General features: G+C 40.4%; 2 protein-coding genes across 2 annotated transcripts; both read left to right on the forward strand.

Moving 5' to 3' along the window:
- The first annotated feature begins 17,159 nt into the window (after nt 1-17,159).
- LOC139740117 (uncharacterized) lies at nt 17,160-42,386 on the forward strand. The gene is made up of 7 exons (XM_071650703.1): nt 17,160-17,280; nt 19,922-20,356; nt 21,631-21,828; nt 27,384-27,554; nt 35,207-35,677; nt 38,447-40,879; nt 41,966-42,386. Exons 1-7 carry the CDS (start codon nt 17,175-17,177, stop codon nt 42,049-42,051), a joined length of 3,900 nt encoding a protein of 1,299 aa, XP_071506804.1. The 5' UTR covers nt 17,160-17,174; the 3' UTR covers nt 42,052-42,386.
- A 521-nt stretch (nt 42,387-42,907) lies between these two features.
- On the forward strand, nt 42,908-46,202 carry LOC139740893 (putative nuclease HARBI1). Its single transcript, XM_071651480.1, has one exon. The coding sequence runs from the start codon at nt 44,282-44,284 to the stop codon at nt 45,587-45,589; it is 1,308 nt and encodes a 435-aa protein (XP_071507581.1). The 5' UTR covers nt 42,908-44,281; the 3' UTR covers nt 45,590-46,202.
- The last annotated feature ends 25,887 nt before the right edge of the window (nt 46,203-72,089 follow it).

Here is a 72,089-nt window from a genome sequence, read left to right on the forward strand (position 1 = left end):
TATATGTCTCTTGTTTGATGTAATTTATACGTTTTTCATGTGATGCATTATAATTTAACCTTCGGGCTATTTGCATGTTTGTTCCAATAAACCATTATCAATCAATCAATCAAAAGTGCGCTTAGAAACGTCAGTATGAAGCGCCATATAAATGCAATTATTATTATTATGAATAACAAAAACTATACCGCCATGATTGAACCTCCTCCATATCCTGAATCATTCCTGAAACGATTATGACTGATACATCTATGGGCATACCCAGGGATGATCAGGGGTGTCAAATCTACCTCGGGAGGGGGGGGGGGGGCATTTGCCCCACCCCTACGGAAATGTTGGGGGCAGACAAATCATTTGTCCCCCAAGCAATTCCCGAGATGAGGACAAATCTCGAAGTTTCTTTCTGTAAAATTGTCCAACTACCGCCAGAACTATGCACCGGATCGTTGAATTGCAATCATAAATATGCAAAAGCTCCGCTACTGGGTCCCTTTCGATAGACTTTGTACACTTTTGAAATTGACGTATTTCCTTGTTTTATCAAAGAGTGTGCAGCAGATCTTTCACTTACAAAAGTTCCCTCATATATGCAGAGGCGTCGATGGAGGGGGAGGGGGATGGTTCCCCCATAAAGGTATTGGCGACAAACATATCATTTTGCTCCTCCTCGTAACTCCCGAGATGTGGAAATGTTTTTACTTTTTTGAAAGAAAACTGTCTAAATATGTCACCCAAAGATGGGTGAATTTTAATTCTGAATATACAAAATCTCCCTCGCGTAAGAGGGGGATAGGCCTAACCCCTTAACCTCCCCGTTCAGTCCTTTCTATTTAATACACTTTAGATGGACAGATTTTAAAATGTTTCATCTAAAGTGTGCACCAGGTCTGTTACTTCAGTTTAAAAAAATGCAAATGTTCCGTTGGTGGGAGGAGATATCTAGATACTTTTATTAAACAGAGGGTCCCCCCCCCCCTAAAAGAATAGTATACACTTCTGGGATTTAAATCATAAATGTGTTACGAGATATTTTCAACTGAATTCTAAAAATGCAAAAGCACCCTCGTGTGCAGGGGCGTCGATCATGATGGAGGACGGAGAGCGCGAAGGGGGGAAGAGGGGAGGGGCAAACATATCATTATGATTCCCAATGATTCCCGAACTGAGGAAAATTTTCTTGCGTTTTTTGATAGAAAACTGGAACGGTGGTGTTAGCACTCGCTCACGCCTTCTCCTTGCTTGCCCGTCCCCTCACCCCCCCCCCCCCGCCCCTATACATACAAGTAGACTGTGGTTACACTTTGAACATAGACAGTTTTCCAAATATGCCACAAAGGTGTGTGCACCAAAACGTTTAAATGCAATCATAAAATTCAGAATCTCCCTCGTGCAGGAACGACGAATATAGATAGGGAATAAGGTGTATCCCCTCTTACCTTCTCTGATTGACAAATTTCCAGATATTCCAACCAAAGTGTCATGTACACCAGATTGTTGAATTTCAGTTCTACAACTGAAAAAAGGCTCCCTCGAATATTGGAGACGTATCTTGCGACCCTCCCATTGCTTGGTCCCCTCTATAGACTTAGTATACTTTGGGGAATGACAATTTCCGAATTTTCCACAAAAAGTGTGCTTCAGATCGCTTTATTTCAATTCTAGTAACGCAAAAGCTCCGGCTTGTGTTCCCCCTTCCACATCCTCCTCCTAAGCTCTACCTCACTAGACTTTGTACATATAACACAAAGATGGTGCACACTCGGAATATGAAAGAGCTAAATTCCATGATTTTAACACTTCCCTGAAAATCCCTATTTATCTCTTCAATTATGTTTTTTTTTTTTGGGGGGGGGGGGCGCTGGGAAAAAGATCCAAGTAATACACCAAAAGTTTGCAAAAGATCGCTGAATTTCAGGTCTGAAAATGCAAACTCACCTTCGTGTGGGAGGAGAAATTTCCGTTATCCACACCCTCGTGTGCTTGCATCTTTCTGTTTGAATTGCTTAACAGACAGCGTTCATGATAATTATTCATCGTAAAAATGGATACAATTAGTTTATTCGAATAATACCATTTTATAGGCAAATTGTTCATTTATCTACATCAAAATATTCTACTACCTTTAACAAGTGAGACTGTTTCAAGTCGATAAAACACCCAAACATGCATAAAATTGCACGATTTACAACATCAAAATGCAAAAAGTTCTCACCATGGGAGGATCCCCTCCCACACCCTCCCCCCCCCCCGCCATTTATCTACATCAAAATATTCTGCTACCTTTAACAAGTGAGACTGTTTCAAGTCGATAAAACACCCAAACATGCATAAAATTGCACGATTTACAACATCAAAATGCAAAAAGTTCTCACCATGGGAGGATCCCACTCCCCCCCCCCCCCCGCTCAATCTGCTCGCTCGGGCTCGGTCACGTTCATGCTATTCAGTGGAAGAATTAATACAAGAAGTTTATGTAAATGATACCATTTAAGGCAAATTGTTCGTTGATAATCTACATCAAAATATTCTGCAACCATAAACAAGTGGGACTGTTTCAAGTCGATAAAACATGTAAAAACATGCATCAAATTGCACCATTTACAACATCAAAACGCAAAAAGTTCTCATTGTGGTAGGGGGAGCACCCTCTCCCACATGCTCACCCCCCCCCCCCTCCCTCGCCCCATCCGCTCATGACATTCAGTGGAAGAATTAATACAAAAAAAAATAACTAAATGATACAATTTAAGGCACATTGTCCAATAATAATCTCCCTGGTACATCGAAAATATTCTGCTACCTTAAACAAGTGGGACTGTTTCAAGTCGATAAAACACGCAAAAACATACATCAAATTGCTCCATTTATGCTACAACATCAAATTGCAAAAAGTTCTCACCATCGGAGGGGGAACACCCCCCTCCAAAAATTTCGCCCCCCCCCCCCCCCCTTGCTCGCTCCGCTCGCTCGGGTTCGGTCCCGTTCATGATATTAAATGTAAAAATTAATACAAGAAGTTCATTCAAATTATACCATTTGATAGCCAAATTGTTTTAAAATAATCGACATTAAAATGTACAGTATGTCCCAAAAAAAAATTACAACGGGGCCCTCAGCAATGATATCTTTAAAAATAGTGAATCAATCTAAATACAAATTCAGGGTATGAAACTATAACTCATTGCCCACATCTTACAGAAAACCCCATTCGATTTGCTTCAGTGGTCAAAGAGAAATAAGGAATTTTGTAGAGGATGTCGGGAATCTCTTCTGTCCAAGTTCTGTCTATTGTTCACACACAAGATCATCGAAATGCTAAACTCGGAAGAATCTGATTCATGACATGCTTTACAACAATCCACATTTCTCTGTGACCGCTTAACCAAATCGAATGGGGATTTCTGCAAAATAGAGCTAAAATGTTATATTTCAAGACCCTGAAGTAGCATTTGAAAAATTTAATCATATTGGGCATTATCAATGCGAAAATCTAATTGTAATTTTTTGGGGGACATACTGCAGTAAGTCGCCCCAAAATTACAATCAGATTTTCGAATTGATAACACCTATTATGATCAACCTGTGTACGTGCTACTTCAGAGTCTAAAGGTATAACATCTTAGCTCTATTTTGCAGAAAACCCCATTCAATTTGGTTAAGCGGTCACAGAGAAATTTGGATTGTTGTAAAGCATGCCATGAATCAGATTCTTCCGAGCTTAGCATTACGATGATCTTGTGTGTGAACAAAAGACAGAACTTGGACAGAAGAGATTCCCGATATCCTCTACGAAATTCCGTATTTCTCTTTGACCACTGAAGCAAATCGAATGGGGTTTTCTGTAAGATGTGGGCAATGAGTTATAGTCTCATACCCTGAATTTTTATTAAGATTCATTCACTATTTTTAAAGATATAATTGCGGAAGGCCGCGTTGTAATTTTTTTTTGGGACATACTGTATTGCTACCTTAAACAAGTGAAAATGTTTCAAGTCGACAAAACGCGCAAAAACATGCATCAAATTGCACCATGTACAACATCAAAATGCCAAAAGTTCTCACTGTGGGAGGCGGAACACCCCCTCCCACACCCTCCCCCTCCACCCCACCCCCTCCCTCGCTCGCTCCGCTCGTTCGGGCGCTGTCGCGTTCATGATATTCAGTGTTAGAATTAATACAAGAAGTTTATTTAAATAATACCATTTTGTACCAAAATTGCATTATAATCATCGACATCAAAATATATTGCTACCTTAAACAAGTGAAAATGTTTCAAGTCGACAAAACGCGCAAAAACATGCATCAAATTGCACCATGTGCAACATCAAAATGCAAAAAGTTCTCTCCGTGGGAGGCGGAACACCCCCTCCCACACCCTCCCTCTCCACCCCACCCACTCCCTCGCTCGCTCCGATCGCTCGGGCTCGGTCAAGTTCATCATATTCAGTGTTAGAATTAATACAAGAAGTTTATTTATATATTATACCATTTTATACCGAAATTGTACATGTATAATAATCATCGACATCAAAATATAATGCTACCTTAAACAAGTGAAACTGTTTCAAGTCGACAAAACGCGCAAAAACATGCATCAAAGTGCATCATGTACAACATCAAAATGAAAAAAAAAAATCTCACAGTGGGAGGGGGACACCCTCCTCCCACCCCCTCCCCCCCCCCCCACCCCATCGTTCGCTGCCCTCGCTCGGACTCGGTCGCGTTCATGATATTCAGTGTAAAAATTAATGCAAGAAGTCTATTTAAATGATACCATTTTATATATGCAAAATTGTTCAATAATAATCTACATAAAATGTACAGCTGTACATGTGGGACTGTTTCAAGTCGATAAAATACGTTTAAAAAATGCATCAAATTGCATCATGTACAACATCAATGTGCAAAAAGTTTTCACTGTGTGCTCGGTCACGTTCATGCTATTCAGTGGAAGAATTAATGCAAGAACTTTATGTTTAATGATACCATTTAAGGCAAATTGTTCGATAAATATCGACATCAAAATATTCTGCAACCATAAACAAGTGGGATTGTTTCAAGTCGATAAAACACGTAAAAACATGCATCAAATTGCACCATTTACAACATGAAAAGTAAAAAGTTCTCACTGTGGTAGACCCATTACAAAAAGACTACACGTGAACGGTGACGAACAGATAATGAGCTATATGACGTAGATCCATATCACCAATCACAGTGCGTTGAGCGTTACAACATTAATGATGCAATCACACGCCGCAAATGCCACGTTGAGCTATAATGAAATCTAAATAGAAATAAAGACGCGCGCACCTATTGTCACGTCACGAATTTGCATACGCGCTATATGTCATGATCACGCTTTGAGTCAACCCGGTGCTACCTCGTAAGGCCAATGACATTTAAATAGCTAATCAGCGTAGCGTATTCAAGTGAGAAGCACGCGACGCGTAATTGCTTTAGTGTATGAACATATTGGTGGGTACGCTATTCACTCGGGTCTAAACTGACATGGTTTATGAATATTGAAAAGGTACCGATGGCGAAGTTTCACGAAATTCCTCCAAACTCAGTGTGAATACACGTGGGTATTTGCTGCAACTTGCTAGGCAGGTCACGAGGTGTATTGTACAAATACAACAGGTATGGCAGTAAAATAACCCTCCCAAAATGGCCTTCAGGCTCACACTTGGCACACCGCGCCGTCAATGTAAAATTGCGTGTTGTCGTAGAGCTGATTGCGTTTCAGTGAGAAATGACACCTAATTTTCAACTCGAAAGGTACCGATGTAAAATTTTCACAAAACTCTACAAATGAGGTATGTAGATCGAGCAAGCCTGAAATTTAGATTTTCATGAAAACCAGGAGCATTCAAGCAAAAAGACATATTTTGGGAGGTATGATGAGTTCGTAAAGTCGAGAGTCCGTGTAAATGTCCTATATCTGATTGTGCGCTCTGCGCGGTGCATTTAAAAACCCCGTTTCCTATTGAGAATGTCACCGCGCTTTTTGTAAAGCTTACCTGCCAAAATGTCAAAATCCTTCATAAATTACCCAAAAATTCTCGGATCACTACCAAAAGTTAATCGTTTCTTACTTGTGTCATTCTAAATCTTTCCTGCAAGTTCCATCCCAATCCGTTAACCACTTTTTGAATCATTTTGCACAAGGACAAACAAACAAACAAACTAGCGAACAAACAAACCCCCGATAACGAAAACATATTAACTTGGCGGAGGTAATAAAATGGCCGCCGTTTTGGGCCATGGGGGCTCCATGGGGGGCTCCATGCACAGTAAGAGTTCTGTGGCTCCATGTCGTGCTACACCGGTTTTCGTGCGAAATCGCGAGAGTACGCCCTCTAGCGTAGCTTCTATACTCTTTGGTACGTACTCACTGGATGGCGTTAATGGCAGAGATGGCCAGCCATAGTTTCAGTGGTGCAAATACCATGTAGTACGTACACGTACGTAGGTACACATTACACACAGCTTGCACACACGCAGTACATCGCACGGTCAATCTGCCTTTGGCATCGACAGTGTTGTCGTGGAATGGAAGTCACACTTCGCTAAAGCAATAAGAATTAGAATCTGGGTATCCTATCTCCAGAATTAATCTTTTTTTTTTACAACTGCTGCCCAAGAGGAGCTTAATTGGGAAGGAAATGACGTGGCATTATCGCTTAAAGTTGATCTCGACTATCAAGTGGCTGCAAAAGTGGGAACAAAAAATAGGATTAATCGCTAGCGACGTAATGTATAATAGTCCCAACTACGTGAAATAAAGTTGGTGAGTAAATTTTCATTGTATTACATGTAGGCAATCGGCAATAAATAAATAGGTCTAGTACTGAATTGATAGGGATTCGTAGAATCCAGATATGAATGTGTTTTATGACTAAATGTAATTTCTTCTTTTTTTTATTTTAGCGGGAGGGACATATGGAAGTCCTAGCCCCTATTCATCATCATTTTCATTATTAATATTAGGCACTGTTAGGTAGGGTTCAAGAAAATAACCAGATGAGAAAATCTTCGGTTTTCATGCATCATGATAATTGGTAACCTCGGTCCTACCAAGTTTCAAGCGCAGCGTTGATTTTACTGACTAGAAAGGTCCAGGAACTACAGTACTGACTATAGTGACTATTCTGAACACAGTCGACATTATCACTCCATTCATTCTGTCATACTGAGGAACCGGTAAACTTAGCTGCTTTCAACCTCCATAAGACTTTGCACATAGACTATAGTGAAGACGCACACGAAAACGATTTAGCCACACACTGCGCTGTCCTCGCATTTCTTGTTTGTTTGTTTGTTTGGTTTTTTTTTGTGTGTATGTTTTTTGTGTGTGTGGTTTTTTCTTTTTTTATTGCACTTTTAGCAATTTCATGCAAGGGATGAAACATTGGTACCAATGGTAGGTTGAGGAGTTACTATAAAGCCTAATGTTTGAAGTGTAAGCGGAGAGACGTAGACTGCATTTAAATAGCCATTACCGTGCTCGTGGATGGAGGGGACGTACAAATCCTTAACCTTGGCTGGCTTTGTACAGTTTGGAAATGTGGACATATCATGACATTGATAAATACACCTGATAAGTACTGTAGCAATCACTCTCATTCACGCGACACAGTCACAGGAGAACACGATACACATCTTTTGGGGAATAACATCCACATCGGCCTGTCACTTTATTCCGGCCATGTTAATCCTTTTTTCTGCATGACCCCGTCTTGACATAGCTGGCGCTATAACAACACTACATCACCCCTTTCCTTTGAAAGATAAGTCTCATCATGTGTTCTTTCAACATACGTATACATGTTGTTGGAATAACAACTTTCTTTTCTTTTGTTTTCTTTAAAACAAAATTAATGCATCTTAAGTTGTTGTTTGTAGGTGTGTTTTTTTTTTTCATGAAGTCTAATTCAAAAGAAAACATCACGACAACTGTTTGGGCTTGTTTGAGTGCTAAGTATCATAAAATACTGAGAAGCATGCACTTTGATATTCCATATCATTTCAGAATTTTTTTTTTCTCAAATACTCTCAGAGAGATTTTTTCTGTTATTTTTTTTTTCTAACCTCTTCCATCCCCTTTTCTTTTCTTTTTTTTTTAAACTATAACTAACACATGTATACTCGTTTTCTTTCCTTGCGTATACACGTACTAATAATGCAAGTTTCTTTTGAACACTTAAAACTATTAAATACAGGTACACTGTATACAGGGAACTATCCTGTGTTCCACCATAACATGTTAGCTACGAAAAGATATGTCATGTAGGCATGACAAAAAACCACACAAGTAAATATACTGTATGTACACTTCAACTGAAGTGCAGTGATGCAAAACATGGAAAACCGATTAACACAACAGTTTTCAGAGTTCAAAAGTCCACGAAAAAAGTCCACAAATTAACGCTTCTTGCTTTCACTGCGCAGCAGTTCTGGTTTGTAACTCTTTTTTTTTTCGTCCAACCAACACACAAAATTTATCCTTTGCGTAAGATTGTCACTCATCATTAACTTGTACTGTGTTCATATGTTTGAAGATAAAACGTGGATTTTCTATCACTTTCAGGCATCCATGGAGTCCAAACCGCTTCCTGTTGGTACAAAATAATTAAAGTCGTGTCCGTGTGGGATCTCCGATGCAGCAAATTGTCATATGATTCTAAAGCATTCTTTCATGTCGTCACTTGTGAATACAACTTTTGAAAATTAGAGGAGAAATCCGAATAAAATTCTGAGCACTGACACTTTCACTATTTCCTTTTTTTTTCGAGGGTAGAACACATCACTTGTGAAACAATGTAGATCGCGAGCACACACATTTTCCAAGTGGTGATTCAATTGAAAGGAAAAAAATGTAAACCGCGAACACACATTTTCCTGTGCAATTGAGAAAAGCAAATCGCGAAAACACACTTTCTATGAGGTAAAACGCGAACACACACTTTCCTGTGCAATTGAGAAAAGCAAATCGCGAATAACACACTTTCCATTAGGTAATTCAATGAAGGAAAAAAAGTAAAGCGAACACACATTTTCCTGTGCAGTTGAGAAAAGCAAATCGCGAACAAACACACTTTCCATGAGGTAAAACGCGAACACACACTTTCCTGTGCAATTGAGAAAAGCGAATCGCGAACACACTTTCCAAAGAGGTAATTCAATGAAGGAAAAAATGTAAACCGCGAACACACACTTTCCTTTGCAATTGAGAAAAACAAATCGCGAATAACACACTTTCCATTAGGTATTTCAACGAAGGAAAAATGTAAAACGCGAACACACACTTTCCTGTGGGGTTGAGAAAAGCGAATCGCGAACACACTTTCCAACAGGTAATTCAATTTCAGTAGACAACATAATCATGGAACCTCACTGGCATTCGCGCTTGTCTTCGGGAGCGTCGAAGGGGACCGCGCAAGATTGGGTGAGGTCGTCGGTCAGCTTCAGCCTGGTCAGCGACTGGGTGGAACGCATCTGTGACGTCGTCAAACTCGTCTTCGCTGTCGTTTTCAGAGCGGCGAGCGACTCTAGCATCCACCTTCTTGAAGAATGAGACGTTACGCGTTATTTCCTTGTTGCCTCTCCGTGCTACAATGGTAGTACCCATTTTGCGAACTACTCTGAACGGGCGGGGGTCAAACGGGGAGCTTGCTTTAGACGTCTTGGGTTGTCTCACCAGGACGACGTCTCCTTTCTTCAGGCTGCTGTCCTTGCATTTCAGCTGTTGGTCTGCATGCTGTTTCATTTTCTGCTTCTGCTCATCATCTCTGGTTTTCATGGTGTCGTTGAGCTGCTTGTCTGCATGGTGTGAGGTGAATGAGGGTAGCTCACACTTCAACTCACGACTGTTCAGAGCAAAACATGGTGAAACGTTGGTAGTTGCATGTGGCGTGGCCCTGTACTGGCGAAGAAATCTGAAAAGCTGCTGCTTCCAGCTCTTCCGTTCTGTGTGGGCAGTTCTGATGGTCTTTACCAGCACTTTGTTGAAACGTTCCACGACGCCGTTTGCCCTTGGCCAGTATGGAGTGATCTTTCTGTGGGCAAAACCAAGATGGCTGGCAAATTCCGAGAACTCGTGGCTGGTAAATGGAGGGCCATTGTCTGTCTTTAAGATCTCTGGGATACCTTGTCTGGCAAATATGGCGTCGAGTGCCGGCAGGGTTGCCTTCGATGATGTGGAGGTCACCACCTCAACCTCTGGGTACCGGCTGTATTCGTCTATGACAACCAGCAAATATTCCCCTGTTGGCAAAGGGCCAAGGAAGTCAGCTGATACTTCTTGCCATGGGCCTGTGGGGAGCGGTGTCATCTTCAGTGGTTCAATCCTTTCACCTCCATCAATTTGAGCTGCTTGGCATGGTAGGCAGGATTTTATTTTGTCTTCCACCATCCTGTCAATACCAGGGAACCACACTTTCTCTCGAAGTAGGCCTTTTGTTTTGACAACTCCCTGGTGAGAAGCATGCGCAAGTGCAATGGCTTTGGATGCCAATGACATCGGGAGCACCAACCTGGTTCCTTTCAGCATCACTCCATTGTGCACTGCGAACTCATCTTTGCATGAAACATATGGTCGTAGCTCTGGTTTTGTCCAGTTCTCATGCTTCTGTGTAGTGACTGCATGCATCAGAGCTTGCATTGTGTCATCGTTTGCTGTTGCTTCTCTGACTTCGTCTATGGTCATTGCTTTCGGCACGGCATTTTCACAGACATAGTTCAGGTACTCGTCTGTCTTCCTGGCGAATTCATCAGACCTTGGATGTCTGCTTAGGAAGTCAGCGGGGTTTTCGTCATCTCGCCCCCTCTGGTAGATCAGGGTGCTGTTGTAGGGCATCAATCTCAAACGCCATCTCTCTATCCTTGCTGACATGGGCGTCTGCTTCTGGAAGATTCTGAGTAGTGGTTTGTGATCTGTGATCACCTTGAACTGGGCCCCATAGAGATAGAGATGGAAGTGTTCTACTCCCCAGACAACAGCTAGCATCTCTCGTTCTGTCTGTGAGTATCTGCTTTCTGTGTCAGACAATGATCTGCTGGCATATGCGATTGGCTGTTGTTTCTGACACAAAATTGCTCCAAGCCCAACCGGGCTTGCATCAACGATCAGTTCAGTGGGTTGGCTTGGGTCGAAGTACGGCATTATCTTTGTGTTTGTGAGAGCTCTCTTCAGTTTGTCAAATGCCTCTGATTCCTTTTCTTCCCATTTCCAGGCAGTGTCTTGATGTGTGAGTTGTCTCAGCGGTGCAGTGATTGTTGCATAGTCTGGTATGAATCGGGAGATGTACACCGCAAGACCAAGTAGGGACTTTACCTCCTTAGCATTTGTTGGTGCCTCAGCATTGACGATGGCTGCCACCTTCTTTGGATCTGGGCTTAGTCCTTTCTCACTGAACATGTGACCATAGAACTTGACTTCACTGTGTGAGAACCTGCATTTGTCTGGGTTCAGTCGAACATTGTATTTCTGGAGACGATCTAAGACTGCTTTCAGGTGTTTGTCATGGTCAGCTTGTGTTTTGCCATACACAATGATGTCGTCAGACACATTCTTAACTCCTTCCAGGCCTGAGAGGAGTTCTGCAACTGCGGATTGGAATATCTCTGAAGCTGCATTCACACCAAACATGAGGCGTTTGTATCTTCTTAGTCCCACATGTGTACTGAAGGTAGTGATGTACCTGCTTGACTCGTCCAGCTCAAACTGATGATAACCAGCAGTCAGGTCCAGTGTGCTGAACACGCAGGAGCCGTTCATGTCCTCGATCAATTCGTCTAGGGTAGGCATTGGATGCCGTTCCCGCTTGATGGCTTTATTGGCTTCCCTCATGTCGACGCAGATCCTGACTTGGCCTGTTGATTTGGGGACAACCACGATGGGGCTCACCCACGGAGTTGGTCCATCAATCTTTTCAATGATGTCCAGCTGTTCAAGTCGAAGAAGTTCCTTCTCCACATCTTTCCGTGTGTGAAAAGGTATTCGTCTGTGCTTCTGGTGTTTGGGTTGAACAGATTCATCAATGTGCAGCTTGATTTTCCTGTCTTTCACCTTCCCTATACCCTCAAACATGTCAGGGTATTGTGACTGAATGTCATCTGTCGTCAAGTGATGATCTGAAACCTGGTGAATTGTGATTAGGTTCAGTTTATTCGCCGTTGCATAGCTGAGGAGATTCCCCTTGGCCTGGACGACATGGAAGTCTGCAAAACAGGACGCAGTTTCCGAGTGCAGTTCTACACGAATCACGCCTTTCACTGGCAAGGGTGTGTTTGAGCCATAGGCATACAACTGGGATGTGGGTCTGGACATTGGCAAGGATTGCTTGCTTCCAAGCTTCTGATAAGTTTCTTCATCTAGGATGTTCACAGTCGTGCCAGAGTCGATTACAGCCTTTATCTTGGTTGGCCCAGCAAAAACCTCGGTCATAGGTAGATGATTCAGGTGATACGCTACCATCTGTCTGTCACCAACAGTGAACGTGTATTGGTCATCAGAAGATTCCGATTCCGCTACCTGATTGACCCTCTTAGACTTATGTCTGTTCACCTTCCTGTCTCCATATGTCCTCCTTGCATTGTTCTGGTTCCGTTTTGAGTGGCAGACTCGCTCAAAGTGACCAAACTTGTGACATAGCCTGCATTCTTGTCCTGTGGCTGGACAAGTATCCTTGTGCGGGTACGGGCCTCCACAAAAGTAGCATGTTGCATGCGAGTCCCTATTCCTGGACTGACTACGGCCCCTCGAATGAGATCTCTGCCCTTTCTTGCTTCGGAAATTAGAGCGAACAGCATTAACATCATCTGCATGGTCACCTGCTTGCATCTGCTCGAGATTATTCCCATTGCTATGGAAGGTTGAATTGACAGTAGGCCTAGATCTACTCCCTTCTAGTATGTGTGCCTGCTGCTCACTGGCCTCAAGGGAACGACCGGTTTCGAGTAACTGTTGCAAGGTTAGGTCTTCTCCTTTGCAGAGGGCCTGTCGCCGTAACCGTGGAGATGAACCATTCATGATTATCTGGACCATGATTTCACGATCAGCATTGTGAAATTTGCAATTCTGGGCAAGTTGGCGGAGACGTGTGACAAAATGGTCTATCGATTCATTTGCTTCTTGCTTGGCCTGACGAAAAATGTATGTCTCATACAGAGAATTGGACTTGGGGCTGAAATATTTATTCAATGCAGCTACAGCTTTGTCATAGTCGGATTCTTGGCCAACGTCTTGCAAAGTGTCAAAAATCTCATCCACTTTCGGACCTGCATAGTGCAGAAGAAGTGCTCTCTTTCTCTTAGGATCTGATACGCCCATAGCAACCATCAATCACTCAAAACGGCCAAGCCACTTACCCCATTGTGGCCCTGGATTCTGGTCGATTTCCACAAAGGGTGGGAAGGCAGGGAGTCCCAGCTGACTCATCGTGGTAGAGCTGCTGATGAACGACTATAACCTCACAGTGAAAACTCCATCTACACACCGCTGATAACGGGAATGCACGGTAGACTGTTTACATGTATGGCTATGGGTTGCGTACTGTACTATGTAGACCGTACGTAGCTACGCGGTGTAGGCCTACCGCAATACACGTACAACGTCAGGCACAATTCAGTTGCATGTAACTACAGTAGGGCCTACGTCCGAAGCAGATCAACATATCTCGCTCGAAACGATCGGTAGTTACACCAGTTCAGAATGACAGTAAATGGAATTCAGTGTCATTTTCCGTAATTTACCTCGTCGCCATTTGTAGCAATCACTCTCATTCACGCGACACAGTCACAGGAGAACACGATACACATCTTTTGGGGAATAACATCCACATCGGCCTGTCACTTTATTCCGGCCATGTTAATCCTTTTTTCTGCATGACCCCGTCTTGACATAGCTGGCGCTATAACAACACTACAAGTACTATCGGGTTGTCCGTCCCAGCATCCATCCTTGATCCTTGATCCTTCAGTCCGTAATGAATTTTGTGGACAGCGTAAGTAAAATACCGCTTAAGGTATCCTAATGAGACTTGGTATACTTATATGCATGAGTGGGCGAAGTTGTGCCTACCGACTATTAGGGGCACACTCTCAAGGTCAAAGGTCAAGGTCATATGCTCAAAATTTCACTATTTTCCCCATATTTATGCAATATGCCAGGAGGTTTTTTTTTTTTTTTTTTTTTTCTGGAAACTTGGTGTGTACATGTAATACCAAAAGATTCTCCAGAGAGAGTTCGAAGTCATGAGTTCGAAGGTCAGAGGTCAAGTGAAAATGTTAGAATTTCACGTTCTTCCATATCTTAGAAATGGTTCAAGCTATCTTCATGGAACTTAGTATATGCATATACTGACTAGCAGTGATTCTAGGGAATATGGGGGTCATGGGTCGAAGGTCATGGATCAATCTAGGTAGAGGTCAAATTCTCATAAATTCAATTTTTCCCTCATTTAATGCAATACTAGATGGATTTTTCATGAAACTTGATACATACACATGCATACCATAACCCAGTAGAGATTCTCTTGGAAGTTTCTTGCCCAAAGGTCGAAGGTCAAGGGAAATGCTAAATTTCATTTCTTGGTCCATATCTCGAAAGAGACTCAAGATATCATCATGAAACACTACATACTACCTGGCAGTGACTCTCTTGGGAATTTTAGGGTCATAGGGTCAAAGTTCCAGGGTCAAGGCCAAGTTATATTGCAAAAATGTTACTATTTGATCGTGAAATTAAACTTTTTCTCCATACCTTAAAAGTTTAATCGATGCATAGACTTATAAAAAAAGGTTCAAAAGTGAAGTTAAAATTCTCAAATCCCCAAATACCTGCGCTTTTCGGCCATATAACCAACCATCCCATTAAACCTAGTTCAAGGAAAGTGAACATTCAACACATTTGTGACAAACCTGTCATTTTGATATTTTACCAAATAGATCTTTAATAAGCATTAGAAAAAAAGGGCCACCTCAAGCAGCTGGTGGATCTTTTTTATGCCTCCGCCACAAAGTGTCGCCGGAGGCATTATGTTTTCGGGTTGTCCTTCCTTCCTTCCATCTGTCCTTCCATCCATCCGTTCGTCCGTCCGTAATCAATTTTGTGGACAATGTACCGGTATCCAAAAATCCGTTCAGTAAGTATCCTAATGAAACTAGGCATGTATACAGCTGTATGTATTAGGTGGTGAAGTTGTACCTATCAACTTTTGGGTGCACATGCTCAAGGTCAAAGGTCAAAAGGTCAAGGTCAAATGCTCAAAGTTTCACTATTGCCCCTGTTCTCTGCAATGGCTGGAGGTATTTTCTTGAAACTTGGTGTATACATGAACTACCAAATAAAGATTCCCCAGAGAGAGTTTTGGGTCATGAGGTCTAAGGGCAAGGGTCAAAGGTCAAGTGAAAATGTTAACATTATTACTTTTTTCTCCATATTATATCTCACAATCATTTCAAGGTATCTCCACATGTGGAACTTAGTATATATGCATGTACTGACTGACAGTGATCATGTAGGGAATTTATGGGTCATGGGTCAAAGGTCACGGGTCAAAGGTCGAGGTCAACTCATTAAATTGTCATTATTTCCCTCTTATCTACACATTTGCATGCACTGCTCGCAGGATTTTTTCTTGAAACTTTGTATAAATATGCATGTATTACCCACTACAGATTGTCTTGGAAGGTTCTTGTCAAAAGGTCAAGTGTGAAAAGGTCAAAGGTCAATTGAAAGTGCTAAATTTTCACTTCTTCTTTAAACTTACATGCATAAAAGGGTCAAAAGTTGGGTACAAATCCCCAAATACACTGTACCTGCACTCTTATTAGACAGTATGGCCATTCATGCAATAAACCTAGTTCAAAGAAAGTGAACATTCAATGCATTTGTGACAAACCTGTCATTTTAATATTTTGCCAGTTACCCAGGTACAAACTGTCATCACACACTGTCAAGACATTGTGCTATAGACCTATTCGGAGAACCATGCATTATGGCGGAGGCATACCAGTCGCCATATAGCGACGTTTCTAGTTTTGTTTTTGTTGTTCTTTTTCTTTTTCTTTGCTTGCGAGTACCTGACTCAGTCTCCCGTGCACTGGACAAGGAGGCAGAGTAGTAAAAGCACAAAAGCCATGCGGCCCATATCCCATTCAGAAATATTTGCCAAGCAAGGGACATGCACCTGTAAATCAAGAGTAAGGACCACAACTGATTACGGGATTATGTCCAGTCACCCAACAGGGAGCACACTGTCATTATTGTTTGCTTCAACTATTACACTGAAGTCTGCATCTCTTCAATAGAACAATAATGCTCTGAGTTATAATATCAATCATGGTTTGAAATTTGCACTTGAGTAATGAACAACACTGAAATATGTCATCACCAACCAGTCGGCTTTTAGCAGTTGCTCGGGGTAAAACTTAGGAAATTTGCTGAGCATAACCCTTGCTCAAGCTGTTCTGCAAAAATTGGGGAGCCGACAAAAACTCCTTACAAATAGTCAAGAATGTTTCTTTCTTTTCTGGTAAGCATGATGTATATTGAAATGTTAGCTCAAGATCTATAGATAAAACCATATGATTTCCAATCAGCCTAGAAGTCAAATTTTACATTTTTTTATTAGTACCTCAACTGAAGTCTAACTATTCTAAGTTCGATGCCAGTGACGTGCAGCTCACTTTCAAGAGACGGGTCACATATTCTATCATAAGACTGACACCAACTTTGAACGCTGTCAATAGCATTTAGTGTATTCTTTCAATAGTGATTTGGTTAGAAGTGAAAAGTGTGTACAGGGTTAGAAAAAAAAAACATGAAAAGATACTTAATCAGAATATTCTACAGAAAATATTTTACATAAAACAGTTAAAAATGTCATCTCCAAATTGTTTTACATTCCCAGGAAATTGAAAAATATTGAATTACTCTCAGCATGTCAAAAAGTCGTGTCACAGAGTCTAGACTATGTTGACCTGTTTCACCATTTTTAGTCCTTACACGAAAATGGGGTGTGTAACTTTTTGTTGATTTTGTGATGCTTGTCACATGCGGTTTCATGTCCTGTGCAGTAAAATCTCTCATTCATCTCAAGTGATCACAGATTCAGTCCCTTTCCTTTTCTTTTTTCAGTTGCATACTCCCTTCCAGTATACAAGAGATGGACATGGCAGTCTCATGGATTAAGATGGAGGAAGATGATGATGAAAATGAAGCAGCAAAATATGCATCCCATCGGAAGGTGATGGAAGACATCACTGAAGCAGGTACAGTGTGCATGTAAAGTGATTTCTGTCAAACTGACGCGGTTTTTGTCAAATTATTTGCTTAAGAATATGATTATGAATGTAGCCTGTATGATGAAGTATATTAAACGCCAAGAAAAAAAAAATGTATGGCCCCCCTTTCAGATCTTGGTCATGGATCATGACCTCGCAAAAATTTTCACTAAGTTAGACGCCAGATCTACAAGAGTGCATTGGTTGATTTTTATGCCTCCGCCACAAAGTGTCGCCGGAGGCATTATGTTTTCGGGTTTTCCGTCCTTCCGTCCGTCCTTCCGTCCGTCCTTCCGTCCGTCCGTAATCAATTTTGTGGACAGCATAACTGAAAAACTGTTTGAGGTATCACAATGAAACTTGGTAGGTATAGGTATGTATGAGGGGGTGAAGTTGTGCCTATCAACTTTTGGGTGCAAATGCTCAAGGTTAAAGGTCAGAGGTTCAGGTCAAATGCTCGAATTTCACTATTTCCCCCATATGTATCTATGCAATGCCTGATGGTGTTTTCTTGAAACTTAGTAACTTAGTGTAAAACATGTATCACCAAATAAAGATTCTCTCGTGAGAGTTTGGGGTCATGAGGTCAAAGGTCAAGTGAAAATGTTTCACTTTTTTCTCCATATCTTGGCAATGGTTCAAGGTATCTTCATGGAGCACAGTACATATGCATGTACTGACTGGCAGTGTATTTGGGGTCATGAGCTCAAAGATCGGGGTCAAAGGTCAAGGTCAACTCATTAAATTTAATTTTTCTATCATGTTTTTGCAATGCCCGCCGGATTTTGGCCAAAAAGTCAAAGGTTAAGTGAAATTGCTAAATTTATTTCTTCCTTCATATCTCGAAAGTGGCTCAAGGTATCATCATAAAATAAATATGCATAATGGGTAATTCCGTGAAGTTGGGGCACAAAGTGTGACATTTTGGCATAACTCAATACTAATTATGCTATACATATATTCTTTATAGGCTTTACATTTGTATTGAGACCATACATTTTCCTAGAAATTTTGTGCCATTTAGACTCAATTTTGATGAAGTTATTTTTTAAAAATGCAACGGTGTCCTGTAGCATCGTGACGTGTCCATGTAGCATCGTGATAGTTAAAATCTGGTCCTAAAAGACAAATTAATGCAATCAGCTGGACCAAAATTTGATATAATATGCATAATTACTAGATTAGTCAGATAGCTAAATATCTTAACTCTCCTTTTCACAGTTTTACCTTTACAAGAAAATTGCACAATGTGTCACTATGCTACGCGGTGTCCACCAAATGTCACAAAAAAGGACACCGCGTAGCATCGTGATACATTTTGTAATTTTCTTTTAAAATTAAAACTGTGTACAGGAAATTTGAGATATTCAGCTATCTGACTAATCTAGTAAATATGCATATTGCATCAAAGTTTGGTCAAGCTAATTGCCATAATTTGTCTCTTAGGACCAAATTTTAAAATATCATGATGCTACATGGACACGTCACGATGCTACAGGACACCGTTACATATTGTTTAATAACTTCATCAAAATTGAGTCTAAATGGCACAAAATTTCCAGGAAAATGTGTGGCCTCAATGCAATTTATGTAAAGCCTACAAACAATAAATGTACAGCAGAATTAATATTGAGTTATGCTGAAATGTATTTCACGATGCTACATGGACACTGCCCCAACTTCATGGAATTACCCATATGCATGTTGTGCCTGACAGTGATTCTCTTCAGGTCGTAGAGTCAATGGCCAAGGGTCAAAGGCCAGGTCAAGATGCTAACAATTTACTATTTAACACAAAAATTACAGTTTTTCTCTGTAGCTTGAAAATTACTCAATGCATAGAGACTTATAAGGGTCTAAAGTCAAGTAAAAGTCCACAAATCCCCCAAATACGTGCTCTTATAGAAAATGTAGCCATTCATCCAATTAAGTCTAGTTCAGGGAAAGTGAACATTCAACACATTATAACGTGTCAACTTAATATTTTGCCATGAGATGAAACTGTCATCACACATTGCCATGGCATACTATAGAACTACAAATGTATTAGGAGAATCATACATTATGGCCGAGGCATACCAGTCGCCATAGCGACATTTCTAGTTCAAATTTTAGTTGATGTAGTTTGTATTCTTTTCAATATCCTCAACAGTAATATTCAAGGAAAAAATTTGGCTCCATAATTATTTCTTAATATGTATTTTATTGTTTTATGAATTTCTTATTTTTTTCTGTTTTTTTTTTTTTTTTTTTTTTACTTTTTGTTTTTGTTGCTTTATTTTTTTGGTCCAAACTTGTTGCAGAAACTTTTTAAAGGGTAATCACGCTAAAATAAGTAATTACCAGCCATTGAAAGTAGAACTATACAAGTGAATTAATTGTAAAAACACAATCTAATACATTGGATTTGTACACAAAATCACATCTCCCCCCATGGGAATAGGGATAAAGTTGTAGTACTGTAGTTAATAGTAAAGCATCTATTGTCATGGACAATTCACCTTGTCACTCCCCACAGGGGTATTCCATTACAGTATGAATTAAATGGACTTTATGATGACCATCTTCATGAATGGTGCCAGTAACTTCTAATTCCTTGCAATGTATGTCTTTCAATACCCACTTGCAGGAGAATGTGATACCAACCCATGCTCAACTTCCTCAATTCCAAAATTGGAGAAGGAAAGAGAAGTCGTCAAGACTTACAAGCTACCTCTGTGTGAGGAGTGTGGAGGAGAATTCACAAGCAGTGAAGATTTCAGACAGCACCTAACAAGACATGGATCCAGACACACCCAAGAGAGCCCCGCTCCACCAAGTGATGATGGTGATAGGACTGTAACCAACATGCATTATTCTCAAACCATAAAAGTGGAATCTACTGACAAAGTGGGTCTGGTCCAAAGGCAGCAACTTCCAACTAACCAAACTGATGGTTTGACAGTCTTTGATGGACCGGTAGATTCCATGTATACCACTGATACAATTGTCAAGGTTGAATCTTCACTGCCAGGAGACCTCCAGATACAAGCAAGCAGCCGTAACAACTACCATGACTGTGATGGTAATGAATTTTGAATTTTTAGCGATGCAAACGTGGCAAGAAATATGTCAAGTTAACGATTAACATTGTGCATTATGTGAAGAGCTGTTTAGACATGTGGCAGATAGATATTTTGACAAAGGATATCTGCATTTTAATAGTGAAGATGCTTTTAACAATATTTGAAATTAGTTGGGAGAGTGAGAAACCGTGCTTTTCTAAAGAAAAAAAAAATGCCCTACATTTTTGTCGAGCCCACCGGAGGTGTGGTGAGACTAAGGGATCGCCTGTGGCGTCTGTCCGTCCGTCGTCTGTCCGTAACGCTACAAAAACTTGAATAATTCTCTACTGAGGATTTCAATCTCAATCAAACGTGGAGGGAAGAGTGGTTACACAAAGTTACCCATTTTACTAAACATGAAGGGCAACTCAAGGTCAAAGGTCACAGGCAGAGGTCAATGAACTTTAAGGCCCAATGTTAAGTTTTTAGGACGCGTTTCGTTTATGGCTCCGAAATTTTGATGTATCTGTCTGTTTGTGACCAAACTTAGATAGTAGATGTCCCTTGGGAAGATAAAGGTTACCACAATGTCAAAGGTCACAAACGGGTCAACGAACTTTTAGGGCCCAATGTTAAGTTTTTATGGCGCCTTTTGATTGTGGCTCATAACTTTTGATCCCCTTCTCCATTTGTGACCAAAACTTGGATGGTAGATGTCCCTTGGGGAATAAAAGGTCATCCAAAGGTCACAGAAAGGGTCAACAAATTTTTAGGGCCCATTGTTAAGTTTTTATGGCGCATTTCGATTATGACTCATAACTTTTGATCCCTTTGTTTGTGACCAAACTTATATTGTAAATGTCCCTTGGAGAGTTGAAGTTCACCACAAGGTCAAAGGTCATAGGCGGGTCAATGAACTTCTGGGAGGCCTTATTTTGTGAAAATGATAGCTTACATTTCTTTTTTCAATGGGAAGAATTATATAAGAAAACAAGCCCTAAGTTAATCCACAATACATTTATTTATTCCATACTAAAATGTATAGGCTTTGTGATCTGCATTTGTACTTTTAATCTTCATGAATGGTGTCAGTAAATTCTCATTCCAGATGCTCGAATTTAAAAGTGTAGTATACAGTTAGTAATGCATTTCTTGGCAAGGACAATTCACCTTTTTGCTCCCCTAAAGTGTTTTTCATTAAGGGAATGAATGGACTTTGTAATGAACATCTTCATGAATAGTGCCAGTAACTTCTAATTCTTTACCATTTATGTCTTTCAATACCCACTTACAGAAGAACGTGATACCAACCCATGCTCAACTTCCTCAATTCCAAAATTGGAGAAGGAAAGAGAGGTCATGGTCAAGACTTACAAGCTACCTCTGTATGAGGAGTATGGAGGAGAATTCACAAGCAGTGAAGATTTGAGAAAGCACCTAACAAGACATGGATCCAGACACACCCAAGAGAGCCCTACCCCACCAAGTGATGGTGGGTATAGGAATGTAACCAACATGCATTATTCTCAAACCATAAAAGTGGCATCTACTGACAAAGTGGGTCTGGTCCAAAGGCAGCAACTTACAACTAACCAAGTTGATGGTTTGATAGTCTTTGATGGACCAGTAGATTCCATGTATACCACTGATACAATTGTCAAGGTTGAATCTTCACTGCCAGGAGACCTCCAGATACAAGCAAGCAACCATGACAACTGCCATGACTGTGATGGTGATGAATTTTGAATTTTTAGCAATGCAAACCTGGCAAGCAATATGTCAACTTAACTATTAAAAATTCTGCATTATGTCAAGAGCTGTTTAGACATGTGGCAGATAGATATTTTGGCAAAGGATATCTGTATTGCAATAGTGAAGATGCTTTTAACAATATTTGAAATGAGTTGGAAGAGTGAGAAATCCCTAAGTTAATCCACAATGCAGATTCCATTACTAAAATGTATAAGTTTTGTGATCTGCATATGAACTTTTAATCTTAAATTTAAAGTTGTAGTACAGTGTATATAGTAAGTTAGTAAAGCATTTCTTGCTAAGAACAGTTCACCTTTTTCGCGTTATCCATTTTTAGCTCGCCTGAGCCAAAGGCTTAAAGAGCTGTTGCGATCGCTCTTCGTCCGGCATCCGTCATCCTTCCTTCGTCGTCCGTTGTGCGTAAACTTTTCACATTTATATTTTCTTGAGAACCCCATGACCGATTTTCACCAAACTTGGCAGGTAGCATCCCTAGGGGAATAGGATCTCAATTTGTTATAATAGGCACCATGCCTTACCCAGGGGGCCCCCAGAGGGACCCAAACCCTCCAAAATTAGGGAGCTTTAGATTTTAGACGCGCGGACGTTCAAAGGAAAAAAACATGTTCTGAGCTTGCGCAGTAGCGCGCGTAAAGTCAATCTATTTTTAGCTTGCGTCGCCTGAGTTGTTTACTTCGCGTACTGGGCTATTTTCACGTCCGCACATTTTGCGACGTAGAGAGCTTCTTCATGCACTGATCATATGGGGGCGCGATTTTATTTTTTATACGTTGCGTCCTAGCGTAATCTAAAGCTACTTTTCCACACGACGCAGGGAGAGGAGAACGTCCAGCGCAAGCGTCGGCTCAAACGTCCGCGCGTCAAAATCTAAAGCTCCCTATAAAGGAATCTTAACCCTAAAGGTGTGATTTCACAGAGCACGCAAACGATTTGTGAAGGACGCGAATGGCAAAATCCAGCATTCATATTTTAGTCTGCAAAAAATCGCCAAACATACGTGGGGGTTCGGAAGCGTCGTCAATTGTTCGCGAATGTCGTTTTTACTCCTGCGAGAATTTCAAAAAAGTTTGAAATTTTTTGCGAACCTTTTCCGCACATTGGTCATGATTTGCTCTTGAATTGTTCTCGAAAGTGTCTTTAAAGCCTCGTCATATGCTCAAGACCTTCGCAAGACACGTGCGATGTTTGCAAAATGTTTGTGAAACCCCAAACAGACTTGGAATCTTTGGAGAATGTCTCACGTATGTTACGCGAATTCTGCAAAGATTTTCCGATCATTTTACGACGTAATCGCAAACTGTTAGCGTACCTTTTGAGACACTCTCACGAATGGTTAGCGCACGTTTTGGGGATGTATGACCTATACGTTTTCTACATATAAATTCGTAGCATACATCTGAACATCAAACAATTATTAAGTATAGTAACAAAAAAATTAAAGACTAGAAAAGAGAAAGAAGTGTTTGATATACAAAAAAAAAAATCACAGAATACACTTAAAATTAATCTAAAGTGTGTAAACTTTCTTTTGAACTACAGAGATTATGTGTTGGAGGAACTGCAAAAAAAAATCAAATGCTTTACCAGTGGAAATAGGTCGTAGAAAAAACAAATGTAGCAAAGCACACGATAGAGAAATGTGAGAAAAAGAAAATAGAAATAGAGGAAAGAGAAAAAAAAAATCAACTCAAGACAGCTTCCACCTCTCCTTGGGTACGTTTTCTCCAATGAATGTTGAAAATGCTTCGTTGTTCGCATTTCCGTCGCGTGTTCTTCGTGTACGTAACGTGCTGTACTTTAGCAATGATACACATGACATTCGCACATACGTCGTGGAAACTTCGCACAAATCGCGCAAGAGTAGTTTTCGGCTTCGTTGTCGGAACACATTCGGAGATTAACTTTTCCGAATATTGGATTTTTCCGTTCGCATCCTTCGCAAATCGTTCGCGTGCTCCATGAACTCACACATTAACTAGGCCGGGCTATTTAGGTAGATCATAGAGCCGGGGGGAGGGGGGACCGCGCGATCGCAATGAAAATTGGCACACACATTGCCTATGACGTAATCTAAAGTACTACTAAGTTCAATTTTTAAAAAGATGTCAGTTATGCTAAATTACGCTAATTTATGCATAATGATGCATGAAATCAGACAATTTGGTATAAATCACTAAGGCTCTAAATGGGCACTTTTTTGTGTAAATATTCTTTTTAGTGTCCTGAGCAAATATTAAGTGCCATCAAAAAAAAATTTCTTAGGTATTTTATTGTTTTTTTGAATTTGTTATATATTTCTGTGTTTTTTATGCCTCTGCCACGAAGTGGTGCCGGAGGCATTATGTTTTCGGGTTGTCCGTCCGTACGTACGTACGTCTGTCCGCTTTCGTTTACGCGATAACTTGAGTAATATTTCCTGGAATTTTACCAAACTTGGTCCAAGTATGAAGTGTGATGGGGCAATTATTTGATTAGATTTTGGGTGAAATCGGCTAAAGGTCAAAGGTCAAGGTCAAATCATGAAATTGTATCCGTTTACGCGATAACTCAAGACTGGATGGAGCAAATTTCACCAAACTTTGTTGGAGGATGATGTATGATGGGGCAATTACTTGATTAGTTTTTCAGTGAAATTGGACAAAGGTCAAAGGTCAAAGATCAAGGTCAAATCCTAAAATTTATTTGTTTACATGATAACTCAAAACTGGATGAAACACAGCTTTCACCAAACTTGGTCCAAGGATAATGTATGATGGGACAATTAGTTGAGTAGATTTTAGTGACATTGGCAAGAGGTCAAAGGTCAAAAGGTCAAGGAAAAATGCTACATATGTTGCAATTTCCCCCATATCTATGCAATGCCCAAAGGTATTTTCTTGAAACTTGGTGTGGACATGTACTACTGCGTAAAGATTCTCCAGAGAGAGTTTCATGTCATAAGGTCAACGGTCAAAAGGTCAGAGGTTAGGTGAAAATGTTGCAATATCACTTTTCTCTCAAATGGTTCAATGTATCTTGGTACATTCGCATGTACTGACTGGCAGGGATTATCTTGGGAATTTAGGGGTCATGGGTCAATAGTCTGGGGTCAAAGGTCAAGGTCAATTCCTCAAAATTTTACTTTTTCTCTCGTATTCTAGTATATATGCAATGCTTGCATTATTAGTTTCAAAACGTAATACATGCATTACCTAATGGAGATTCTCTGGGAAAGTTCCAGCCAGAAGGTCAAAGGTCTAAGGTTATGGGTCAGAGGCCAGGTTTCAATGCCCCCCCCCCCAAAAAAAAAAAAAAAAAATCTATTTACTGTCATTACACTCTGTCTTCATACCTTGGAAATTACTTAATGCATAAACTTATAAAAAGGTCTGTCAGAATTCAAGTAAAAATTCTCAATTCCCCAAATATGTGTACCTGCACTCTTAGAAAATTATAGCAAACCCAGTTCAAGAAATTTCTGACAAACCTGTCATTTCAATATTTTGCTAGTTATGTGAAACTGTCATGGATCACACATTGTGAAGACATTGTACTATATGCCTATTGGGAGAATCATGCATTATGGCGGAGGCAGCAGTCGCCATAGCGACATTTCTAGTCTTACTTTATGTTTTCGTTGTCTATTCGATGAAATTTGTCCGCAGCATTGTTTCGAACAAGAAAATATGTTATTAATTGATTTTAATCAATAAAACCCCAAATAGTCATACTTTTATGACATTTGCCTGTAAGCACAGTTTGCATTGAAATTGTACACGAATTCATGTTTTTGAGCAATTTTTGGTCTGACATGCACGTACATATTTATGCGCAAAATCGGAAACGCACGCCCTGGCATCACAAATTTGGTGTCAAAAGATACGGGAGACTCGAAAGAAAAAAGTCATGAAACGTCGCGGCGATAGCTTTTCGCATTAGTGATACATCGCACGAAACATCGAGGGGGGCCCTCGGTGCCCACCCCCCGGCCTAGTTGAGGTTAAAAAATCTTCTTCTCTAGAACTAGAATTGATAGGGCTAAGTTAATTCAGTGCACTCCCGTTACAATGAACACGGTTGTAATGAAATTTTGTTTAATATAATGAAGTAAAACTTATGGTCCCAAAATTATCGCCATTCATGTGTATGGTACAAAATTCGCTTATAACGAACATGGTTATAGCGAAATTTTTCTTTTAACAAAGTCTTTACCTAGTGCCACTGACAAAGAAAAACAAAAGAAATGTGCTCTGTTATAGTGCACTGAGGATCGCTTTCAAAAATATGTAGCGGAACAAGCATTTATAGGGTCTCTGCATGGGCGAACGCGTCACGTCACTGTGTGTTCCCCTGGTGTGTCACGCATAGTTTCCGAGGGGAACTTCCGTTATTGGAATACAATAATCTGAAATTGAATAACTATTTGTTTTATTGTTCATATAGCTTTCCAGTGTATGAAGAGTATTCAACAAACAGAATATGCTTTGCTTCCTTGTTTTCGTTAAATATTGTATTTGTTTTTTGTTGTATTTGTTTTTTGTTGTATTTGTTATCACCAAATTTCGTTATCACGACAGAAAACTGCCAGTCCTGAGCATTTCGTAATAATGGGAGTGCACTGTATTATGAGTTGGTACATTGATGACTGTAATTTCAAGTTTGTTCATGGTGGAATCATGGGTGTCCCTTTGGGACCCAGGGGAAGGGGGTGGGGAGGGGTCCTTATGGGGCTCAAATTTAACAGATTTATCTTTTTCTTGAAAATGCCGAAATGGATTTGCACCAAACTTGGCAGGGAGCATCCCTAGGGGAGTAGAATCTCATTCCCGTCATATGGGCACCATGCCCAGCCTAAATTGGGGCCTGGATTGTAAATTTTTTATATTTTCTTGAACACCCCAAGATGAATTTTTACCAAACTTGGCAGGTAGCATCCCCAGAGGGATAGAATCTCATTTCCATCAAATAGGCACCATGCCCACCTGATGGTCCCAGGGGGCCCAAAACTGCATAGTCCAACATTCTATGAAGTACAGTGTACCTTGCAGATATTTTTACCAGTGAGATGGAATATAATGCAGATAGACACCATGCCCCCAGCTCTCAAACTACCCCACCACAAGTTTCCAATGTTCTCACGTAAGAGTCTGCCAGAATGCATGAAAGGTGAACTTGCGATACTTGGGTGAGCGTCTCGTACTGAAATGAATGGGCTTTATGATGAACAGCTTCATGAATGGTGCCAGTAACTTCTAATTCTATATAATGTACAATTGTATATCTCTCAATCCTCAGTTGCAACTTCCTCCATTCCAAAACTGGAGAAGGAAAGAGAAATCATGGTCAGGACTTACAAGCTACCTCTGTGTGAGGAGTGTGGAGAAGCATTCACAAGCAGTGAAGATTTCAGACAGCACCTAACAAGACATGGATCCAGACACACCCAAGAGAGCCCTGCTCCACCAGGTAATGATGGTGATAGGAATGTAACCAACATGCATTATTCTCAAACCATAAAAATGACATTTGATGATGAAGTGGTTCTGGTCCAAAGGTAGCAACTTTCAACTTACCAAGTTGATGGTTTGACAGTCTTTGTTGGACTGGTAGATTAGATGAAACAATCCACTGAGACAATTGTCAAGGTTCAAACAAACACTATTTATTGAGAGGACGCTGGTCACAATGTGGCATAGACTGGTTTCCAGACCCTTTGCCAACTGGACTCCGCAGCGACAAAGTTGGCGCCCCGTGGTGGTATCGTCGCCTTTCTAAAAGGCACCTTTTTGTCTCGCCCACCGTAGGTGAAGGCAAGACGAAGGGATCCAAATGGCGTCCGTCCGTCGTCCGTCACAAATGTTAAAGTTTACCTGCAAGACTCTCTTATGATGCATAACTTGGCAACTGTTACAGCAATGGCAGCCACACTTGGGTGATAGAAGCACTAGGGGTATCTTCATATTATGGTGTTGTCGGAGGTCATGTGATTATGTCAAAGGTCATTTGAGGTCATATATTAAAGAGTATGTGCAAGACTCTCTTTTCTATGTTAAAGTTTACCTGCAAGACTCTCTTTTGACAAATAACTTCACATAAGTTGCTTGGATTACAACCTAACTTGGGTCATACATGTAGATGCACTGGGGGTACCTTCATGTTATGGTGCCGTTGGAGGTCACAGGATAAGGTCAAAGGTCATTTGAGGTCATACGTTAAAGTTTACTTGCAAGACTCTCTTATCACACGTAACTCAGCACATGTTGCTACAATGGCAATCAAACTTGGGTGATGGATGCGATGGGGGTACCTTCATGTTATGGTACCGTAAGAGGTCACATGATAACGTCAAAGGTCATTTTAGGTCATACGTTAAAGTTTACTTGCAAGACTCTCTTGTCACACATAACTCAGCACATGTTGCTACAATGGCAATCAAACTTGGGTGGTGGTAGATGTCTCTTGGGAAGTTGAAGGTAACCACAAGGTCAAAGGTTACAGGCGGGGGTCAACGAACTTTTAGGGCCCAATGTAAAGTTTTTAGGGCGCATTTCGTTTATGGCTCATAACTTTTGATCCCTTTGTCCGTTTGTGACCAAACTTGGATGGAAGATGTCCCTTGGGGAGGTGAAGGTCATCACAAGGTCAAAGGTCACAGAAAGGGGTCAACAAATTTTTAGGGCCCAATGTTAAGTTTTTATGGCGTGTTTCGATTATGGCTCATTACTTTTGATCCCTTTGTCCGTTTGTGACCAAACTTGGATGGTAAATGTCCCTTAGGGTGTTGAAGGTCACCACAGGGTCAAAGGTCATAAGCAGGTCAATTAACTTCTGGGAGTTATAAAAGATATTGATTCCTTGTACGCGAATGGGCGAGACACAATTTGGCGATTGCCTTGTTGAACTATACTAGTTTTCAACGTTGAGAGCGTTAATATCCTGAATAGCAAAATGGTACGGACAGAGGGTCTGGAAGCCAGACTAAAATTTGGTACCACAATGGCCCGAATTCACGAAGGTGGTACGATTGAAACCATGGTTTAAACCATGGACAAAAACCATGGAGCGCCAAGTGTTGCATGGAATATTCCGTTACGAAATCAGTAATTTCGTCGATGAAATGATTATTTTGTAACGAAATGACAACATTTTGTAACCTAATGAACGTTTCATCGACGATATGATAATTTCATTAACGAAACGGTCATTTTGTCAACGAAATGACCAATTTCGTAACGAAATATTTTGTGTAACACTTCGCACTCCATGGTTTAAACCATGGTTTCATTTGTACCACCTCGTGAATTCAGGCCATTAAGTCCAGTTTGTGTTTACAGTGAGAAAAGGCCGGGCTCGGCCACAGCTTGGCCATGGCCAAGACTACCTCCAGAGCTTGGCCAAATGTGCAGCCAATTTTGGTACCGCAATGAATGGTTGAGCCCGGTCTTTTCACTCACTGTAAATGTGACCGTGCACCTCATAACGAACATAAAGTCGCACACACTGATTTTGCGTGAGGACTGAAAATAAGTGAAATGGGTCAACCTAGCCGAACTTGACTTTTTCATATTTTCTGAAATAGGGGGTCTTCTTTTACATTATGCTAAAATTTGGTATCATAAAACGGGCAGGAAAGTGTGTTTTTTTTAGCAGTTTATCTCGAACATTTTTGGTTGAATAGTGTGATTAGTGTGTCTTTAGAATCTCTTTTTCATTTCTGAAAAACCTCGTCCACACTCTTCACTTTCAACTCTAAAAAACTTTTGAAAGGATAGTGCTACTGCTTTGAAAGTTGGCATTAATTATGGACAGAATGTGTTTATGTGGCATGCTTAATTTCAGTTTAATCTGATAATCCCTTCATTGTTGTTACTCTGGTGGTTTACTTCCTGTTGTTTGTCCCATTCATCGCACAGCCAGCACGGTTTGGTAAAGATTAAGCGCTGGAATAGACACTGTACTTCAGAGCCTCTTTTCTCAGTTCACACTTTTCCTGAGTTTGTGCTTTCTTTCCAATATTTAGATAGGTTAGGAGAGTCCATTTGATTTGAGTTATACCTCATTTTAAAGCTTAAAGTCTGTTCTTTCAGAATATGGTCTTAACTAGAAATTCATGTCTGGCAACTTTTTGTTTGTTTTGAGGTGCAGGATCACAAATGTGGTCTATTAAAGTAATCCAGAATGCAGTTGCATGCTTGAAAATGAAACTTGTGACACAAAATGTGACTTCTTGTGAATAGCAAAAAAGAAATATACTTCATGAGCTGTTGTTGTTTTCGAATTTCACGAATCAAAGTTGGATCACGAATTTAACAACACGCGAAAATGTCTCCATGTGCTGTGTTTATAGAATGTACATTGAAGAGTGTGTACAGTTCTGGTCGAGGTGAGGATTTAGCATTTAACATTTTGCGAGATGTTCAGAAACCACTCTATGAGATATCAGAGAGCATGCAATTCTAAGGGGTGTGAAAAGTTTATTTGATGAAAATCAGGTTTAAAATGGTTGAGATATCCAAATACAAGGTGAAACAAAGAGATTGTAATAAAAGGCGTGGCCTGTCACCTTTTATTATTATCACTCTTTTTGATATCTCAGCCATTTGAAAACCAATTTTCATCAAATAAATGTTGAATCCTTGTTAAAATTACATGTTCTTTCATATTTCAGAAGGGGTTTCTCATTATCTCAGGAATGTTCAAAACATGAATCCCCTCCTCAACCAGTACTGTACAGTCCCTTTAACGTAAGCGTTGGCGTCAATTCGTAAAAACATCTTGTGCAAATGTCTATGGCCCTGTCATTCGCAAAAATATCTGTAAGCGAAAATAACAGCGTATACAGTAAATTTGTATATTGCAATTCTGCATCACAAAACCAACAAAAAGTCGCCAGACACAGATTCTTAGTTTAGGGCAGATCCTGAAAGAACAGAGTCTAAGCTTTAAAATGGTCTATAGCTCAAGTGAAATGGATTCTGCAAAACTCTGTAAATATTGGAAAGAAAGCACACTCGGGAAAAGGGTGAACCAAGAAAAGCTGCTTTGCAGTACAGGGTCTCTTCAAGCGCTTAACCCTAACTTACCTGGGCTATTTAGCCAGCTTGAATTCCTTCAGATCTCGGCCGTTGATCACGCGATCGCCGCAAAATTTTGCATGAACACAAAACCAGATGTAATCTACAAGACTGTTTAGTTGAATTTTCCTAAAATTTGCATTTTCTATTTTGAATTAATTATGCAAATATATGCAGAAAACCTCATTTTTGTCTGTAATTGGCTTATAAAAGCTTATGGAATGCTGATTTTTGGTTTAAATATTCCTAGTGACTTTCCTAACATTTGAGCGTAAAAAAAAATCAGTATCAAAATTAATTTCTTATGTTTTTTATTGTTTTATCAATTTTTTATGTATTTCTCTGTCTTTTCGAACTTTTGTTTTTGTTTTTTTGCAGCAGAATTTGTCATACACATTTTTTGAAGCATAATTATGCTAAAATAAATTGATTCCAGCCATTCAAATTAGAAATATGAATCTTTAAATGAATTAATTGAAAAAAACAATTTGTATTGACTTTGTGCACAAAATCACGTTTTTGAGCAATTTTTGAGTTGACGAAAATTTTTTGAAGGGGCGTGGCTTCCGAACGGTATGCCCAGGTGAGACAAATTTGGTCTCAGAATTTGCGCGAGACTTGAAAGTAAAAAGTCAGCAAGCGGGGCGGTCAAACCATGCCAGCTGTGCAATGAACAGGACCAAATACAGGGTGTAAACCACTGGAGCAACAACAATGAAGAGAGTATCAGATGAAGCTGAAATTTTATGCTTCATCAACACATTCTGGTCATGATTAATACCAACTTTCAAAGCATCAACATTAGCCCTTCAAAAATTAGTAGACTTGAAAGTGAAGAGTGTGCAAAGGAATTTCAAGAAATGAAAAGGGTCTCTTAGACATACCTGATCTCACATTGTACTCTACAAAAAACAAAAAAAAAAAACCTGCTGAAAATGCACATTCCCATTCATTTTGATCCCGACTTAAAAATATAATGTACAAGAACAGTAGTTCTTTCAGAAAACATGAAGACCCAATATTGACGTGGTTGAATCATTTCACCTTTATTGAGTCCTAACTTAATATCAAGGGGTGCGACTGTTTGTTACCTCACCTGAGCTGAAGGCTCACTTAAGCTATTGCGATTGCTCTTCGCCCGGTGTCTGTCATTCATCGTGCGTAAAATTTTTACATCTTCATCTTCTTGTTGAGAACCCCGTGACTGATTTTCGCCAAACTTGACAGGTAGCATCCCTACGGGATAGGATCTCAATTTCTTCAAGTGGGCACCATACCCCACTTGAGGGGCACAAAAGGGGACCACCCCCCCCCCCCCCAAATTAAGGAATCTTAAAAAATCATCTCTCTAGAACCAGAAGTGATAAAGCTGACTTAATACTGTGACTTAGTAGGCGTACATTGATGACTGTAGTTTCAAGTTTGTTCTTGGGGGAATCAGGGCTGCCCCCCCTTGGGACCTAGGGTATGGAGGGGAGTGGGGAGGGGTCCTAATGGGGCCCAAATTGTACATTTTCAGATTTTTCTTGAAAACACCTTGATGAATTTTCACCAAAGTTGGTAGGTAGCATCCCTAGGGGGCAAAATCTCATACCCATCAAATGGGCACCATGGCCCACCTTTGGCCCCAAGGGCCTAAATTGGGACCTAAATTGTGAATTTTCATCTTTTTTCTTAAAAACTCTGTGATGAATTTTCACCAAACTTGGCAGGTAGCATCCCTAGGGGAATAGAATCTCAATTTCTTCAAGTGGGCACCATACCCCACTTGAGGGGCACAAAAGGGGACCAACCCCCCCCCAAAAAAAAAAAAAAAAACAAGAAAAATTAAGGAATCTTAAAAAATCATCTCTCTATAACCAGAAGTGATAAAGCTGACTTAATACTATGACTTAGTAGGCGTACATTGATGACTGTAGTTTCAAGTTTGTTCATGGGGAATCAGGGGTGCCCCCCCCCCCCCCCCTTGGGACCCAGGGCATGGAGGGGATTGAGAGGGGTCCTAATGGGGCCCAAATTGTACATTTTCAGATTTTTCTTGAAAACACCTTGATGAATTTACACCAAAGTTGGTACAACCTAGGGGGCAAAATCTCATACCCATCAAATGGGCACCATGGCCCACCTTGGGCCCCAGGGGCCTAAATTGGGGCCTAAATTGTGAATTTTCATCTTTTTTCTTTAAAACTTGAAGATGAATTTTCACCATACATGGCAGGTAGCATCCCTAGGGGGACAGAATCTCATTTCCATCAAATTTGGCACCATGCTCCACCTGGGGGCCTCAAGGTTCTCTATCCACCCCCCCCCCCCCCCCAAGTAAGGAGTCTTTAAAGATTTTCTCTAGAACCAGAAGTGATTGAGCTAAGTTAATACAATGAGTTGAGATATTGATGACTGTTGTTGCAACTTTAATCATGCATGGCAGATTCAGGGAGACCCCCCGCGACCCAAGGGAATGGGTGGGATTGATCCAAATGGTGATGTAAATTGTACCGTACGTGTTCATCATTGTTGAAAATCCCTCTATGAATATTCACTAAACTTGACAGGTAGCATTAAAGGAGGTTAAGATCTAAATTTTTTCAACAGGGCGCATTGCTTCCCTGTGGGGACCCAAGGGGGCCTAATTCCCCCCCCCCCCTCCTTCCACATTAAGGAATAATAACAACTCTTGTCTCGAAGTATTGATGACTGTACATACACTGTCGTTCCAAGTTTGTCCATTGCACATCTAGGGGGAACCTAGATTTTCATCTTGCTGAAAACAGCATAATGGATTTACCAAACTTGGCAAGTATCATTCCTATGGGGATAGAATCTCAAAGTGTTTGAATGGGCACCATGCTTTCCCTGGGGCCCTAGGGGGGTCCAAAACCTCCTAAATTAAGGAATATTCAAGAATATTCTTCTCTAGAATCAAAGTGATATTGCTTTATGTCTTTTTGTCCCTCGAGCAGGGGACTATGAAACGGGCTCCATACGTGTGTGTGTCCATGTGTCCGTCCGTCCGTCCGTGTGTGCGTCCGTGTGTAATCAAAATGTTCAATTTGCTACTTCTCTGTCATATATGAGCCAATTTTGATTCTGTTTGCTTTATATGATAGCACTACATGGGAGCTTTGAAACTTCGACACAGAATTTCAGTTGTGACCTTTGACCTTGACCTTTTACCTATATTGCACATTTTGCTTCAAAATGCTACTCCTTCGCCATTTCTAACCCGATTTCGATTCCGTTTGCTTTATGTGATGGCACTAGGTGAGGGCTTCAAAACTTCTTCACAGAATTTTGACCTTTGACTTCTTTGACCTTTGACCTTGATTTTTGACCTGTATAGTGTATTGTACATTTTGCTACAAAATGCTACTCCTTCGCCATTTCTAACCTGATTTCACTTCCGTTTGCTTTATGTGATGGCACTAGGTGAGGGCTTCAAAACTTCTACACAGAATTTTGACCTTTGACCTTGATTTTTGACTTGTATTGTACATTTTGCTACAAAATGCTACTCCTTCGCCATTTCTTACCCGATTTCGATTCCGTTTGCTTTATGTGATGGCACTAGGTGAGGGCTTCAAAACTTCTACACAGAATTTTGACCTTTGACTTCTTTGACCTTTGACCTTGAATTTTTACCTATATTGTACATTTTGCTACTAAATGCTACTTCCGACGGGGACATATATTACGCACCGCGTAATTTCTACTTTTCCTTGTTTTCCCGCAAACAGCATAATCCAATATTCTAAAAAGTACAGGGTACTTGGCAGGTATTTTTACCAGTGTGAAGGAATACGCAAATGGACACCAGCTCTGAAAGCTACCCCTCACATGTTTCCAATGTTCTCAGGTAAGAATCTGCAAGAATGCATAGAAGGCGAACTTGCGATACTCAGGTGAGCACGAGACCCCCAGGTCTCTTGTTCACTTTGTGATGCATCGTCACATATGTATGTATTTATTTTACATTGTAACATTCAAATACTTTGTGTGATATTTGTGACAAATGTTGTCTATAATTGTTTGGCTCCTTTGAAATAGATGATGCTTTGGACGCTGGAGTCCAAGGTGGAGCTGATGCTGAGAAAAGTTTGGCATCAGAGGCATCCAGTCACATGCAGTCTGGACCGGGGAAACTTAGACCACTGGCCAAGGTCCTGAGTATGTGTGCCAGAACAGACACTTCGGTGGAATGCAACTCTGGATCTCATGGGAATGTGCCTTTGACCCATAGTGAAGAGTGTCGTATTTGTGGAGGCCGTTTTGCCAATCTTGCAAGACACATGCAACTACATGAGGGGCGAAAAATATGGCAGTGCAAGTTGTGTTCAAAAGACTTCTGGACAAAGTTGGGCCTGAGCAAGCATGCGAGAATAGTGCATCCTGAAGAAGTACAACTACATTTTGGGCAATCCATTTACAAGTATGAAATGTGTGTCAAGGAATGGGAGCTCAACAAGCACAAGAAACTGCATTCACAAGAAACCCTTGCCCAGAGAAATGTGTTGAAGTGTGAGTGCAATTCCAGGTGCTTTCCACATGGCTGGAATCTGGAAATGTGTAAAATTGTAAAATATGTAAAATTGTCTATATATTTTCTTTATTATCATTCTACACATGTGACATCACAAGCTGCAGTAGTCTTTTCATCCAGCAGTGACTGAGCAGAAAATTAAAAGATTCATAATTTCTGAACGGATTGCTTGATTTTCCTCAAACTCACACTGTACAATGGATTCTCTTGTTACATTCACTCAATGTGCATGTCAGTGAAGATGGACCTAAAAATTACATTGATTGTGCTTGGGATACGATACGGTACATGGCATGGGTACCTACTCTGTCCCGTGTGAGATCTCATGATTTCAAATTAGCATGACTGTACAGTGTTGGGGCAATCGTTAATGACCCAACACTGTACAGTCGTGCTAACTTAAAAAACATTGAACTGCACATTACTTGAATATGAGACCAATTTGAAGCAATGATTATCACACAACAATAGATACAGTGTACTCTTAAATGAATCCCACAAGGATTGGAACGGTCATCAAGAAATAATTATACTTTATAACTGCATAAACTTTAAGGGCCCAGATTTGACTAGCATTCACGCTATTTTGTGGTTCCTATTATCCTCGCTTTTTTATGTAACTGATACGACTATAAACATGTACAATGATTGCTATTGCATTGGATAATAAGTTCATTCATTCATTCATCCCCCAGCATTCGTACTTATTCCCTCTGATCAGTTACTAGCCATCCCCTTTAATTATTATGTACACGTAATTGGAGCTGTTTGCCTCACGACATTAGACGTGAACTTGTACCTCTGATAGTCGTGAGTGTTGTGACTTTTATAATACTGAGATAGAAACTGCAGAATAAAACAATTTTAGAGACTTTTCAGGGTAAGAAAAGTTTCAAAAACATGTTTTTTTTATCAGGTCTCGTCCGTTACGGCAGATATTTTCTTTTCTAGAATATGCCTGTCATCTTCATTTTTTCATTTTTGTTCTTTTTTTTTTTACATGATTACCATGATTACGTATACTTCTCCTAAATAACAATGGCCATGATGAAGTCTAGAACAATCAGGGGCCATTTACACTAGTTTTCAGGCCACAAAGGCCTCTGAAATGTCCCATATACAATGTGTAATTATCTTTGACTTGCCCTCTTTCAGAATTTGCCCTCAACTAATTTATGTCTGACTATTTTTTGTTATGCCTCTGCCACGAAGTGGTGCTGGAGGCATTATGTTTTCGGGTTGTCCGTCCGTACATCCGTCCACTTTTGTTTACGCGATAACTTGAGTAATATTGACTTGAATTCTACCAAACTTGGTCCAAGTATAAAGTATGATAGGGCAATTGGTTGATTAGATTTTGGGTGAAATCAGTCAAAGGTCAATGGTCAAGGGTCAAGGTCAAATCATGAAATTGTATCCGATAACTCAAGACTGGATCAAGCAAATTTCACCAAACTTTGTTGGAGGATGATGTATGATGGGACAATTACTTGATTAGTTTTTTACTGAAATCGAACAGAGGTCAAAGGTCAAAGATCAAGGTCAAATCCTGATATTTATCTGTTCACGTGATAACTCAAAACTGGATGAAGCAGCTTTCACCAAATTTGGTCCAAGGATGATGCATGATGGGACAATTAGTTGAGTAGATTTTAGTGACATTGGCAAATGGTCAAAGTTCAAAAGGTTAAGGTCAAATGCTAAAAGTGTTGCTATTTCCCCAATATCTATGCAATGCCCAAAGGTATTTTCTTGTCATAAGGTCAAAGGTCAAAAGGTCAAAGGTTAGGTGAAAATGTTGTAATATCACTTTTCTCACAAATGGTTCAATGTATCTTCATGGAACTTGGTACATGTGCATGTACTGACTGGCAGAGATTGTCTAGGGAATTAAGGGGTCATAGGTCAATAGTCATGGGGTCAAAGGTGAAGGTCAATTCCTGAAAATTTTACTATTTCCCTCATACACTAGTATATGAAATGCTTGCATTATTAGTTTTAAAACTTAATATATACATGCATTACCTAATGGAGATTCTCCAGGAAATTTCCAGCCAGAATGTCAAAGGTCAAAGGTTAAGGGTCAAAGGCCAGGTTTCAATACCCCCCCCCTCCATATTTTTTTTTTAAATCTATTTTGTACTGTAATTACACTCTTTCTTCATACCTTGGAAATTACTCAATGCATAAACTTATAAAAGGATTCGTCAGAATTCAAGTAAAAATTCTCAATTCCCCAAATATGTGTACCTGCACTCTTCGACAATTATAGCAACCCCAGTTCAAGGAAAGTGAACATTCAAGTCATTTCTGACCAATCTGTCATATCAGTATTTTGCCAGTTATGTGAAACTGTCATGGATCAAGTGATTGTGAAGACATTGTATGTACTACAGTGTATACGCCTATTGGGAGAATCATGCATTATGGCAGAGGCATCAGTCACCATAACGACATTTCTGGTTGGTTTTGTAGTGCAGAATCACTATTAAGTGTAAGGTTTTCTGCACAATCCTGCACAAAGAATGTTGATGCACACAATATTTGTTTTTTCTGCTGCCTTTTCCTGATTGTATGTCAGATCATGCTACTCATTATTGTAATTTGAAATCTTTTTTCTTAAAAGATGAAAATCATGAATGTAATGACACTGATTATAGTATTAGGTAGGGACCATTAATTGTTGCTTGATAATGCAATACAACTATAGTGTGCGTAGTTTCATGTCATTTTTTTTATTTCAACAGGTGAAACAAAGAACCCTGTTCTGAATGGTGATGAGGATTCTGTGTCGTGGACAAGCACTCTCAATCAAAATGAAATCCAGAGAGACTTTTATGAAGCAGGATCCGACCAACATTGCAACTCTGCATGTGTTGCAAGTAATGCAAAGTGCCTGGCAATTGCAAGGGTGATGAATGACACGCCATCAGTGGACAGTGAGAAGACTAATACAGCCCCATCAGCCTCAACAGGGCAAGATGTATCAGCAGAGGATAAGGAGAGGCTGCTTTTCCTACCACTTGGTCTTAGACAAGAAAGGCTTACACAGGCTGCAGACCCCCAAGAAAAAAATCTTACCAGCCATATATCAAGTGACGCCTACAACCCAGATTCCTTCAGTGAGACTTTAGGGGAACCCCATCATGTGTCACAAAAGAGGATGAAATACGAACACCAAAGTAAGTTCCAATTAAAGGCACACAAGTACTCATTTCAGAGAGAGAAGTGTAATGTGTGTATGAATTTTGTATTAAAGCACAATATGCATGACCATATGAGGGTGCACACGGGGGAGAAGCCATTGCAATGTAAAGTTTGTTCAAGGTGCTGCTCACAAAAAAGTTCCCTCAAACGGCACATGTCTTTGCAAGGTCACATGCACACATGTGATACAACTAACCCAAATTCGTTAAGTGAGACAGTGAGATCAACCTCTCTTGATTTGTCAAAGAAGAGGATGAAATCACATGAACACCAGAATAAGCCCAAGGGGGAGGGATCCAAGCACTTTTTTGTAAAAAGAGAGCAGTGCAAAGTGTGCAGGAAATCAATATTGAAGGGATGGATGAAGATCCATATGAGGGTGCACACGGGGGAGAAGCCATTCCAATGTGAAGTCTGTTCAAGGTGCTTCACACAGAAGTGGTCCCTCAATCAGCACATGAGACTGCACACGGGTGAGAAGCCATTCCAATGTAAAGTTTGTTCAAGGTGCTTCTCACAAAAAAGTTCCCTCAAACGGCACATGTCTTTGCTCGGTCACATGCACAAATGTGATACAAGTAACACAAATTCGTTTAGTGAGACTGTAATGGCAACCTCTCTTGATTTGTCAAAGAAGAGGGTGAAATCACATGAACACCAGAGTAAGCCCGAGGGGGAGGTATCCAAGCACTCTTTTCAAACAAGAGAGCAGTGCAAAGTGTGCAAGATAACCATATCAAAGGAATGTATGAGGAGGCACATGAGGGTGCACACAGGGGAGAAGCCATTCCAATGTGAAGTCTGTTCAAGGTGCTTCTCACAGAAGTGGTCCCTCAATCAGCACATGAGACTGCACACGGGTGAGAAGCCATTCCAATGTAAAGTTTGTTCAAGGTGCTTCTCACTAAGTGATTACCTCAAACGACACATGTCTTTGCATGATCCTAAGCATGTTTATGCCAGAGAGCAGTGCAAAGTGTGCAGGAAATCTGTATTAAAGAAGTGTATGAGGGTCCACATGAGGGTGCACACGGGGGAGAAGCCATTCCAATGTAAAGTTTGTTCAAGGTGCTTCAGACAGCGAGGTTCCTTCAACCGGCACATGTCTTTGCATGATCCTGAGCACTTTTATGGAAGAAAGCAGTGCAAAGTCTGTGGGAAATCTGTATCAAAGGACTATATGAGGGTCCACATGAGGGTGCACACGGGGGAGAAGCCATTCCAATGTAAAGTTTGTCCAAGGGGCTTCTCACGAAGTGAGTACCTCAAACGACATATGTCTGTACACGATCCCAAGCAGGCATATAATACCTGTAATAAAGATTTGTTTAGTTTGACTAAGAGGGCAACCTATCGTGATGTGTCCCAAGAAAGGATGAAACATGAGCACCAAAGCAAGTTCCAATTAAAGAAACGCAAGCGCCCACATCTAAGAGCACAGTGCAAAGTGTGTGAGAATTTTATATTAAAGCACAATATGCGTGACCATATGAGGGTGCACACAGGGGAGAAGCCATTCCAATGTAAAGTTTGTTCAATGTGCTTCACACAGAAAGGCTCCCTCAAACGGCACATGTCTTTGCATGATTCTAAGCACTTCTATGCCAGAGAGCAGTGCAAAGTCTGTGGGAAATCTGTATTAAAGCACCGTATGGGGATCCACATGAGGGTGCACACGGGTGAGAAGCCATTCCAATGTAAAGTTTGTTCAAGGTGCTTCTCATACCTATGGTCCCTCAAACGGCACATGTCTTTGCATGATCCTAAGCATGTTTATGTAAGAGAGCAGTGCAAAGTCTGTGGGAAATCTGTATCAAAGGACTATATGAGGGTCCACATGAGGGTGCACAACGGGGAGAAGCCATTCCAATGTACAGTTTGTTCAAGGTGCTTCGCACATAAAAGTTCCCTCAAACGGCACATGTCTTTGCTCGGTCACATGCACACATGTGATACATGTACAACTAACCCAAATTGATTTAATGACACAGTGAGATCAACCTCTCTTGATTTGTCAAAGAAGAGGATGAAATCACATGAAATCCAGAGTAAGCCTGAGGGGGAGGGATCCAAGCACTCTTCAGAAAAAAGAGAGCAGTGCAAAGTGTGCAGGAAGTCCATATTGAAGAAATGTATGACGATCCACATGAGGGTGCACACGGGGAAAAGCCATTCCAATGTAAAGTTTGTTCAAGGTGCTTCTCACACAGATGGTCCCTCAAACGGCACATGTCTTTGCACGGTCCCATGCACATCAGTTGTGATACGACTAACCCAAATACATGTATGGCTTGATTCTCATTTAAACATGGAGAAGCATAATTTATATCAACCACATGCAAGTCTACTTTTTATATGTTGCATAACTTGCGTCACATTCGTAGATATTTGAGCCAGAAAGACACTGAAACTCTTGTTCACGCATTCATTAGCAATAGGCTTGATTATTGTAATGGGCTATTGTTTGGTTTACCAGATTCACAGATAACCAAGCTTCAGCGTGTGCAGAATGCATGTGCGAGACTTGTGTCCAGTTCGTCAAAATTTTCACATATTACACCTGTTTTGATGACGTTCCATTGGTTGCCAGTAAGACAGAGAATTGTATTTAAAATTTTGATACTTGTTTATAAAGTATTGCATGGTCAAGCACCTGGTTATTTATCAGAATTGATATCAATGAAATCACACTCATATTCTCATAATTTACGAAGTACACAGGATAAGTTGCTTCTAAAGCAATCTCATTTAAAAACAAAAGTAACTGTGGGGGATTGTGCCTTCAGCTGTGCTGCTCCAAAACTTTGGAATAAATTACCTGAGAAACTGAGGAAGGCATCATCACTTGTTGTCTTCAAATCTATATTGAAGACCTATCTTTTTTTCAAAAGCCTTTGATTAATGCAACCTCTCTTGATGTGTCAAAAGGATGAAATACAAACACCTAAGCAAGCCTCAATTCAAGAAACACAAGCGCTCATTTCTAAGAGAGCAGTGAACAGTGTGTGAGAAATTTATATTAAAGCACATTATGCGTGACCATATGAGGGTACACACAGGGGAGAAGCCATTCTACTGTAAAGTTTGTTCAAGGTGCCTCACACAGAAAAGTTCCCTCAAACGGCACATGTACGTCTTTGCATGATCCTAAGCATGTTTATATATTAAGAGAGCAGTGCAAAATCTGTGGGAAATATGTATTAGAGCACCATATGACACAGCAAGGTTCCCTCACACAGCGCATGTCTTATTGCATGATCCTTAGCACTTAATGTAAGAGAGCAGTGCAAAGTGTGCGGGAAATCTGTAGGGGAGAGCGGGGAGAAGTGGGACATAGTTTCAAGTTCGCCGATTTTCTTCTGATATCTTTTTATAGAAGAGAATGATTACATTTCCATTCAAGCTTGCATGAAGGTGGATTTGGTAGGTTACATAAGGAGTCATAAGTTGGGGGTGGCACTGTTCTCAATTTTCTGCTGTGAGACCCATGTCATAATCTACAAGATTGTGTCATAAGATTTTTTTAAACAATCAAATTCTAATTTTAATTCATTAATTAATTATGCAAATTAAGCTCAAGATGATATTTTAGACTAATTAACAGCATTGAGGGTCTAATTTTTGATCTGTAAATCTGTTTAAACATATTCAACAATTGTACTTCACCACAAAAACTTGTTTTCAGAATTTCTTATGTATTTTTTTGTTTTTCAAGTTTTGTTTTTTTCTTTGTTTTTCATTGGAAATTGTCACTGACCACTTTTCTACCATAATTAGCACAAAAGTAATCAATGAAAGTGTTTAATCGTAAAAATAATCAGGTTTTTATGACTTACATGACAGAACACTGTTTTCCATAGGAAATGTACACAAATTCACAAAATTGTGCCCGTTTTGGGGCGACATTCCATTACAACGCGTGGCTTCACAAAAGTATGCATGGACGTTGCAAATTTGGTCTCAAAAGTTGTGCGAGATTTGAACGAAGAGAGTCAAGAAGCCTCGCGACGAGGCCTTTCGCGTTGCAGATTAATAGCGCGAAACGTCGAGGGGGGCGGATTCCTCCGGCCCTTTTACCCTTTTAGGGTTAAGTTGGACATCCTATAGATATGTCAAAGTTGGAAAGCATAATGAAACATTGGTAATGAAAACAGTCAAACATGATTTAAAATGATCTTTATTTCAACAAAACAAGTTTTAACAACATGTTTGAAAATGTGAACTGCTTTCGTTTCCTGAAGAAATTATGTCCAGTACATAAAAGGCCTGCTATATCTCCATTATCTTTATCAGTCCTTAACATTTTCTTTTCAGAATACGTCAGCTATGAATTCGGGTAATAAGTATTGTTTGATTTAACTTTCATCTTAATATGTCTGTTTGTTGTGTATGACTTTCAAATACATGTAATGGTATTTTGACTATTTAGATAAATATGAGGGACAAATGGAACACTTTGTCAGCTGGTCTTTCAACACACACACACAAAATGATAATCTGCCCTGGTGAACTTCATTCTAATCAAATTTTCGTTGCAGTTGAGTGGAATCTTAAAAAAAAAATGGGGCTGTTAAGGTTGCTGTAATGTTACCTCTTCTATTCTTCACGTGCCAAGACATGTCTAACTTGCCAGTGGTGGCATTCGAATGTATGAGGCTTCTGTCCAGTTAAGCCTTCAAAACTCATGATTACACAGTTTATATTTCCACAGAGTAATGTGGCTGTGGTAGATCAATTTAATATTCCCAGTTTACATGTATAATGACTGCATTGTTATATCTAGTGAGAGTTTATGATTGATCCTGAAATGAATGACAACTCTGACCCATTAAAGACTTTTTGAATTCAATGTTTGAACAATATTGATTACATGTATGTACACATGTCAAAGAATCTGCCTCAGAAAATCAACACTTTGATGTTCTGACATCAAAGTTTTCTTTATGCTAGGAGTCCACTGGGCCGGCGCCAGTTCGCGCCAGTTCGCGCCAAAGATTGTGTGATTGGCGCATAGTGGCTCGCTGTGGCGCCGAATTAATGTTTGCTCGGCATGTGTGTCGGCAAGTGGAATAAACTGGGTGTCATATGGCGTGCGCCAAATGCCACCTGCCTTGCTTCAAAATGGTGCACCAGTTCGCGCCATTACACGGCCATTTGATTCCAAATTTCACCATGTTGGCGCCATTTGCGCTGATGGACGGCTACTTTGCGCCACTTGGTGATTAGTTTGTGCCAAAGGTCGCAAAATTGGTTTAAACTTGCCGCCACTTTGCGCTACTTGCCGACAATATAAATATCGGCCATCGACTACCTTTTTCAGAACCTCTTCAGCTGCTGTGTCAACAACATCTCTACTAAATATTTACAATTTCAATATGTCCGAGGCTTTTGATAATGTTGGAGTGATGATGCTGCTCCATCAAAAGATCATGAGAGGTGCTGAGGTGGCCACTGCCTATCAACTTATGGTGGCCAATCCTGAAGAAGAAGAGCCTCGTAGGAAGAAAAGGAAGCACACGTGGTTTAGACCCATGCTCCACCCACAGCTGAGGGCCGAACATGGACAGTACCATACCCTCATGAATGAGCTGAGGGAGAATGACAAGAGGAAGTTCAAGAACTACACCAGGTTGTCCCCAGAGATGTTTGATGAGCTATTGATCAGGCTTACACTCCACCTGCAGAAGAAGGACACCCACTTCAGGAAGGCCATTCCCCCTGGTCTCAAGTTGTGCGTCTTCCTGCGCCATCTCGCCACTGGGGCCACCTATGCCGAGCTGGGTTACAACTTCCGAGTGGGCAAGGAAACCATCCAGAAGTTTGTCCCTGATGTAGCTAGAGCGATAGTGGATGAGTATGCTGCAGAAGTCATCTCCCTCCCCACAACCAATGAAGACTGGCTTGAGGTTGCAGGTGATTTTGAAGCCAGATGGAATCTTCCTCACTGTCTGGGAGCCTTGGATGGAAAGCACATCCGTATTCAGAAGCCCAACAACTCAGGCAGCCTTTACTTCAACTACAAGCAGTTCTTCTCGGTTGACCTGATGGCTCTCGTAGATTCAAAATACCAGTTCCTGTGGATCGATGTGGTTGGGGTTGGCCATCAATCTGATGCCCAGATCTGCAACAACAGTGAACTGAAGGAGTGCATTGATGCTGGCACTTTAGGCATCCCAGATCCAGCTCCTCTACCCCATGATGATGACAACCACCCTATGCCGTACTTTTTTGTGGGAGACGATGCCTTCGCCATGAGGACGTACATGATGAAACCCTATGGCCGTCGTAACCTTGACCAACAGCAGAAGATCTTCAACTACAGGCTGTCTAGGGCAAGGCGTGTTGTTGAAAACGCCTTTGGTATTCTGGCCTTGCGGTTCCAGTGCTTCCTTGGTCAGATGAGACAGGAACCAGACACAGTCCGCCTGCTCGTTGAAGCTGCCATCATGCTGCACAACCTCATCAGGAAGCGCTATCAGGCACTGGACGTCCGCATGTTGGACCAGGAGGATGCCCAGCACAACCTCATCCCTGGAGCTTGGAGAACTGCCGCCATCACAGAGGATTTGGACAGGCCCATCAGGGGAAACAGGGACAATGTGCTTGCCAAACGCCAGAGGGATACACTCAAGTATTACTTCAACAGTGCGGGAGCGGTTGCATGGCAGGATAAGATGGTCTAGACAACATTTTGTACCATGGTAGTACTTTTGCACAGAAGTAAAGACTGTCTTAGAAAACATTGATTGTGATATTGTATTTCACTATGGACTGGTGTGATGCACTAGTCTGGTTATAGGTATAAATAAGGAGTACCTGCACTCTGATTTCATTTTGACAGACACTGCTAGAAATCATTCTTTTATTGCTCATGTCACATAAAATGACATTTTGGTACACATTGATGTTGTTGAGAACTAGAGAACATGTTAGATTTAAAGAAATGTCAAAATTATATAACCATGTTGGCAAAGTAGCAACACAGAAAAGCATATATGGGGCTGTATAATATTTGCCGAGTGGCGAACACAAAAAAATAACGCCATGCTTTAACTTCGAATTCTACAAATATTCAGCACATTTTAGTTAAATTGTTTTTCATAGAACAACATTAAAATAAGATGCTTCTAGGAGGGAAGCAAACAGATGGGAACTCTATTGAAAGATTTTTCACCCATTACCGTGATACTCCAGATTACCTTTAACATAGTGCTCTTTGTCATATTGTATTGTATGAAAATTTTTGTCATATTGAATTGTGTTATGAAACATAGCTTTATTACATTGCAATAAAGCCCAACACTCATGACAATTATTTCTTTGTGTCAATATGTTCTATGAATGATAAAGGTCTAGTGCTGACATGTTATTTGTAGAAAGTAAAATTTATCCATGTTTAGCAGTTAAAAAATAGAATGTATATCAAATATTCCTAAACTACTAAAATACTTTTGCTGTTTTGGTAAATTATCAAGTAGCAAAAGTAAATAGTAATTTAAGGAAAAATACATGCATTAATATTTGGCAGTATTTAGTATTTCACTGTTAAACATTTAAGCCACTCTACCAAATGGCCCCGAACAATATATTATTCATGACAACTTTGTAACAAGACAACAATAAATCACAAATTACAATTTCATGGAATTTTATTGACATAAGGAAAATATGCATACATCACAAACAAAAACAATCATCCAACTGTCCAATAATATCCATAAACATATTAAAGCTCCATGAAAAGTGTCAACCATAGTAAAAACACAATGCTCATTAAGTGTCAAAAATAGTGACAAATGCAATGCTCCATAACCGTCAATAAAAACACTGCTATTCCTGTTCTATAAGTCCTTACTGGAGGGTTCTGCTTGTGTGGCTGTGTACTCTACTAAACTTATATACAACACCTTTATAACAAGACAACAATAAATCACAAATGACATTTTTTATGGAATTTTCATGACATAAGGAAATATGCATACATCACAAACAAAAACAATCATCCAACTGTCCAATAATATCCATAAACATATTAAAGCTCTGTGAAAAAGTGTCAACTATAGTAAAAACACAATGTGTAAAAATAGTGACAAACGCAATGCTAATCAACCGTTAATAAAAACACTGCTATTCCTGTTCTATAAGTCCTTACTGGAGGGTTCTGCCCGTGTGGCTGTGTACTCTACTAAACTTATATACAACACCTTTATAACAAGACAACAATAAATCACAAATGACATTTTTATGGAATTTTAATGACATAAGGAAAATATACATCACACACTTACAAAAAAAAATCACCCAACTATCCAATTACATCCATGAACACATTAAAGCTCCATGAATAAGTGTCTGCCATAGTAAGAAACATTGTGCTCATTAAGTGTCAATAATAGTGACAAACGCAATGCTCCATAACCATCAATAAAACACTGGTACTCCTGTTCTATAAGTCCTTACTGGAAGGTTCTGCCTGTGTGGCTGCGTACTCCCTCATGTAGTCACATGACTGGCTACCCCACACTGAAGTTGTCGGAGGATTAGCGTGCCACTGCCAGGGGTTGGGTCGCCACATTTGACCAGAAGTATCAACCTGGGCCTGGAGAGGAGGCTGTCCAGAAGAAGGCCCAGGTTCAGCGAACTGCTGCCTTGACTGTTGCTGCTGGAACTGGGGTGCAGTCTGCTGTTGTGTCTGAGGCTGGAACTGGGGTGCTTGCTGAGGAGCTTTCTTCTGCTGCTGACCACGCCTCTTGTCCACGTCCCTCAGAGCACCCTGCACGATGTCATTAATGGCACCAGAGGCTTGGTGATAAATGTCATCTGGCATTATCCTGAGGGAGGAGGTGACGTACTTCCCAAAGTCTATGGGCTGCTGCACCTCGGGGTCAACATGGGCTTGACCCTGGGCTGCCAGGTAGTGTAGGATGTCCCTGGTCTGCTCTCTGCTACTTGCGATGATGGCACGGAGTGGGTCTCTGGGAACAGGAGCAAGAGGTAGAGGCCCAGCTGGAGGGGGGAGCACAGCCATTAACAAGAGCAAGGGCTGGACGGCCAGCACCAGCAGGAGGTGGGCTGTTTCGGTCCCCATCTCCATCCTCAGCATCCTCGAGGTCGCTCTCAGCAGTTGCGGCTGTTGCTGTGCGGGCTGCGGCCAGAGGTGCTTGAAGCTGCAATGGTATATGACAAAGTATATCAAGTATTACTATATGAGGTTTATGTTGAAAATATTTAGATTTATCTGCAGTTTATTTTGAGGAAAAATTTGTCAAAAATTCCTAGATATCAAATTGCATGCTATATCTTGACAAATTGTCAATAAATTCTTATAAACTTAACAGTTTTAGGTTTATTTTGAGGTAGTTATTACGAGTATGATTGGTTGCATGTTCAATCCCATTTTACATGATTTTATTTTCAATGTTGTACTTGGGATATATAAATTTACTTTGAAGCATTTGCTATTATTTGTTCTTATAATGGAAATGACATCAATAATTTTGGGTTATAAAATTGTAAAAATCAAATTATAAAATTGGGTTATTAAACCAGGGTTATAACAGTTTAGACATAGCATTAAATACTTACAGATGGAGTCGAGCGAATGTTCACTTCATGAACAAACGGCATCAGGAACTCCCACCGGTCCCACCTCTGCATACTGTGGAAGCTCCAGGCCCGCCTGCCCCGACTTCCGATACTTCTTGCGAAGCTTGCCCAGGTCCTTGCGCAGCGTTTTGTACCAAGTGTGGATGTCTTTGACGTCCACCCCTAGCTGGTCGGCCAGCCTCTTCCAGGCCTCATCTTTCTTGCCAGGTTCGGCCCACATGGCATCCCGCTTGTTGTAGAGGCCCGGGCACCCCAGCAAGTACTCTTTTGCCTCTTCCTCCTGAGCATCATTGAGCTTAACGGTCCTCCGCCTAACTCCAGAACCGCCCCCCCTCGTGTTTGTGGGTTCTTCCTCTTTCTCCTCGGGAGAGGAAGGCCCAGCTGTACATAGACAACAAATACCCATATTTGAAATAAATATAAATGATATGGTACTGCTGTAAGAAATAAGTAATAACATATTACCGAGACCACTCTAAATAGTACATTTTTATCAACAAAACAATCAAGCAATTACTAGCAAGATGCACCGATCAAAAAAAGACACCATTTATGCCCCCACTAAGTTTTTGACATAACAAATGACAACACAGTATAGTGCTAACACAATACAATTACAGTCCACAACTTAAGTCCATAAAGTTACCATAGGAGGCAGTGGATAATCTGGACCAATGTGATTACTTACCAGGACTTGCTTGTGCAACCTCCTCTTCATCCTCACTTGCATGGAGACTGGAAGGGGATGGAGGTGAAGCTGGGGAGGGCTGGTCTTGTTCTTGGGCCTGGGGTGGAAGGTCTGGAGCAACATCTTGGACAGGGGGTAGCAGGTCTTGGAGCCGAGCCTCTATCAGCTTGAGCCATGCCCAGCGCCACCGTGCGGAGGTCTTCATCCTCTTCGTCATCTTTTCTGCTTGCAGGGGGCTTCGCTCTGGAGCTCAATTTGAGCTTCTTGGGTTTGGGGTTCTTCTTCTTGGACTGCTCAAGTTTTTCATTCTTTCCCTTGCTCCTGTCTTTGTTGCCTTTTGGGGGCATCTTCTTTGAAAATTATGCGAAATCTTGTAGAAATTGTGAAGGAAAAATGTCTACAGAGGTGTTGTCGAGTCGAATACAGAAAGTTATGTGAGAAAGTCCTGCGATGCAGTCATGCTTTCATAGGCGGCAAGTGGCGCCGAATGGCGGAAACCAAGTGGTATTTGGCGCGAAATAGTCACCAATCAGGTGCCGTTTGGCTCGCGCCACTGTTGATTTGGAGCGCTTTGGCGCACACTATCCGCCTCTGTGGCGCCAAGTGGCGCCACGTGGCGCAAAATCTCGTTGGCGCAACTTGGCGCGCGCCATTACATTCCAGTGGATTCCAATAGGCGGATTGTTTGCGACATTTGGTGCCACTTGGTGGACACTTCACGCTGAAAGTGGCGCGACGAAGATTTCAAACATTTTGAAATTTTCTTGCCGCCAAATTCAATTTTTGCCGCCGTTACGGGCCACCGCGCGCCAGTTGGGAGGCAGTTTGAGCCACTGCACGCCACTAAGCACCTTATTGGCGACAATAGGCGCCACAGCAAATTGCACTGGCGCGAACTGGCGCAAACTGGCGCGAACTGGCGCCGGCCCAGTGGACTCCTAGCATTAGTTCAACCGAGTGTGAACGTCGTGCATGGAGAATTCCATGTACAGTACATTGTACATGTATAGTCTGTCCTAGAAGGTTTTGCTTTATTGAAATATAGCCATTTTTACATGTATATCAATATGCATTTTGCAAGCAATCCTGCACAAAGAATTTTATTACACTCACATGTTTTTTATTACATATGTACAACAAGAAAACCCTGTTCTGAATGGGAATGAGCATTCTGTCTCTGGAACAAGCAATCCTATATGCAAATCAAAGTGCCAAGAGACTGTGATGAAGCAAAAGAGTCCTGCAGTCTTCTTTATGAGGGCTGTGATTTGTTTTTGGGTCATCATACATGTACTGAAAAGACTTTGAAATCCTGGAGAGCACCTTAAAAATTCAAAGAAATTCCATAAAGATGTATGTGAGGGAATGGACAAGATGCGCTCACAAGAAATTACACCGACACAGTGTAAATTTGTTGGTTCACGGCTCTGCTGTGTACATGTCAGGTTTATCTTTATTCCCAACAAAAGAGGGCAGAAGATGTCGCTTACATAACCGAACTAAAGGTTCTCCCTGTCCTCCACAAACATGAACAAATTGTCACAACTGGAGCACCTAGTTGTACATCTTGCAGTCACGAGCTCACATAGCAAAATGAGGGTATGAGGACAATGTCAATGCAGTGGCCAGCGTGGGTAAGGGGACAGCTCTTTGTCTCCTTAGTTTGAAATGGCTGGTCATAAACTTCAGGGTCACAATAGATACATAGACATTGTTTGGCAATAAACTTCATGGTCACAATAGATGCATGGACATTGCTTGCCCCTTCTTAATCCAATACCCACAGTGCATGTGTTGTAGGAATGGGTAGGGACTAAAATTTATCTCTACCTGTATTCCACATAGAGAGCTACATACTGTATGAGTACAAGGGAGATATGTTCGATAGTGACTTATAAAAGTGACACCATATTTCGGGCATCTAATCAAAGTGCTATGGCTGAAATAAAATGAAATGATTTAGGTGAAAGTGCATTCCCTTACATCCCCCCCTGCGTTTTCAGAAGTTTGTCCTCAAACTTACACTTTTCTTCGATCAGTGTTGGAAATTTGCTCCATTTGACAACAAACCCCAAACAATTATAGTGATACTAACCCATTCACACAAAATTTTCCTAACCAGCCCATAAACATGCACTAAAAGAACCAAAATAGTTACATTAGACAATAATAATTATGTACACTATTTACAAAAACAACAATCCACGCTGAAATGGTAACACTATCCTTAGGATGTCAGTGCACCTACCCTACGACTAATCACCAGTCATCCCATTTTACTTCACTATCAAGGCCTCGCTGAAGCCTCTTGATTAATTCTTGACTGTTGACTTCACTTGAAATTACTCTGTTTGTTGAGGCATCAACATCTGCATCATCTGAAAGGGTTTTGACAGCTGAGCGTGGAAGATTGAACGGATTACTATGGTTTCCCTTCCCAATTCTTGCACTACGACGGAGAAGATATGGAGAATGATGACATTCATCACTATACAAGTACCACTTTCGTCTACCAGAGGATCATTAGGATACCTTCCTACTACCACTAGATCTGGCCAGGAAGAAGAACTGGAGTCATCTGATGTGACATCTGCTTTTGGGCGTGTGTGGGCCCGACATGCCTTTCTTCGCCTGCTGGGAGGAGGGGCTGGATCCCATCCCTGGCTGGTGGGACACTCTCAGAGTTCTCTGCGATGGACAGTCCATTGATCGCCAGCGCCATCTGCTCTCTCTCTACGACATACACTGCTCCGTCCCCGGGATGAGAAACAACCTTATACACGGTGGGTTGCCATTCATCTGCTATCTTATGTCTGCCTTGTGGGTGTTTTTTTAGGTACACCCTAGTTCCGATTCTCGAGGGTCTCTCTCTAGCAGTTTTGTCAAATTGTGACTTCCGATTGTCGGCCTCTTGGATGAGCTTCTCCCCTGCCTTTTGGTACGCCCAGTGAAGAACCTCAGTATGGTTGGCAACCCAGTCATGAACATTGGCGAAGTCTTTGTGTGCTTTCTCCCCTAACAGGAAGTCAACTGGGAGTTTGGGATCCCTTCCAAACATAAGGTAGAATGGGGTGAAACCTGTAGAAGAGTGAGTGTTGGCATTGTATGCATACAGGGCTTCTTGGAGGAACTCTAACCACTTACGTTTCTTCTCGGGAGGGAGTGTCTTGAGGAGATCGTGTAGTGTCCTGTTAAATCGTTCTGCCTGGCCATTTCCTTCAGGATGGTATGGAGTGGTATGAGACTTGCATAGAGAGTGAATAAGTACCGATTCAAAATTCCGACCCTGGTCCGAGTGGATTCTCTGAGGCACCCCAAACTTGCTGAACCACTCTCTCATGAGAACCTTCGCTGTTGTTTCTGCGGTTTGATTTCTTGTCGGTATGGCTAACGAGTACAGTTAAACTCGCATAAGTCGATCTTCTCGGGACTGAGCAAAACACATCGACTTAGGCGATTTTCGACTTGTGCGTAAGTCGAAAAAAATTGACTTACAGTTACACCACACGTACATGTACTAGTATAATGTACATATGTTGTCTACTCTGGAGCCGACAGCTGGAGCGGTGTGCCCGATATTTGCCCTTCAGCAAGACACTTTTTATCCACATTGATGCAGGCCAGGGCTCCACACTATCTTTTATTTTGGTGGCCCGGAGCAGAATGTTACTGCTATTCACTTCCGAACGTAAAAGCAATCATCTGACATTTATTTTGGCATCTTCTGGAGCCGAATGTTACATGCTATTTACTTTCGAACGTAAAAGTAAACAATCGGCATTTATTTTATCATCGTATGGGAGTTGAATAACATTATTATTCATATCCGAACGTCAGAGCAAACATTCAACATTCATTTCAGCATCTTCCGGAGCCGTATTTTATCCTTATTCATTTCCGAACGCAAAATCAAACATCTGACATTAATTTCAGCACTATACGGAACTGAATCTTACCGTTATTCATTTCCAAAAGTATAAGCAAACATCCGACATTTATTTTAGTATTATACGGAGTCGAATATTACCGTTATTCATTTTCAAAATTTAGAGCAAACATCTGACATTTTATTTTATTCTAGCATCTTATAGAGCCAGTTGTTACCGCTGTTCATTTCCAAAACTGAAGGCAAACATCCAGCTTTTTTGGTGGCCCGGCGTGCGTTTTTGGTGACCCCGGTCGCAAATTAACCATTCGTGAAATCGTGATTCGATTCGCAAAAAGACTCCACTAAATATAAGGCATAGATCGGTACACTCGGCAGGGGCTACGTCGTCCTTTCACCAGGTCTCGTTACAAAACCAAAATCTCGCGCGAGTTCTTGCGCTACCTATCGTTAATGTTAACGAAACATCGTTAATTTGTGCTAGGGATCGTTACTCATCATTACTACAAACGTTAATTTTCCCGATCGTTAGTTTGCATTACTAACGATTCAGGTGAAACCGCTTACGTTAATGAAACGTTAATGTTTATTAACGCAAAGTTTCTTTTGGTATATACTGTATGTAAACAAAAACTGGCGTCTCGTGATTTTGAACGTGATTTATTACACAATAAAATCTTATTCGACTTAGGCGCAGTGAATTCAATGGTTTTTCCGTGAAAGTGTTCTTGGAATTTCATCGACTTAGGCGAGTATTCGACTTACAAAATTCGACTTGTGAGTGAATTATTACACGTAAGTCAATGGGGAAAAATCGGGACTTTTGAAATCATCGACTTGCGCGATTATTCGACATATGCGACGTCGACTTAGGCGAGTTTAACCTGTTCTATATTTTAAAAATACATCAGTCATGACAAGGACATTCTCCCTGCCTGTTGAGTCGGGTTCCAGCATTGTGAAGTCCACCGCAAGCAACTCATTTGGGCGAGTTGCTATCATACCTCTGAGTGGCTCATGAATTTTTGGTGGGTTCTTGGCTTTAGTGCAGCGATCACATTGGGCACACCATTCAGTAACATGATTTGTCATCCTAGGCCAGTAACAGCGGCTCCTAACCAGGCTTGTTGTTCTCTTCACGGCCTGGTGTCCTGCTTGATTATGGCAAGCCTTCAGCACATCACCGACCAGGACCTGGGGTAACAGTAACTGCCAATGTCGTCCTTCCTCGCACACACGATAAAGCAGCCCATCTTTCTCCCTCACCTTATCCATTTGCCTCAGCAGGAGGATCACATCTTACTGCTCGCTAGCCCTCTGCTCAGCATCAGGTTTCCTACCTTGCTCCCAGTAATAGCGGAGACGGCTTATGGCTGGGTCCCGCTGCTGGAACAACTGTAGTTGGTTGTGTGTGTAGTTTGGGAATGGCGCCTGTGTACTGCTGTCGTCTGTATTCCCCCATGCACTCTGGGCATTAGACTCGGCTGTGGTATGTTTCAAGTCATCTGGTAACCAGGTAACTCCAACCATCTCGCAGCAGGTCTGTGAACCGTCTGTGTTCCCGTCTGGGAGGTGTGGTCTGCGAGATAACCCATCTGCTACCTTGTTGGCGACACCTGGTTTGTACTTGACATCAAAGTCAAATGAGGAGAGCGCACCCCCCAACGTTGCTCTGTGGCCCCCAATTTTGCTGATCGCAGGTGTGCAAGTGGATTATTATCTGTGAAGACAACAAACTTGCTCCCAATGAGATAGTCACGGGATTTTTCGGTGATTGCCCATTTCATGCCAAGTAGTTTCATTTTCATGCTGGAATATTTTTCCATATTCTTCTCGGCTCCCCGCAGCGTCCGGCTTGCATATGCAATCACTCGACGCCCTCCCTCTTGCTGTTGAAAAAGGACTGCACCAAGCCCATGAAGACTAGCATCAACCTCCACTTCAAACGGTTTTGTGAAGTCTGCAAACCCCAGCACTGGCGGTGAACACAGAGCACACTTCAGCTCTTCGAAAGCCTCCTGATCTGCATTCCAGTAGAAGGGAGATGGCTTCTTCAACTTTGACTGGTTCCCTAGCGCAGCAACCAGGCTGTGCAGTGGCCCAGCAATTTGCGAGAACCCTCTCACGAAACGCCTGTAGAAGGAGCAAAACCCCATGCAGGAAGGACCGAAGCTCATGGAGACGTGTTGGGGGTGGCCAGTCCCTTACCGCTGCAATCTTCTCACGGTCTGTATGTACACCTTCACTATTCACCCGGTTACCCAAGTAGCGCACTTCTGGCTTGAACAGCTCGCATTTCGAGGGTTTTATTTTCAGTCCATGTTGTCGAAGCCTCTCCAAAACTCGATCCAGTCTCTCCAGATGTTGTTCAAAAGTTGAAGAGTATACTAGCAAATCATCCAGGTAGCACAGAACAGACGAGAAGAATTGGTCCCCAAGACAAGCCTGCATCAGTCGGAAGGTACCTGGAGCATTGCACAGCCCAAAGGGCATCCGCACAAACTCAAACAATCCAAATGGCGTAGTGAAGCTCGTCTTGTGGCGGTCTCCTTCATCCATCGCTACCTGGTGATATCCCGACAGAAGATCAAGCGTTGAGAACCATCGGGCACCATGCAGAGTATCCATTGATTCCTCAATTCGGGGAATAGGGTGCGCATTCTTCCTTGTCTTTTGGTTCAGTCTCCGATAGTCCATGCAGAGACGAAGGGAACCATCAGATTTACGAACCAAGACAATAGGAGAGGCATATGGACTGGTACTTTCCTTGATGATGTTCTTGTCCAAGAGCTTCCTGAGGTGCTCCCTCACCTCTTCAAGTTGGTATGGGGGAATTCGACGATAAGGCAATCGGACAGGCTCATTGTCTTCAGTTCGGATCTGGTGGGTGACTTTTTCAGTAAAACCGAGATCATCCTCTGATGAGGCGAAGACATCTGCATGCTTCCTTAGGGGAGCTTCTGCCTCTGGTGGATGTCCAGTCCCTCCCAGACCAGGCCTGGAGTGTTGAATAGCCCTTCCTCCTTCACTGTTTGGTCTGGTTCTATGTGGATGGCTACACGCTCACATAGTACACTGTTGTCATCAATCATGGACGTGTGCTGGACAGACCCGATGGGAGTGCGGGCATTGATGAAGATGTCTTCAGTGGTGCTAAACAGCTGAACCCACAGTCGTCCCTTTGGTGTATATGTCACAGCAGGATTTAGGGTGATGCCTTTCGGCGTCTGGGTGATTTCGTCTATGATGACTGCTGTCTCTGGGGAACATGTCGGTGCTGTCACTTGAATGATCTGTGCCGACCGAGCAGGAATCAACACTTTCCCTTTACCTGCAACGCGCACTAGTCCAATAACATCTCTACACTACTTCCAGGGTTGCTTGCTACTTTGGCGCCCATTATAGTTGCCAATGTATTTTCCGGGAGATCTCGAAGAACATTCATCCCAAGAAGTACTGGATACCTTGGCCTGTGCTCAACCTTGGTGACAAGGATCCCTCTTTTAGTGATATTCTTGCCAGCAACTTCAACATCAGTCTCGAAGTATCCGGAATACGGGATGGGTGTTCTGTTAGCCACACTCAGCGAAAGCCAGTTACTTTCTTGCAGGGCTACCCCGGAGAACAATTGCTGAAAAGAGTCCGCTGTTATAGTGGTAACTTGTGAACCAGTGTCCACTACAGCCCACAATTCCACCTCACCAATCATTATCTTTGTTGTGGGGCACTTTCCAACAATGTCCCCTAGTCCCCTACTTACTGAGCCCTTCATTCTTCCTTCTGATGCCACACCCAGTACTTGGCTCTCAGTCCTGGGTGAGATTAGTTTCCCTGATGGGAAGATTGATGGCGCGCTGACACGGATGGTTGAGGTGTAGGCGGTTGGGGACATCTCCTGGCATAATGTCCTCGTTGGCCACATCGATAGCACTCTATGCTTTGGGGGTCTGCCTGTTGCCGTGGATGAGTGTAACTTTCAGACCCCCCTCAAGTTTGACCACCCGAACAGCCAATTCCCCCTGCTGGTACTGCATCTTTTCCAGCACCTCCATCTGGTTTTTGATGGCAGAGGTCAGCTCCTCTACCATCTTACCCATTGCCATCGTTGCATCTACCTGGCAGGAGGTTCCTGCCTTCCGATAGGGACGGGCGCTTCTCTCTCCCTCATCCACCTCCACAGCCCAGTCCCTGACTTCGAGGAATGAGAGTCCTGGACTGTCCTTGATGAGGCGCCTCACCTCCCTTCTTAACACCATGTCCCGTAGCCCACTTTGGAACTGCTCTTTGAGGGCAGCTTCCACTTCCGGCGCACCTGTCTTGCCCTCCATCTTAGCTGCGACTCCCATCAGGGCATATTCAAACTGGGCCACTGACTCCTCCTCTCGCTGAGCTCTGTTGAACAACTGCCGGGTCAGTTGCCCAACAGTCTTCCTGTCTCTGAAGGTGAGCTCCAATGTGCGGAGAATCGACTCAGCATCCTCCTTCTCACCTGCTGGCCGATGGCGGATCTCCTTCCTTGCTGCTCCCTCCAAGTGTGCCATTACATAGTCCACGGCGCCCTCTCCTTTAAGCTTCCTTAGCTTCATTCCAGCTCGGATGTCCTCAATGAAGTCATCCACGCCATCTGTTCCATCGAAGGGGCGGATCTTTTTCTCCTTGGGTGGAGAGAAAACCTCCCTTCTTTGCAACTCCAGTTTCAGCTTCGCCAGCTCCTCCTGCATTGCCTCCATGGTAGCCATACTCCTGCCCACTTGTTATTGTTGGGTAATCTCTCAATAGTGGCCAAGCCAACAGATGATTTTGTTAAGTCACAACTTGCCGTACCCCATCCGTACTACCAAATGTGAGGGAATGGACAAGATGCGCTCACAAGAAATTACACCGACACAGTATAAATTTGTTGGTTCACGGCTCTGCTGGGTATATAGGCCAGATTTATTTTCATTCCCAACAAAAGAGGGCAGAAGATGCCGCTTACATAACCAAACTAAAGGTTCTCCCTGTCCTCCACAAACATGAACAAATTATCACAACTGGAGCACTTAGTTGTACATCTTGCAGTCACGAGCTCACATAGCAAAATGAGGGTATGAGGACAATGTCAATGCAGTGGCCAGCATGGGTAAGGGGACAGCTCTTTGTCTCCTTAGTTTGATGTGGCTGGTCATAAACTTCAGGGTCACAATAGATACATAGACATTGTTTGGCAATAAACTTCATGGTCACAATAGATGCATGGACATTGCTTGCCCCTTCTTAATCCAATACCCACAGTGCATGTGTTGTAGGAATGGGTAGGGACTAAAATTTATCTCTACCTGTATTCCACATAGAGAGCTACATACTGTATGAGTACAAGGGAGATATGTTATAGTAACTTATAAAAGTGACACCATATTTCGGGCATCTAATCAAAGTGCTATGGCTGAAATAAAATGAAATGATTTAGGTGAAAGTGCATTCCCTTACATGTAGGAAATCTAGAAATTTTAAGAAAATTCCTGGAATTTAATCAGTTCCTTGAAAAATTCTTGAAAAACTCAAGTTCTGGAAATGCCTGAAAGTGACGAGAAGTTCAAGGCCTGCTTGCTATATACACTGACTAAACACTGGACCCTCCTATTCTTACGCCTCTTCCACGAAGTGGTGCCGGAGTCATTTTGTTTTCAGGAGGTCTGTCCGTGGGTTCGTCCTTCTGTTATAATCAATTTTGTGAACAACTTTCCGGTAACTAAAAAGCTGTTTGAAGTTTAGCGTGTATAGGGGCACCTGCGTAGAGTCAAAGGTCAAAAGGTGGAGGTCAAATGCTCCCCCATATCCACACAATGTCTGAAGTATTTTCTTAAAACTTAGTGTATACATGTACTACAATCCTCCAGAGAGAGTTTCGGGTCATGAGGTCATGGGTGAAAGGTCAAAATGTTAAAATTTCATGTTTTTCTCCATATCCCTCAAATGGTTCATGGTTTAATGAAACTTAGTATATGTACATGTACTCACTGACAGTGATTATCTTGTGAATTTAGTGTCATGGTACTAAGGTCGGGGTCAACATCAAGGTCAACTCCTCAAAATGTCAATTCTGTCCTCAAATTAATGCAATGCCTGCAGAATTTGGCTTGAAACTTGTACCCATGCATTTCCCAATAGAGATTCTCTGGGAAGTTTTTTGCCAAAAGGGCTGAGGTCAAAGGTCAAGTGAAGTGCTGAATTTTACTTCTTCCACCATACATGTACATGTATCTCGGAAGGGACCCAAGGTATCATCATGAAACTTATTACATTTTTGTGCATGTTCTACCTTACAGTGATTCTCTTGGGAATTATAGGGTCATAAAGTCAAAGGTCAAGGGTGAAAGGCCAGATGTAAATGCTGATGTTTTACCATTAAATACTGAAATTACTTTTACTCCATACCTTGAGAATTACTTACTGCATTGTCTCATAAAAGGGTCAAAGTCAAGTAAAAACCCTCAAATTGCCCAAAACCCGACTCTTAAACAATTTTGCCATTCATCCAATCAAGCCTAGTTCAAGGAAAATAAACATTCAGCACATTTTTGACAAATCTGTCATTCTAGCATTTTGCCAGTTATTTGAAACTGTCATCACACATTGTGTCAAGACATTGCACTATAGACATGTATTAGGATGTATAGTTCGTGCAAACTTCTGGCATGCAGAACTATTTTTCTTTTTTTTGTTAGTAAAAATTTCATGTATGCATTTTGTATATTCATAAATTAAATATCAATGCTAAAGAATTGTTCGCAGTTCTGTATAAAGAAAATTGAGAACTCATACACTTGCACCAACAGAATTCATAGTGACATGCACTGCAGTATGTAGCTCACAAAGTAATGTACCATAATGGAAGAAAAGCTAAAAATGGTAGATTGTACAGTAAGAAACTTGTCTAGTGAAGTAGTATTATGAGTAACAGTGAATACACATGTAGTATCAATGTTGGCATTGTTTGTTTTTAGCTAAAATCAAGAGAAAGACTGGTCATGAAGAAAAAGATCACATTTGAAAGTGGAATTGAGAGGAACAAACTATTTTGGACATTTCTTTAATCTCAATTCATTCAAGGCTTTTTTTTTTAACTATTGTGTATCAAACGATAGGCTGATGTAGGTTTGTCTCTGTCATTACATTTACAGCAGTAAATGGATTGGGTTTTTTCTTGATAAAGTAGGTATACACTCAAAGTAATGAATTGCATTCACATAGTGTTACATGTTGCAGTGATTTTAGATCATGAGCATCTAACGATAGAAATTGGCAGATGTTTTTCTTGTTATTTTTGTTTTGTTTTTTTTTTCTTGATGAACTAGGTAAACACTCAAAGAAATAAAGTGCATTCACATTGTGTTACATGTTGCAGTGATTTTGGATCATAAGCATCAAACAATATTGGTGTCATTGACGGATTTTTTCTGTAATTTTTGTTGTTTATCAGTAATTTCTCGTGTTATCATCCCAAAAATCAAACCATCTCGAAGGCTTCAGTATTCGTTGATGAGACATGTTATCATGATTAATGTACCTTTTCCAAAATTTGGATTGTCAGTACATTGTATTTCGATTTCACATTGTAAATCTCTTTGTATGACTTGCATGTAACTTTCACGCAGGTTGGTTGTAAGAATATCAGACAGTGGTGACCATTCTGCTTATACGTTGCAATCCCCCAGACTTTAATCTTGATGTCACATACCGTTTCATTCTAACTTGATTGCTATACAACTGTGCTGCGTGCGCATGTGTCGTTATGCTGAATTTGATCATGCAATCCTCAAGGAGCTACCAGTATTACATGACTAATGAGGACTGGCTGAAAATGGAAATTAAAGTTTATACAGAAAAGTATATTTCTGGTAATATCAAATGTGTGAGTGGTTTCATTATTTTTCAAAATTTGATGTATGGAATTAAGAGATGTATATTGAGAGAGAGAGAGAGGGAGAGAGAGAGAGAAGGGGATGTGTGTGTGTGTGTGTGTGTGTTTGTTTGTGCAATAACTGTATGCATGAATGCAAAAGATCGAGAAAGAGAGGTACAGGTATGAGAAAAGAGGATGACAGCAAAAGAGTGTATGGCATTAATGGCAGAGATGATGAAATACAAGAAAATTATAATCAGTATCTTATCATCAACATAACGATAATTATGTTTCATACACTTCAAGATTACTACATTAATTTCTGAACATTAACATTTTCAGAGGTAAGAAAAAATGTACATTATCCCCATTCCCACTTACCAAGTGACTAAAATGGTTAGCAAAAGTGTCCCAGCAAGTGAAAAACAAGTCAAGTGAAACAAGAAAATATTCTTTTATAGTAAAATGTATGTCCACTTAAGTCCGTACACTTTTTGTTGCAACACTGTATGCACCATATCTCCTTCACAGCAGAAAAGAGTGTATGGCATTAATGGCATACACTCTTTTCGCGCCTAGAGCACTCTGCAGAGTGGATTTGACGCTATATAAATCATATCAATTATTAAAAAGTAATCTAATACACAGGCAATTGAAAACCTGAATATAAGAACGATCCAAGTCCATTTTTTTTTTTTTTTTTGCCAAATTCAGTTTGACATGGGAAATTGTAGCTTATGCATGGACTCATCTTGTGTATAATGATAAATCCTAATTACCCCGGGAAGTGCCTGAAATGGATTAGTTAAATCTTTTATTGATGTAAGAATAAAGGACTTGGGTCATTTTTACATTCATATTAAAGCGCCCTCTCTCATCCTTCTCTCATCTCTATACCAGAATATCATATATATGATTCAAAGAACGACCCAAGTCCATATCACAATTATGTTAATTGTCATGTTCTAATTTGTATATACGATGTTGCGTTCCCATCAAAGATCAATAGAATATTATTGGAGAAATAAAAAGGATAGGAAGTTTTGTGTGTTTTTTAGGTTTACTCGAAATGCTTTTCCATGGATTTGGGTCGTTCTTATATTCAGATACTCAATTGCCCTAGTGTACAATTTTGATCTCAAGATGGCGCTAACCATAACTATGAAATATTAATGTATGATAACGTGTGCACTTTTTCGACTTGACGAGTTTGTGTGGTTGTTAATCAAAACAAATCTCTATATTTGCGCAATATTCCATTAAGTTGCCACATGATGGTCACGGAACACCAAAAGTTAGAGCACTTTTTTATGTCTGCATCTCGGCCTATTGTGCGGAAAATACTCCACGATGGGCAGTAAGAGACAAGATTTAAAAAAACGGAAGGGTAAAAAAAAAAGTGCCTCGTGCAGAAAGGTGAAGTCTTTTTATTTGTGGAATATCTATAGAATATAGGCAACAATACTGTTTTGTTTTACTTTGATTTGCTGTTATACAATGTAGGGGCTTAATCATACTCAACAGTCTTTGCGATCATGCATTTTGTTTTTTTAGAAACAAAATTTTTGTTTTGAAAATTTTGAGATTTCCCAAGAGGTTCATGGTCTGCGTCTAGAAGGGAGGCAAAAACTGATGCATGAGTCAAAGGACATGGTTCTAGGCTCCTTGACATAGAAATCGATGACCCGAGAAGGATTGGGCGGGATGTGAATATTAGTGAAGTCGGTTTTTGACACCTTCCAAACTTGCGCTTTTCACGAGGACAAAGACATTTTTATTCCTTTTTTTCTGTTTGTTTTAGATAAAGGGGTATCTTTAATGTCTGTTGTTTTAATCAGTACCAGAGCCGTAGACAAGTAAGCATCTTTACTTTTATTTCCCAAGTTGAAAATAGAATGGAGCAGCCTATAGCAGTGTAAACTTTCGTACTGACATTATACAGTTAAAGGTGTTTACTGAGAGACCCTACCAAACTACCGACTTTGGGATTGATGATCAGTGTCGTTTTGAATGATCATCATATTATGTTGAATTTTTCACACTGTTTATTAAAATTCTTTACTTCAAATTATTTAGCGATTTCAGTAAACTGTCGGATTTTTCTTGTTCCTTGATTTGTTTTATTAATATTAAAGGTGCAGAGGCAAAGCTAGGTACGTCACACCCATACTGAGCATGCTCACAGTGACGGAAAATTGCAAATGTATTACTCATCATTATAATAGCGTATCTTTTCCACCTGCCTGCGAGGACAGTCATCTTACATCTTATTAAACATCAAACGGAAACGCGCTGCGCTCCATATCCTATAAACTGGTCATCGTAATAACGAGTGTTAACAAGTGGAGGGGTTGGTGCATTATAGCGCTAACCCACACAATGTTCATTTTGAGATAATCGCTTTTGAAAGTTTGAAAAAATCCATAAATCAGGTTAATGACTCCAGAAGACCAATTTTTTCGTATATGAACCTTTACATACTCAAGATTGAATAGTGTCTTGGGGAAATTTCCTACACTGATATTTTGGTGGATTCAAGAGGATTTTTCAAGTCACATTTTGAATTTGTGGCTTAGCACTCTATTGCAGCCAAATCCGTCGTGTATACAAATACTCTTTATTTTTTGAAATCTCCCAAAATATCAAAATCTCTTCGCTAAAAATGGAAAATTAATGTAATATTTGAATTTCCCTCCTTTGTGACCTGAAATTAAAATACGATATACTTGTTTTTGACTGTCAGTATTATTAAATTTTAATCTGTGTGAATTATGAAGACAAACTTTGCATATAATATTTCAGACGCACACACGCGCACAGAATCAATCATATACGCATAAAGACATCTTGAAATGTGGATATTAAACAATTTCAACAATTCACGTTTTAAAAGACAAAGCATTCAGTGTCATACAAAATAATAATATGATTTGTTGGGGGGGGGGGAGCGGTTATATCTCATTGAGGATTTTACATCTTCCGCGTACCTAAAAGCAGGGAAAGAGTCCCTTCTTCAGCATTATGCATATAACGCATATTAAATTTAGAGTATCTAGATCAGAGAAAATAAAGTAAAATGGTATATATCAACGTTATTCCAGAGATTATCATGTCTTTTGTTAAAGGGAATAACATACCATAAAGTAGACATTAAGGCCTTGTTTAGCTATATTGGTTTTCTTGTTTAGGGTATCAAAATCATCAATAGTACTCTAAAATCCCTCTTTGCATGGCAACGAATTTACAAAAAAAAAGTGTTACATGAGAATTATGACTACATGCCTCAATGAATCCTCCTCCATGTTCGTTGGTAAATGCAGGCTGTGTGAAATTATGCAGGAAAGTTCTTATCACAAAACGAATGACTAACTCTTAATGGCCAAAAATCCATGAAAAGAACATTTTTAAAAATTGGGAAAAAAATCTCTTTGGGAGTCTGAACACATAATAGATTTCGTATATTCGAACAGACCATTACATGCTGAAATACAATGTGCCGAATAAGACCAAAATAGTCTACGTATTATACCAAGTTGGTGTGTTTATACACATACATTTTACCCCATATACACGTTTTCAGACTACATTTGGATCATGAAGATCATTTAGGAACAAAAAAAAAATGTTCTCATGTCAAAGCTGTTACGGTGACAAAAACATACACGAAAAAGTGAAAAATCTATATGCTTTCAATAGTTTTATCAATCACAAATCTCCAAATTAATTTGAAGGAAACTTTTTTTTTTTGGTAAATTAATCTTGAAAACAACCCTGTGAAAAAAAAAATAACCCTGAAATTTGTAACAGAATACAGCAAATACATTTTCTTTCCAACATGGAGACTTCTTCATAAAAAAAATGCATGATAAATACCGAGATTAAAGGGTAAATTCAGTAGTACAAAAAGGGAGCTATTCACTCACAATTAGATTACGTTTAAAAAACACTACACTATCAGCATTGATGCTTTAAATTCCGCTTTGATTGCTTTCAAGGTTTATTGATTTAAATTGAGAAACCGTATAGAGGTATCAACAACGTGGAACTATGAATTTTATACCACACTTTACATCCCCTGTATTGTAAACTCCTACATCATATAAATATCTAAAAGTCTTACAGCTTTGAACTACCTTCATGATTCAAGAAAGGTGAAATGGAAATCCTAGACAACCCTTAGTTTCTCACGTATTATTTTTTGATATAGCAATTTTCAGCGAATGAAATCAAAAGGGGACCTGCATTTTCTGCAACTTTGAAAGAAATTCTTTAATGGTATACATAAAGAGAGATGAGGTATGTCCTGCATTCCCCTCCTTATTTCTTCGACATACATAACAGACACTACAATCTGAGGTTTCTTTTCTTCTTTTCTTCTTGAGGTTAGGGTTAGGGTTAGGGTTAGGGTTCGGGTCCCCAATCTGTGCCGTCTAAAAAAAAAAAAAAAAAAAAAAAAAAAAAAAAAAAAAACACGCGGCCGGGACATTCGAGTGCTGCCACCTCTGCTGCTGCCCTCTCCCAGCATGTGTTCTTCCTTACTTGCACCTGTGAAGTGATGAGACATTTTTGCAAGAACTAGATTTTAGCTTTCTTTTATTTCCATGTATATATATATATATATATATATATATGTATATATATATATATATATATATATATATATATATATAAATTGAGAACTTGCGATTATTGAAAATGCAATTAAAAGTTTCCCTTACTGACACATGCAACCAATTAAGACAGCTGAAATTTGTCATCAGTGGGAAAATGCCAATCTGTGCAAAATGTCATTAACACACCATACGAAAAGAACAAGACACAATCAAGGAAAATGTCGACAAACTGCAGAGAAAGCTGAGAAACCTGCAAGCTAGTCTTGACGACCAGGAGCAATACAGCCGCAGAGAATGCCTCAGATTCTACGGCGTCCCAGAACATGAATCCGAAAACACCGATGATATCGTCCGAGATATCTCCAGCAAACATTTACAAGTGAAGCTCACTGGAAATGACATCGCCAGGAGCCATCGAATCACTCCCAGAAGCGGAAGGAGGGAAGGACGCCCAAATCCCATCATCGTGCGATTCTCAACGTACAACATTCGCCAACGAGTGTACGAAGCGAAGACCAAGCTGAAGGGCTCAGACATCTTCGTTCAGGAGGACCTGACCCCCTTCAGAAGAGACCTGATGAACAAAGCGAGGAAACTGCCCAATGTGAAACGCGTCCGAACCAACGATGACAGAATCACGGTATGGAGATCGACACCTGATGGCAAGGAGAAACGAGTTCTAGTCAGGACCGTGGACGACCTCGCACTTCTCGAGTAAGTCGCGTGACGATATTGTACTATCTCCGTGTTTTATCCCTGAAATGAAATTGAAATATCCATGTATCTGTTGTGGAAAAAGTGTGCGGAATAATCAAAATGCTATCTTGTGTATTTTATGCCATAATTGGTGCCACCTCGTTTGCTCAGAGAAAGAAATCGATTTTTTCAAAAGTGATAAGGACTGGATCTGCCGAAAATGTTGTTGGAAACAGCTTCCTTTTACATCTGATGAAACTACCAAGTATCCTGATCCTTCAGTCAGCAAATCGGCTGTTACCCCGGTATGCCCATCACCGTCGCTTGATATGCCTGTTGAACAAATTCAAACTTTGAAACAAGAAAAAGGTCTGAAAATAACTCACCTCAACTGTTTGTCATTAACAAAGAATATAGATGAATTGCGTCATCTTACTCATGTGACAGATTTCGATGTATTGTCGTTAAGTGAAACTCATTTGAATGACACCATAAAAGATAATGAATTAAATATTGATTCATATAATTTTCTTAGGAAAGACAGGAACCGCTCAGGTGGCGGAGTAGCTATGTATTTAAAAGAAAACATTGTTTTTAAAGTAAGAACTGATTTAGAAGAGAAAGAACTTGAAATGATTGTTGTTGAGATTTTTTTGCCAAATGCTAAGCCATTGTTTGTAGTAGTATGGTACAGACCACCAAATACGACCTCGGCAGTTTTTCAGCTTTTCGAGAAAGTTTTACAGAAATTAGATGATACTGGTACGGATTATTTGATATTAGGTGATATGAATTGCGATATGCTTAGTCCTCAGTCATGGCAAACGCGAAGACTTTGTGACATAACAGAAAATTTTGGTTTGGTACAATGTGTAAAATCACCGACAAGAGTAACTTCAGTGACAAGTACATTGGTGGATGTGATATTAACAAGTAACGAAGATAAGATAAGAAATGTTAAAGTGTTACCAATCGCTTTGAGTGATCATTATCTTATATATTGTGCATGGGGTAATACAAAGCAAGGTGAAGACGGTCTGCACAGGTATAAGTATAGCAGAAATATAAAGAAAATTGATATATTGCTGTATAAAGATGATATAAATTCACTGATATGGACAGATGTTTTTGAAGAGCAAGATGCTGAGAAGGCATACATATTATTTGAGAACAAGTTCAAGGGAATATTAGATAAACATGCACCTCTACGGAAGAAGAGAGTAAAACAGAAAGAATCACCATGGATAAATGAATGTATTATTGAACTTATTCAAAATAGAAATAAACAAAAGAAAAAAAGCTAAAGAGACGCAATCACCTGATGACTGGGATCGATACAGAGTATTAAGAAATAAAGTCACTGCTCAAATACGTTTGGCGAAGAAAGAATATATTTCAGCATCTATTTCCTCTTGCCAGGGTCAGTCAGGTGATATCTGGAAAGCACTGCAGTATGTACTCCCACAGAAAAACAAAACTTGTGCCATTAATCAGATTGGGGAAAATGGAATAGAAATTGATGACAAAAATGTGATAGCAGAAAAGATGAATTTATATTTTACAAACATAGGCAAACAAATACAGGAAACTATCTCAACAGATAATGATTTTCACAGCAGACATGAAGGAGAAGAAATGAATGATGGTTACAGTAATGATGATGATAATGAAGAAGGTGATGAAAAAGAAAACGAGAGTAATACTGAATTTGATTTCAAAGAAATAACTGAACAAGAAGTGTTGGATATGTTGAATGGTTTACAGGAAAATAAATCAAGTGGTTTAGACACAATCCCAGCATCCCTAATAAAGCCCGTAGCAAGTTACATTGTCAGACCTCTTACCCACATTTTCAATGTGTCCATAATGCATGGTTCATTTCCCAGAGAATGGAAATTGTCACGGGTAACCCCGATCCACAAAGGAGGGGATAAGAGTGACATGGGGAATTATAGACCTATATCTGTTTTACCCATTTTTGCTAAAATTATGGAGAAATTAGTATGTAACCAGTTTTACAGATATTTGATTGAAGAATCTATATTGAGTGAAAGTCAGTTTGGCTTTAGACCGAAACATTCGACTGAAACAGCTCTATTGAATGTGACGGCAAACTGGTCAGATTCTATAAACGAGGGCAGATTGGTAGGAATGGTGGCCTTAGATTTGAAAAAAGCCTTCGATACTGTCCACCATGGTATTTTATTGTATAAACTCAGAAGAACGGGACAGAGTGAAAGAGCTCTTACATGGTTTCGGAGTTACTTACAAGATAGGTGTCAGTGCACTGTTGTCAATGGTGTTACGTCATCGATGCAGAAAGTAGATTGTGGTATCCCACAGGGAAGTAATCTTGGCCCTCTATTGTTCACATTATACATCAACGACCTAGCAAAGTGCATAAAGAAGTGTAAAGTCTCCCTCTACGCTGATGATACGTGTATTTATTTTTCGCACAAAAACCCTTCCACCGTCATTGACACTTTAAATGAAGAATTAGAATTGGTAAATCGATGGCTGACCCGACATAAACTGGTTTTGAATGTAAAGAAATGTGAGTTTATGCTGGTAGGATCCAGGAAGAGAATTAGAGATGTTGTTGTACGTGATGTTGTTATTGGAGGCAAGACAATACAACGTGTAAAGCATGTAAAATATCTAGGAATTATGATTGATGAACACCTTGACTGGTCAGTTCAAGTGGAAACGTTAAGAAAAAAGATTGTAAAAGATGTATATTTGTTGAGGCGGATTAAGTATTTTATAGGTAAAAAAACCGCACTTATGTTTTATAAATGTATTATCCAATCTAAATTTGATTATTGTAGTATTGTGTGGGGAAATGTGGGAAAGGGTTTTGAACGAAAGCTACAGGTTGTACAAAATAGGGCAGTGCGAGCAGTTATGGGAGTAGATTGGGCAGTTTCTTCTGATACGGTTTATGATATGCTTAAATTAGATAGATTACAAGATCGAAAGATTAAACGTGTTTTTTTATTTTATGTATAAAGTAGTTCATGATTTAGTGCCTCTATGTTTGCGACGTCATTTTGTTTTTAAGAGTTATAATTACAGTCTAAGACAAACGATAAAGAATTTTATATTACCGCCGATTCGCACGGAGTTGAAACGAAGGAGTATTTCTTATTATGGGACAAAACTGTGGAATAATTTGAGAGAGGATATTAAGGTAGCAAATTGGGGTGAGTTTAAAAGGCGAGTAAATGAGGATGAAAGTGTTTTAGTTAGAGCAAAGGAATTTTTAATGTCCAGATAATATTTGTGATTATATGTTTTATTTTATTAAAGAGTTTGTTTTGAATATACGCAGGGGCGGGTGGGTTGCAGTTGTGTGTGTGTGTGTGTGTGTGTGTGTACGCGTAGGTTAGGGTAGTTAGAGGGGATGTGCAGTGTTCGTTTTACAGCAATCTGTTATCAATAGTCTTAAATGTGTTTTTCGTGTGTGTTAGATATTATTTCGGTAATTTTGTGTTTTATCTTATTCTATTGTTTTATTAATCAAGTAATTATTTAATCAATTATTTTAAGATATCTATGATTTTAATGAAATGTTATTTTGTTTTGTAATTTGATAGTCTTGCCTGTTTTGTGTCTTGCCTACGATGTTATATTAATGGATTTGTGTAGTTTTATGTAGTTTTTATTTGCTTTGTATCTATGATGATGATGAATCACGTTATGTATACTTGTTTTTATTGCACGGACTGACTGAAAAACAGCCGTGGTTGATGTTAGTACCGTGGTTAAATAAAATGAATGAATGAATGAATGAACACAGAACGATGTCACCATGTCATTACTCACCCTCAGAAAGTTTTCCCCATGGGAATATTAACTCATTTCTGCACTTCATAGAAACAAAGTCAAACTTGAACAGCAACTGGCATTAACTATACGTAATTGAGGAGAATATGAAGTGTTTTTCTCACAAGATTGTGGGTACTTTTAATCACATGCTTTATATTCAAGAAAAATAATCATCTCAGCGCTTTGTAGTATTTCCTTCATTTTTTGTCCCCGCCGAACGAGTTCGAGCAGGGGACTATGAAACGGGCTCCGTACGTGTGTGTGTCCGTCTGTCCGTCTGTCTGTCCGTCTGTCTGTGCGTCCGTGTGTGATCAAAATGTTCAAAATGCTACTCCTTCGCCATTTCTAACCCGATTTTGATTCTGTTTGCTTTATATGATAGCACTACATGGGAGCTTTGAAACTTCTACACAGAATTTCAGTTGTGACCTTTGACCTTGACCTTTGACGTATATTGTACATTTTGCTTCAAAATGCTACTCCTTCGCCATTTCTAACCCGGTTTTGATTCCGTTTGCTTTATGTGATGGCACTAGGTGAGGGCTTCAAAACTTCTACACAGAATTTTGACCTTTGACTTCTTTGACCTTTGACCTTGATTTTTTACCTATATTGTACATTGCTTACAAAATGCTACTCCTTCGCCATTTGTAACCCGATTTTGATTCCATTTGCTTTATGTGATGGCACTAGGTGAGGGCTTCAAAACTTCTACACAGAATTTTGACCTTTGACTTCTTTGACCTTTGACCTTGATTTTTGACCTATATTGTACATTTTGCTAAAAAATGCTACTCCTTCGCCATTTGTAACGCGATTTCAATTCCGTTTGCTTTAAGTGATGGCACCAGGTGAGGGCTTCAAAACTTCTGCACAAAATTTTGACCTTGGACTTCTTTGACCTCTGACCTTGATTTTTTACCTGTATTGTACATTTTGCTACCAAATGCTATTCCTTCGCCATTTCTAACCCGATTTCGATTCCGTTTGCTTTATGTGATGGCACTAAGTGAGGGCTTCAAAACTTCTACACAGAATTTTGACCTTTGACTTCTTTGACCTTTGACCTTGATTTTTGACCTATATTGTACATTGGCTACAAAATGCTACTCCGCCATTTGTAACCCGATTTCGATTCCGTTTGCTTTATGTGATGGCACAAGGTGAGGGCTTCAAAACTTCTACATAGAATTTTGACCTTTGACTCCTTTGACCTTGATCTTTTTACCTATATTGTACATTTTGCTACTAAATGCTACTTCCGGCGGGGACATATATTACGCACCGCGTAATTTCTACTTTTCCTTGTTTCCCCTGATACCATTGGCTGTCAGGTAAATTCTTTACATACAGCATACATGTAAATTTCTTTCTTCATTCAGTAGGCCTCCAACAATGTAATGTTGGCATTCAGCACCAATGTTAGTTCTTTCAAATTGTAATTCTCTTGATGGTGTGGATAGGCCATCCTGTATTCAAGTACGCAAGTACATACTGCTATCACATCAAGGTTAAGATGTACACTAATTACCTCCGCCAAGGGAGAAGGTTATGTTTTCGTTACCGTTGGTTTGTTGGTTTGTTTGTTTGTTTGCTTGTCCGTGTGCAAAATAAAAAAAAAATACTTACCGGATTTGGATGAAACTGCCTTACTGGAAAGGTTGAAAATGACACATGCAACAAATAATTAAATTTTGGTAGTGATCTGAGAATTTTGGAGAATTCATGAAGGATTTCTGATATTTTGAAAATTAAACAAAAAGTACTCACTCTTTCAGATGCACTGCTTGCTTTCTCCGAACAAAATCACACAGATGCCCTATCTGGACATCTGTGTAATTCTTGCGGCGTTTATTCTTTTCGTTGGTCTGTAAATAAATCAAGATAAACATACACAATTTCAAATATATACAGTGGGTCAATTCCAGCGTAGTATAACAGACATGACATTCAGACAATTTTTTTTTTTGTAATTACCATC

Source organism: Diadema antillarum, unplaced genomic scaffold (genome assembly GCF_040938485.1).
Source record: "Diadema antillarum isolate AM-2024a unplaced genomic scaffold, OU_Dant_1.0 scf00000030, whole genome shotgun sequence".
NCBI lineage: Eukaryota > Metazoa > Echinodermata > Echinoidea > Diadematoida > Diadematidae > Diadema > Diadema antillarum.

What these genes read in the sequence shown, in the direction of transcription:
- LOC139740117 (XM_071650703.1), top strand. Translation starts at nt 17,175, where the DNA reads ATGGACATGGCAGTCTCATGGATTAAGATGGAGGAAGATGATGATGAA. An exon ending in GGAAGACATCACTGAAGCAG is followed by an intron (nt 17,281 to 19,921) that starts GTACAGTGTGCA and finishes ACCCACTTGCAG; the next exon opens with GAGAATGTGATACCAACCCA. An exon ending in TACATGTACAACTAACCCAA is followed by an intron (nt 40,880 to 41,965) that starts ATTGATTTAATG and finishes GGGTACACACAG; the next exon opens with GGGAGAAGCCATTCTACTGT.
- LOC139740893 (XM_071651480.1), top strand. Translation starts at nt 44,282, where the DNA reads ATGTCCGAGGCTTTTGATAATGTTGGAGTGATGATGCTGCTCCATCAA.